A 72089-nucleotide genomic window follows, 5' to 3' on the forward strand; every position below is an offset into this window, starting at 1 on the left:
ATAGGACATGCAATAACTGTTTGAATGTGGAGTGTAAGTTATAACCATCCTTTAATGTATCTCATAAATGTAGGGGCTATAATCCCTCTTCTTGATTGCTTTTAATGTGCTTTAATTTAGAAACATATGGTGCTCCGATATTGGTCGGCTTGATCTGGTCGGTGATAGATAAAAAAAGCGAATCTGAACCTCATCACTAAATTTGGCATAAACTCAAACAGACAAGAAGTTATAATTTTATTAATAGGTATTTTTACTTAATCAAGTTCAGAAGATAATTTATCACATTAAAATTAGGCATCAAACTATTTTTAAACTTTAAAATCCTAAAATATAGATCCGAATTCAATCATTGGTGGGGGTAAAACAACCACCTTATAATTAAAAAAAAAAACTGTCACACAAGCTGAAAAAAAAATCCTACCCTTCCTCAGAAACCAGGTATCTTAGCTTCTTCTATTTTTTTTTTCAACTTTTTTTCTTTAGAAGTATTTGTTATATAATGTTACAAATATTTATATTTTTCCAAAGCAACCTTTTTTTTTTTTTTGGTTTAAAAACTATAGAAGTATTTTTTTTAAGCAATATTAAATTTGCTATAAGGTTCATTGGGTGATGCCCTTGTGGTCAGATATTAACCCATGGTCACCCACCATTAATTCTGCTAATAATTGAAGGTGTTTGCGTTAGATCCTCAATCCCTGGTCTCCCGCCGGCAAATTAAAGTCCGGCCCACTTCACGCCCGTCCCTCTGTCAACTAAAGATCAGTATCGGCAACGACACAGTAAAAGCCACCATCCCCCATTTCTAGCCGTGCACTGCCTCAAACAGTAAAAAGCTATTACGGTCGATCACCGTATCACGTAAAAGAAGATATACTACTCTACCAGTACTGCTCACCGGTCTCTCCTCTCAGTAGAAACTCCAAAACTTAAAGAAGCAAAAGAAAGAACAAGAATAAAAAGGGTTACACGCTTAGCAGCAGTAAAAACTTGAGAAGATATGCAACTCTGTCACTACCGCTCACGGTTCTCAGTAGCCTCTTTTCTCAGCAGAAACTCCAAAAAAAAAACTTGAGAAGAAAACGAAAGAACATGAATAAAAAAAGTTACACGCTTAGCAGCAGTAAAAACTTGATTCAATCCATCTTTTGGGGAACAGTGTGAGAGGAAGAGATGGAGACAAAAGGTCAAAAGCAGGAGTGGTGGGTAGCAAAGGGGGAAATGATCTCGGCGCATTTGATGCAGAGGTTTGGGTAAAAAAGGGGCAGTAAATAACGCGTATAATTGAAATAAATTGTGATCCGTTGATCGGAGATAGTTTTGATTGGACGGATGAGATGGTGTGCGTATAAAACCGACAGCGTCCGAATCCATGGGCAGATATACGGTGGGGGGCAGGGGAGTGGTGGTCTGGTGTTCCTGCAGAACCGGTTAATGAACGGGGCTTTGAAGTACCGGGTACCCATCCGGACCACATCGGTTGCAATCACCTGCGGTGAGACCATATATTTCACCTGAACCGTGTAACTGAACATTGCCAAATAAGGACAGTAAATATCACCAGCTCAGCAAATGACATCAAAAAAATCAAGTTTAGGCTATTTATAGAAAAAGAAAAAATTGAAGTTACTAATTGCATCACATCATTTGGATTTGGACATGATTCTCTTGTACAAAAAAATAAAAAATAAAAAAAAAAAAGAAAAAAAAGAAAGAAAGATGTGTGTGTATACATATATTTATATCTATATATATTAGATTGTGTATGTGATCACATTCGACATGCACTATTCATTGCATAAGTCACATAAAACAAATTTTATCCCTGCCATTTATATGCACATTACAAGTATTGTATATTATATCTTGTCAAAATTATATGGCCTTATGAGATAAATTATTTATGCGGTAATTATGTGGACAACAGATCAGAATATCTAATTACACCATCAGTCTTTGTAATCATAATAGAATTAGTAAAAGACAAATATCATATTTTCTAGTGGATAACGAACTTGCTACACAAGTTCTATAAGTTGTTGATTTATATGAATGGATGATAGTGGCTTGATACTATTACTCTGCGAAAAATCTAACCCTTAACTTATCCTTAGATATTTTTCACAAATTAATTTATTTATAGGGTGGTAGCTTTACCTAGGAAAGTGAGGTAAGCCAGCCGGAGGTGGGAGTACACCACCCTATGTATGCCACTACTTCCCCCATCGTACAAGCATACCATGCATGCCCATACCCTCATACACCACCACCACCAAACTATTTTTAAATCCACCCCCCCCAAACAATCTCATTCTTTTCTTTTATTTAAAAAAACTTTGAAGAGAGAGAAAGTACTTTTTCTCGACAGCACCAGCATCAGCTGCGGCAGCGACAGCAGAGAGGAGAGAGAGAGGGAGGGGGGAGCAAAGCAAAGCTAACAGCTGCCCAAAAAAAAAAACACTAATAAATAAAAAAATCCCTGCAAATTCTTCAAAAGAATAGAAAATCCTTAAACCAAGGCGAAGCCCGCAAAAGCGTCCCCATAAATCGCCCCCGTGCTCACCACTCCACTTTAAAGTTGGTCACGGCCGCAGCGCCAAGCCTTGAACCCGGCCAGCGAGAGGGCGATAAAAAAAAACCAAATAAAGCGAAAGCGAAGCACCAAAGCGCTCTCGTCTTCTTCGCCACCTTCTCCTCCCCCCCCTCTCTCTCTCTCTCTCTCTCTCCCCCTCTCCAAATGGCCGCCGTGGGAACCGGGAAGATGCTAGGGTTACGGTTCCGCCCCGCCGCTGTGGCTGTGCCGGCGGAGGTGGCGAGGGCCTGAGCCTGTGATGCCGGAGGGAGGCGGCGCTTCTTCTCTCCAGCTGCCGAGGTGCCGGAAAAGAGGTGTTTTGGGGTTGTTGGGTGGGGTAAAGGACGGTTTTTGCTAGGGATTTTTGTTAGGAGGAGATGGCGATGGTGGTGGCAGGGCAGGGAGGGGGGAAGGAGGCGGGGAAGCTGCAGCAAGGGATGGATGCGGGGAAGTATGTGAGGTACACGCCGGAGCAGGTGGAGGCGCTCGAGAGGGTCTACAGCGAGTGCCCCAAGCCCAGCTCCATGAGGCGGCAGCAGCTCATCCGGGAGTGCCCGATTCTCGCCAACATCGAGCCCAAGCAGATCAAAGTCTGGTTCCAGAACCGCAGGTAAAAAATAATAAAAAAAAATCAGAGGCCAGAAAGCCAGGCCAGGTGTTGGATTTGGTGAAGAAAAACGGTTCCTTTTTAGATTTTTACCTCGACGTTGTCGTGGTTGGGTTTTTCCATTTCTTGTGCTCTTCTTTTTCGTTTGATTTTTAGTGTAAGAAGGGATTTCGGTAATGGGTTAGCAAGCGTGGATCTTTAAGAAATTGATGGGGATTTTGATGTGTTTTCTCCGCCCCTCCCCCTTCGAAGTAAATGCGCCAACCATTTGGTTTGTTTTGAGTCGTTGTTTGTCACATTTAACTCGAGTGATTCGATGTTATCAGTTCAGATTACTTCGATTTTAATGTTGTCTAACTACATTTTTTTGGGTTTCCTACTTCTCGCTAGAATGTTTGTTTGAAGAACATACGTGTTTTCTGTGATGAAATCCTCTCAAACAAATTTGCGAGGATTTGCGTATTTGTTTTTTTCTATATAAAAGCATTTTTTACGTCATAAATATTCGTTCCTCCCATTCGTACCATACTGTCTCGAATAAATATCATATTGTGTTTTCTGGTGCTTATGTCTGCTGATGACTAGTATACCGAAGTTTTTGCATCATTTTCTTTGGATTTCTGTTGGAGTCACTGGACGTAAAATTTTAAATTTAGCTCGCTTAGGTAGTGAAGCTTCTGGGATCTTTATCCACTGTTCTGTTCATATTTTTGTCGGATTTAAAATTTCCATGTTTCAGTTTTTGTTTGCTTTGTGAGAAGGTTGTCATGGTTCTCGGACAATCGAACCGTGCTTTACTGTATAAAATAAAAGCAGCAGATTTGCAACCGGATTTATATTGTCCGGAATCTGGAAGAGAAGTATTTATTTTGGTGGTCCTTATTGTTAAGGCCTATGCATTGGATGGACTTGGAAGGGAGTTGTCTGGTCTTGAAAGCTTTTTCTTTGGTGGTCAAGTTCTGCCATGAAGGTCTTAAAAGCAGCGTTATTGGTTGCTCAAAGCTCGTTTTTTCATTTAAAACGTTTGGTATGAAATATTGCAGTAATCATTGAGTGGAGTACCGAATCAACACCAGCTTAGGGGAAAATGACTCTGAATCCAAAAGTTGATTAAGCTATACAACGATGGCATTTTTTAATAATAGTCTGCACTATATCATGTGTCTATAGTTTAATGTGTAGTTTCTTTTGGTGTTCTTGTATTAAGAGTGCTGCTCCGGATTTAGATCCGGGAGGGATGTGGATTCGAATGCTATTGGAATGCTTTTCATTCTTGTATGTTTTACCTTTAAGCCTCTGATGCTTGTTATTTTACCGTTGGAAAATAGATGCCGTGAGAAACAAAGGAAGGAAGCGTCTCGTCTCCAGACAGTTAACAGAAAGCTGACTGCCATGAACAAGCTGTTGATGGAGGAGAATGACCGGCTCCAGAAGCAGGTGTCCCACCTTGTTTACGAGAATGGATATATGCGCCAGCAACTACACAACGTAAGCATGCTATTTCATCACTTGCCTTTGGTAGGCTTAAAAGTAGTATGCATGTGGATCATATTTTGCTCTGGCCTTTTATGCTCACTTTTTTTTTTTTTTTTTGTCGTTTCATTTTCCTTTTTATATCATTCAGTATGTTCTCTATATCCATTTGCTTGTAGCTAGGCTCAGCTTTACACATTGTGCTGAGGTTGAAGATTGCTTTGGGCCTTTCCTGAACTAATGATCAAGTTAGTTGTGTTAACTCGAAGTTTTTGAGTGTTTGGGTATCTGATTGTGAGGATGATCAATTATTTGTGAATTAGATCGACTGGCTTTATTTCTATACATATGGGGGACTAGAAAGTTGTGTGAACCAGAATGCCCTATTCTGTAGCCCTTGTTTACAAAGAAGAGCATTTAAAAAGGCTATCACTGTGCTACTTGAGGGCATTGTAGATTATTGTATACATTTTTATCTCCTTTGAAAAATGATTTATCTCTGTTTATCACAACGCAGGCACCTGTAGCAACTACAGACACGAGCTGTGAGTCTGTAGTGACGAGTGGTCAGCATCACCATCAACAAAACCCAACACCTCAGCATCCGCAAAGGGATGCTAATAACCCAGCTGGGTAATGAGTCATCTGAGTTGTATTTTCTATTGATTGTCTTGTTGTTTGTGTTTCGTCTCACTTGCCCCTTTTGTGGTTATTTCTCTGACAGTCTACTCGCAATCGCTGAGGAGACCTTGGCAGAGTTCCTTTCGAAAGCCACTGGAACTGCTGTCGATTGGGTTCAGATGGTTGGGATGAAGGTGATAGTCAGAGGAGATCTTGTGGAGTTCTTGTTTTAAAGTTCTTGGTCTCCATAAATTCTGACCTCAAGTTGCAATTTTCTGATTGTTTTATGATTGCAGCCTGGTCCGGATTCTATTGGTATCATTGCTGTTTCCCACAATTGCAGTGGGGTGGCAGCACGAGCCTGTGGCCTTGTGAGTCTAGAACCCACAAAGGTAATCCAATCCTCACAGAATTCGACCAGCTACTAGTATTTTTTTCACCCTGGCGGGCAATTGATGGATTGCTAATTTGTAGGTCGCAGAGATTCTCAAAGATCGTCCATCATGGTATCGTGACTGTCGTTGCCTTGATGTGCTGACTGTAATTCCTACTGGAAATGGAGGGAATATTGAGCTTATATACATGCAGGTTTGTGCTTATGGTCTTAAATTACATTTTTTCTTGGGGTTGTATATGAATATTGAGATGTAATATGTCATAATCTGGGGTTTTCTGCACTGTTCTCTTTTCCATGTTAGACATATGCACCTACTACTTTGGCATCGGCACGCGACTTCTGGACACTTCGATACACTACGGGTCTTGAAGATGGAAGTCTTGTGGTACATACTTTAATTTCATGAAATGTAACTCAATATGTGCAACAATTTTTTTTTTATTTTTATTTTTAAGAAACATATCAACTTTCCAAAAGAGAAAGTTCAGCCTCATGCCTGTAATTTATCTTGTAGATATGTGAGAGATCATTGACTCCTTCTACTGGTGGTCCTGCTGGTCCACCTGCTCCGAACTTCATTAGAGCTGAGATGCTTCCCAGTGGTTATCTAATTCGACCATGTGAGGGTGGTGGTTCAATGATTCACATTGTCGACCATATTGATTTAGATGTAAGTTTTCTTCATGCTTAAACCCCTTATCATCTTTTCTGTTATTGAACTATTCCGATTTGAATGCTATCTTACCTTCTGCTTTAGGCCTGGAGTGTGCCCGAGGTACTGAGGCCTTTGTACGAGTCACCAAAAATTCTGGCACAGAAAATGACCATTGCTGTATGTTTCTGTCCTTACAAGCCTATCAGTGCTCATGTAGTGCTATAGTGTAGTGGATTTACTTTTGGACTTTTTTATTAGGCATTGCGCCATATACGGCAAATTGCACTAGAAACAAGTGGTGAAATTTCATATGGTGGAGGGCGTCAACCTGCTGTGTTAAGGACCTTTAGCCAGAGACTGAGCAGGTAAACTCCTTGTTGTCACATTCTGTTGGTTCATCACTTCTTGCTTACCTTACTGTTTTTTTTTATTTGACTTCAAATCCAATTGAAATAAATTCAGAGGTTTCAATGATGCTGTGAATGGGTTCGTGGATGATGGTTGGTCATTAATGGGTAGTGATGGGGTTGAGGATGTAACCATTGCTATAAATTCATCGCCGAACAAGCTTCTTGGATCGCATGTCAACTCTTCAACAATGTTTTCTGCCATGGGTGGTGGCATCTTATGTGCAAAGGCATCCATGTTGCTGCAGGTTTAACATTCACTCTTTGAACCCTATATTGCCAAAAGTAAATGGAAGGGTTTTTTGCTAGTGCATATGTGAATTAAATACATTTTATAGTACAACTGTGCTTTTCAGAGATACTATTTTATCACCAGAAATTTTAGAAAATAGTTAGGATAAAAACCTCCTTTTACTTTTGATGGGTGTGTTCTGTTAATACAGACGTTATGTTTTTTTTCTTGGATGAAGCCTGAATATTGTAATACACCATTTTGGGTGATGTAGAATGTGCCACCTGCTTTACTCGTTCGTTTTCTGAGGGAGCACCGTTCTGAGTGGGCTGACTGTGGTGTTGATGCTTATTCTGCTGCATCCTTGAGGGCTTGCCCTTATGCAGTTCCTGGTGTGAGGGCTAGTAGTGGTTTTCTGGGTGGTCAAGTTATACTACCTCTTGCTCATACTATTGAACATGAAGAGGTGATCCTCTATCCTTTAGCAAAAAGCAATTCCATGTGCTCATGTTACATTTTCAGTGTTTATGTTTATTGACGACAATGATTTCTCTGCTTGTAATTGTAGTTTCTGGAGGTGATTAGGCTGGAGGGCCATGGGTTCAACCAAGAGGAAGCGGTTTTGTCAAGGGACATGTATCTGCTGCAGGTTTGTCTTTTGAAATATGATGATTGTCTATATGCTTTAGAATAAGACATCAGTTTGCTTAATTTCTTCCCTTTTCTTATAATGGCAGCTGTGCAGTGGCGTTGATGAAAATGCAGTTGGTGCCTGTGCACAGCTTGTATTTGCACCTATAGATGAATCTTTTGCTGATGATGCTCCCTTACTGCCCTCAGGATTTCGTGTCATACCGCTGGATCCTAAAACAGTTGGGTAACTCAACTTGTTTACTATTTAAAGAAATTATTAGTTTAAGGGCCATTATGTTCTCCATGATTGGCTTTCTAGGTTTAATCTGTAAAATTGATGCCAGCCTTGTGAATTCTTTCATTTTCTTTTCTTTTAGTTTTCCTATATTATGGGGCATGAGATGAAATGACCATGTTACAAATGCCATTCAAGTGCTTGTTGTACTTTTTTCAATGTTATGTTTTGTTTTCACAATCATCTTCTGTTTTCTTCATATGGTAGTTTGCCCATGTTGTGGACTTCCTTTTGCCTGCCATTAGTTTTAATAGGCATTGGTATTAAGCCAAGCACATGCCATGCACCCAACTGTTAACTAAATTAAACTAAAAGATAAAGGTTTGATATTTTCATGCACAATGCATGCAGTTATATTATCTCTGAATACCGTGACTTCACTAATATTTCTTTATCCAATAAACGCAACTAGATGTTCAATGATTTTATATTGAATAGCATAATTTCAAATGCTACATTTCTGTCGCAGGATGCACCTACTGCCAATCGAACCCTTGACCTGGCATCCACGCTTGAAGTTGGATCTGGTGCTGCAGCCCGCTCTTCTAGTGAAAATGCTTCAAACACTTACAACCTGAGGTCCGTCCTGACAATTGCATTCCAATTCACATATGAGAATCATCTCCGGGAAAGTGTGGCAGCAATGGCACGGCAATATGTTAGAAGTGTTGTGGCCTCAGTTCAGAGAGTTGCAATGGCAATTGCACCTTCAAGGCTTGGCTCACAGATAGGGATGAAACATCCTCCTGGTTCACCTGAAGCTCACACTCTGGCACGATGGATTTCCCGGAGCTACAGGTAATGCCTTTTATATTAAGCATTTTCATTTATAGATGTTGCATGCTGACTGAGTTGAATTAAGAATTTTAATCTTTAATAAAGTGAACTGTTGTTTGAACTTTAAAAACACCAAAAAGTTTCTTGTCATATACTTTGGTAAGGACCAGGACCACTTAAAAGCCACTTAATCCACTTTCTTACGGTATAAAACTCCTTTGTCATGTTGCTTGCTTGCATTAGTTGGTTTTATTTCTAAACCTGACCGATGTTTGAGGAAAAACTTGATGGTGGTTGTTGTGGTTATTGTTATAGTTATGTTTTGGCTGGCAATTTAAGCAAATCTGCTTGTTCTGATAATCTTTGATATCTGGTGGATCAAATAGTTAGCTTCATTAAAGCAGATATGATCTAGAAAAGCAGATGTAGCTATCAAGCTTCCTTTGTTTTTGTTTTAGGTACCTAAACATCATTCCATGGGATAGAATATTATATGATCTAGAAAAGCAACTGTAGCTAAGCTTCCTTTGTTTTGGTTTTAGGTACCTGAGCATCATTCCGTGGGATAGAATATTATTCTATTCTGCCACATCTTTCTAATCTTTCTCACAATTATGCTATTTCCAAGTCAGTGCCATTTGATTCTCTCAAAAGAAGTTAGTGATAAATCCTCTCTATCAATATATGCTAAGTAAATTCAAACTGTCAAATTTCGTAGATAATTTCTAATTTCCTTTGAGGCTTTGATTGCTCATTTGCATAAGTTAACCATTTTCCATCTGATTTGTGTTGCATTGCCATTGTCATCATCAAAATATATCAGGTTTCACACTGGAGTAGATCTCCTCCGTGCTGACTCCCAAGCAGGCAGCGACTCCTTGCTGAAACTCCTGTGGCATCATTCTGATGCAATCATGTGCTGTTCTTTGAAGGCAAGTGTAAATTTTTCTTCAGACTTTGAGAACTCTAATTCAAATGACTCCGCTGGATTATAGAATTCCATTCTTTTGTGCGTTATCACCCAAATTAGCTTTTTCATCTGTCACTTTCTAACACAATTTCTACATCTGCTGCAGTCTTCCCCAGTTTTTACCTTCGCAAATCAAGCTGGTCTTGACATGCTAGAAACCACACTAATAGCTCTGCAAGATATTACCCTGGAGAAGATTCTTGATGATAGCGGTCGGAAGGTGCTTTGCTCAGAGTTTACCAAGATGATGCAACAGGTAAGAACAAGAGGACTGAGTTGCTTTCAGATCTTCATGCATCTTTCTGTGGTTGGTTCTTTCAATTTCACTGCCTTACATGTCCATTCCCTTCTAGGGTTTTGCTTATCTCCCTGCTGGCATCTGCTTGTCGAGCATGGGTAGGCCCGTGTCCTACGAACAAGCTGTGGCATGGAAAGTACTGAATGAAGAGGACTCCCACCATTGTCTGGCTTTCATGTTCATGAATTGGTCTTTTGTTTGAGCCACCTGTGGCTTTTGCAGTCCTAGTATGTTGTTCGTGGATGAACTCTAACATCCTTATCTATATATGTCTTATGCTTTTGGACAACTTATATAGATCATCCGAGGCCATCTTCTGGGACCTGTTATCTATGTTATGGGAACATCAGACCAGTATTATGCTAAAGATGATGCTTTGTGGTGTGTAATGCCTCCTGTTTTTCCTTCGCTCTGGCATATTGATGCACAGTCCCTATTTAACCTTTTATCGTTTCCCATGTTACATGCTTGTCTTGCCAGCATTTAATGCATCTCCTCGTTGTTTATTGCTGCTAAAATGGTCGTCTACCCGCTGGATTTAATCAGAGTTTTATTTGTAGTGATTCAATGGCGAGGTGGTGTTGAATGCAAGTTCCTGTATGACGTACTTGGGGACCTAAGCTTACAATGTTCTGTAGACCTACTCCATTCAGATGCATATTTGTCTCTCTGTATGCCGTTTGTAGATGCCAGTCACCTGAACAAAGGTGATCTGGTCCTGTATATAATTGTTCGTGAACGTTGTGTCAGCTTTTTTCCTTCGTAGAGGAAGATGCAACTCCTCTTTCCTGGGTCTCTTTGTTCTTCCTGATTGTTTCTTTTAGGACCTTGGTCCCAAGTGTTTCGTATACACCTCGTGCCTTTCTGACCTCGACAGTCTTTTGGCCACATTTCCAGCCTGACCTTGCACCATCTTTACTTTGTTTTTGTCATAGTTGGATGGGGTGACAATTGACATAGCCTTGTGACAATGTCAACTTGGATCATACTGGTCCTGACCGCATGTTTTTTTTTCCAATAATTGGTCCATGATGCTATACTGAACGCTGCCACTTAATTAGCATCCAGTGGCACACTATGTAACTTCCGGTACCAGGTGAACAAGCACAGCCTATGCTTAAGAAATAGCAATTCTAAACGAACATAATTACGGGCTTATACTTGGTACCAGTGTTGGAGGCCCTTCACAAGAGTTTCGAGAACAATTGTATAACATGGAGGACAATATTGGTCTCAAGTGCCATTCCCTTGGCAGCGTCTGATTAAACTTTTGTGAATCACACATGCATTCGGAATCGTATCCAATCCCTGAATGCTATGTGGATGCTAAATTGCTTTTATAAATTTATTAAAAATTTTGATGATGATATCACTACAAGGTTTGAATCCTTGAGCCAAGGTTGGTGGGCCTGCATTAAGTTCAGTTTGACTGGTTGGTCGCATTATGCATCATTGGAGTCCTGGTGCACAAAATCTAGCTTAGATTACATACAAAATTATACTCAACATCCAGAATCGTCCTATCTCGAACCAAGCCCCATTCCTTGCAACCACCGCGAGCGGCCGCACTGTATGAGAGACCGAGAGTCCGGCGACCATCCGTCCAAACAGGAGCCTTCTTGTTCTGATTTGACTGTAGTTGACATCACATCCAACCCTGTCCCATCCACGATCAACGGCTCCGATCCATTCATCTCCCCACCCCCGGCATTACGTGACTTACCTCCACCCAGTGCGCGTAGTCTCCCATGGGCCATGGCTCCTATATCTAATTGTACCCCCTGCTAATTTTTTTACGCCAAAAAAAAAAGTTATCATGACCGTATGATTTGACCGGAACTGGCCCGTTGTCGTTAGCCATCTCTCGCTAACCATCAAAAACCACAGTCCCTACCTGCACATACGACACTATCTCAGTACGCCCACCCCACCAACCGAAAAAAAATAATGTAATAGACTCAGAGAAAGACAGGAGCCGTATCATCACCATATAAATCTTTGTCCCCCGACAGCACCCAGAGCCCTCGATTTGACTACATTATCTTCTCCTCATCCACCAGCACTCATAATTATTTATTACTCTAATAATGGAGACACCAAATCACTCACCCATGGATTAATACCCTTCCTTCCAAATTAACAGCTTTATTCCTGCTAGCAGCCCTACCCGCACCCAAGCAGTTGATGCACCCATTAATTCGATACTCTCGGACATCACGGGAAACTTCATGTCTCCTCTGGGATCCACTTAACCGTGCCGTCTGTAACGTGATGGGGTCATCTCGCTGGTGAGCAACTATCATTTGGTTATAAGACATAAATGTTGTAGTTGGGCCCGCAGGGCTTGACGGTTTCCACGTCAGCAGACACCGCGTGATTTCCATTCCTTACCTCCATTCTGTCTGTACGCTCGCATTAATTTCGCTTCCTTCTCCCGCCCCCGCCGTGAAATCAATGCCGCCGGAACGCCACGTCGTTCAGACTTTACTCATTAATTACAGGAATGTTTTTACCTAAACGCCCTTGAAGTGATACCATATTACTTAGATTTTACCCCCCCGAGCGGTGATACAATTTGATCGCGTGATGGCATCTCTGACACGGGATCGCAAATCAGACGGTTACAGACGTCCAATCGCAGTAAAAACCAAAGAAAGTAGGGGTGGGGAGCATCGATGGGACGAGTGGGATGGTACGGCGTGGCGTACGGATCGATGGATTGGCGTGGTCGGGAATAAACGGGGGCGATGGCAGGTGCAGCACCTGCCGGTGCTGCTTCCGTCGCTGTCGTGTGGGCCCAACTTTTCCCCATCTGGCCTGGTGAGACACGCGTCAGAATCTCGTGAGCTCGTGGTCTCCTCGCCAACCGTCCTCAAAAGGCTCGCTGTACGCACCCGTCAGGCGCGCCAGGCGCTCAGAGGCATGCGCATGACGCCCCCTGTCCGCCACCCACGATGCCTCTACAGTTCCTCGAAATTACCACACTGCCACTGATATGGACGGTTGGTGATTTTACTTATGCTATAGCATGGATGTATGGGGAATGGATGGATGTGACATAGGTCTATGGTCATGCATGAGGCGGTGATTATAAGCAACGTTACCACTAAATCTGCTTCGCCGTTAATGGAGACAAGAGCGTGCAGCCGAGCTAAACTTAGGCTTAGGATGAGGTGTTTTAAGTCTCGAGGCGTGTTAAAGACCTAAAGCGCTTTCTTGCGCGCGCGCTCTCCCTCTGGGGCTCTGCTGAGGCACGGGGAAAGAAGCCATGGTATTCGAGCCTCTCTCTCGCTCTCTCTCTAAAGGCGTGGGCTTTCCCTTTTGTCCCCCACCTTTTTTCCCCAAATCTCGATCCGCGGCAGCGAATCCGTCCACCACCAACTCCGCGCTTGTTTCTTCTCCCCTCCCTCTGAGTGACAAGACTGGCGTGCGCCAGGGCCTGGGTAGCAGCACCTGGTTGGAGGCCGGCGAGGATCCCGGTGCCTTAATTGGGGTCGCAGGGAGGACTAGGGTTCGGGGAGTGAGGTCATAATCATGGCCTGATGAGGCCCTTTTGGAGGGGAATTAGGGCTCCTATGTTCACCGATTTGACCACTCCCAGAGCTGGAGCTCGAGGCGACTCGGTTTCCCGGATCTCATAATTCCCTTCCATAGCTTTTTAGGGTTTTTATGAGGGTTTTAATTTCAATGTGGAATCCTCCCGCGTCGCGCTTCTCTCCGGACAAGAAAACAGCGTCTAAATTTATGCGTGAAACGCGTTCGAATTTGGAGCAGACAGGAATCGCGTTTCAACCACCTAGAGTCGGTAACGAGCGACGATAGACCTCTTCGCGGAGTGCCGTGTGGGTCCGCACAGGATGGACGGTTGCGATTTGCTTTCTGTGGGACCCGCGGTTTGTTTTCAGGTGTGGTGGCTCGGCGGAGGTGGGTATAGTTAACGAGAGGCGGGGGAGGTTGGTTTTCCCCAGATTATTGTTAGTTAGGGCTAGAAGAAGGGAGAGGGAGATGGGGGAGGAGGAGAGGGAGTCGATAAGGGCAGCGTCGGAGGAGGTCTCGCGCCAGTTCAAAACCCTAATTAATGGCGAGGAGGTCGAATCCGTCAAGCAAATCCAACATCTCATGTAATCTTTCTTCGCGTTATTTGATCCTTGAAATAAGTGTTTCTCTTTAATTTCTGAGAATGATCTGCGTGCTGTTTGATCTTTTTGTTCGTTTTACTGTTCTTGATTCTAGATTATAATAGTTGGAGCGGTGGAAATGGCGGTAGGGATCGAACTTTGTCTCGAATTAGGTTTTGTTTGGCCATTGGAGTTCTTAAAAATTGATTTTTGTTTTTTAATCCGGACATGCCTAAGATGGGTCTTGGATGGAACGTTAGAGAAGGCAGAGACGTCTCTCTACTTGGAAGAGAGAAAAAATTACTTTATCATAGCTCCAGACTTTCTTACATATAAAATAGAGACAATACATTTACGTTCTTTTTATGAGCTCTACAGGAATAGAGAGCTGTGTCAGTTGCTGCAAATTATTCGAAGTAGAATCTTAGAAAGAGGTGGAACTTTATAACGGTAATGGGACAATTTTAAATTCATTGATTATTGAGTTGGAATGCCATAGGTTATGATTCTCCAAGGGCTTAATCTTTGATTGATTTTTAACATCCTTTTTTAAGCTAGTTCATACATTTAAAACTTTTATTTTTTATTTCCATAGCTTATCGTGTGAATGTGCAAAGAGTCATTCACAAATAGTTATGTATATATGTATGTATGTATGTATGTATGTATATATGTATATGTATATATATATATGTGTGTGTGTGTGTGTGTGTGTGTGTGTGTGTGTATGTATATATGTATGTATGTGTGTGTGTGTGTGTGTATTTATTTATGTATGTATGTGTATATGTGTATATATATATATGTGTGTGTGTATATATATATGTACGTGTATGTATGTATGTATATGTGCGCGCGCGCGCGCACACAGAGATTATATATATATATATATATATATATATATATATATATATATATATATATATATATATATAGATATATATGTATATGTATGCACACACACGCACACGCGCGCACACACACACACACACACACACATATATATATATATGTGTATGTACACACACATATATATACATATATATATGCATGTATATGTGTATGTACATACACATATACATGCATATATGTATGTCTATATATCTATATATATATATATATATATATATATATATATATATATATATATATGCATGTATGTATATGTATGCGCGTACGCATATACATACATACGTACGTATGTATGTATGCGCGTACGCATACATATACATACGTACGTATATACATACATGCATATATATATATATGTATATGTATGCATATGTGTATGTATATGCGCATATATGTACATACACATATACATACACATACATATACATACATATACATACACATACATATACATACATATACATACATATACATACATATACATATATGTACATATACATACATATACATATATGTACATATACATATATGTATGCATATGTACATATATGTATGCATACGTACATACATACGTACACACACACACACACACACATACATACAATGCTTGCCCTATTTCTTGTGAATCATCAAGTCTAGAAGCAAATTCTGCAAACTTGCATAATTGGTGTTGCTATTGTTCTACTTATAGATGTAGATGCTTGATTCCTTGCAATCTCCCTTTGTGGTCAAATTTGTCCTTCTAGTAGGATACTTGAGTGCTATTTATACCACTCCCTAGTTGCATAGCTTCTCTAATTTTCTCTGTTGTTTATTTTTTTTTAATTTTTATTAGTCAGTAAGGGCCCGATTTGATGAAGATTGTGATGTGGTTATATCCAAAGAATTAGGTGCACGGGAAAACTCACGAAAGTCAGATTGTGAAAAACATGAAACTAAGCTTGTGGAAATATCATAAACGTAAGTGAGAACTTGATGTTAAGTAGTGGTGTTCATAACAAAGGCCAAAGTGTGCGCCAAATAAATGGTCAGTGCTTGTATCTCATGGTCCCTCTCAAATATATAAAATCAAGAAGAAAGTACTATTTGAAAGAATAATGCAAAAGCATGTCACATTAAATGAGCAACAATGCTTAGTGTTTCATGGACAAAGGATGCAGGTGTTGAGTAATTAGGTGTCTTGAAGAACCAGATAGAATATTTTATGCACTAGATTAAGCGACAATACATGGTATGCAAGTAGGTTGGTATGACCCAATGCTGTTCAGTACACACCATCATAATATGTAAGGCTTTTATTGTATTGGCAACATTATCATATATTGCCCATATATGACAACTCAAGGAGGGGGAGGGTGAATTGGGTTTCTTAAAATTTAAACAATTTGGATGAGTATGTGCATCAATCTCAGTATTACTATACGAAAGGAAGATGAATATAATATGAAATACTAGAATTAAGCTAATAGATGCTAAGCAAGCGAGTAAATCAATAGCATAATCACAACACATCAATTTTATAGTGGTTCGATGCCAAATCTAGCATCTATATCCACTTCCCAAGATCCATGCTTGAGAATTGCCATTATAATCCACTATTATAATCTGATTATTTTGTCCGGAGTCACAATCAAATTTGGTTGGTTTTGCATGGGTTGACCAACCAAAACTTTCCAAGTCAATTGTTTTAAGCGAGCTCACAATCAACTTGGTTTTATACATGCTCATCAACTAAAATCTTCCCAATTAATTCACCTCAAGACTTAGTCAATACATCGTCTAATTACAGACTTGGACTAGATTGTCCCACAAGTTTCTATCCCAAAAAACTTGCAAAAAAGCAAAATAAACAATGGAATATAGAGAAATTGAACCAAAGCTCAAGAAATAAAAATAGCTTGATGAAGCATGATGAAGTCATTGATGGATGCTCTTTGAGGCTTCGACTTCTCTTCATTGAATGAGAGGGTTTCTATGATTGCTGTAGATGTTCATTTGGTATCTCACTCAGTTTAAGCTCTTAAATCCTCTCAATTTGTCTTTTGCAAAGATATTCATTCTACTCAACTAAAAACTTGGATTTTCTCTTTTTCTTTTCTCGTTGCTTTTGTTCCAATTGAATCTCTAGCCTTAAATATCTTTAAACTTGGATGGAACAAGCGTAGTAGCCATTAGAGAAGCCAAACTAGCCATTGGGAGTGAGATTTGTCCATTGAAAACTATCAAAAAAGCTAGTCATTAGACTGTCAGCCACAAAGAAGTCGACTCTTATTCTTTCGGGGTTGATTCGTCATTGTTGGGAGTTGACTTGCCATCTTTTGAGGTCGATTCTTGAAGCACTTTGATTTTTGCTGCCCTCCATCTTGTGTCTGTGGCCACTCTTGGGTCGATGCGTTTTGACAGGAGTCAGCTCCTAAAGCATTGGGATCAACTCTCAAATCGGCTGTTTTTCAATGCTTTTTGTCTCCTTTCTGAGATCATTGTGGGGTCGATTCACTTAGAACTGGGGTTGACTCGTGCTGCTCCGGGGTTGACTCTTCAAATAGTCATTTCTACACATGCTATCTTGGGCCTAAGATCGTTATGGAGTCGACTTCTGAAAATCTGGGGTCTACTCATATAGCGTGCTAGTTTGCTCTAACATGCCGGGGTTGATTCTTGAAGTTGGGATCGACTCTTGAATCTTCCAAAAGATAACTATCTTCTGTTTAAACATGTGGTCGTTCAAGGTCGGTTTCTAATGTCTTAGGGCCGGCTCTTCCAAGCTAAGACTTGTGTAATTTATCTTTAAAGTCCTTTTGACTGAGCTTCTTTGAAAGAATTTCTTCTTTGATTTAGTATGTCTTTGTAAGCATCTAAGAGATCCTACATCCATTCTTGAAACACTCAATTAGTATAATTTACATTCAAATATTTTGTTATTATCAAAATCTAACATGACTTAACATTATATGATATAGATGGATTATAAATTCTAAATTTATCCCATTTGTATATCATAGACAAAATAAAATGAACTTTCATAGCTGTTGTTTATGCTTTCCAAGAATTTTTAAACAACTTTTCTTGGATCAACATATAAGTTCCTAAAACATCTTGCATAACTTAATCTTCTAGAGATTTTCGAAAATGAAATATTACTAGTATTCAAGAATTGCATAAATAGGTAAAATGGCACACGAATTATTTCTTAACATTAGCTTGTCACCAGAACTTGTATGGAGAGATGACTGCTGAAGAACTTAGTGATTCAATATCATTCTCATGTCCATGCTCCGAAGGAAAATTTCCCAAATGAAACAGCCTCAACAGCTGAAGTGTTGCCCATCAAACCCAATTTTATGGTGATTTCGTTTGTGTACTTTTTCATGAAAAACCAAGCCTGATATGTTTTTGTGCTATCATTTCATTTCCGAATTTGGAGCATATCCACCTTCCTAGGAGTATAGCAAACAATTTGCGAGATTCTTTGTTGGCATATTTTAATAAAACTGTAGGTGCACTTCCAAGGAACAAGTCAATAGACGATTCATACAAGAATATATTATTAGGAGGTTTATCATCTCAAGATTTGATGTACTCTTTCCTTTTGTCTTTTCTTGTATTCATTTTGTTCCTTCATAGGAACATAGTTTCTTTCTTGCTCTTCATGTAATTGGGCTGAATATAAAGCTTATTATTGGAATCTTTTAATTTAGTAAGGGCCTATTTGGATATTCCTACAGGACTGGGCTGAAAATCCCGTAGGATTCATGGATTGGGCTGTCCATTTAAGCGTAGCTCTATGTCAACCAAGTAGTGCCCAACTCAAATCCTGTGGGAAGGAAAAAAAGACCTCTGTAGATCTTCTTTTTCTTCTTGCAGCCCAAAGGCTAGGATTTGGGCTACATTTGAACAAGCTCTTGAAAAATGCAAAAGGAATGGGCCAACAGGCTCAATTCCTATACGAATTTCAGCCCAATCCTGCAGGAACATCCAAACAGGCTATAAATGTTAGTCATTTACTTTAGGCATTATTACAATTGTTCCTAGGTTCCTAGCATAGGTCTCTTTAGTAGTAGAGCCTATGAGAAGTTGTCGTAAGTGTGATGCTCATCTTTCTCTTGTATCCACACCCCTTCCCTTTGTTCATATATTCTCTGTTTATTCTCTTTACTGAACTTGAGAATTCTGTACGTGGAGCTATTAATAATATGCTACAATTGTATGTTTTCTTGGGTCAGCAAATTTTGAAAGTTTGATGTGCTTGATTAAACCTATCAGAAAACAAAAATTTGTGCGAGTTTATTAACTCATGGTTCACTATTTTAAAACTTCAATGGCCTGAATGAAGATATTAGTGGGATATGTAGAAGAGCACTAGAAAACTAATTTTGAGCTGTAAATTGTTCATGTAATAGAAGTTACAGATCTCAAGGCCAACCCAGTGAGCAGGTAGGCAGATGATTGAAGCTAATGATTGAGATAAGGAGATGGTTGGGATTAAGAGGGAGTGAAAATATTAAAGGGGATTATGTTGGATAATTTGTGATGCTTGTGGTCCCAATCTAATATGGAGATATGTGGATTGTTTGGACTGAGTATTATGATGAACCTAACATTATTTGGTTCGATGGATGGACGAGATTATGAGTTATAATCTAGTGTTGAGAAATATCTATTAGTTAGGAAAAGGGTTCTTGCCTGAAGAAGAAAAGCAGCTTTTCCCATAATCAATTGATTGAGTAGATGAGAAGTTGTATATATTTTCTACCAAGGTACATGCTTATGTTTGTATGCTTATACAGTTATATGTAGGTGAATACTATAGTGGTCATAGTTCATATGCCATGGCATGATAGGAGGGTTTGTGCCCTCACACACATTAATATCCTAATGCCTGAGTTGGGCATGTGTAAAGTCCTTGGTTATTATGGTCTTGCTTATTTCCACACCAAGGTTATTTTCTTGTGTACACTTATTTTTAAGCTATGATTCTCATGGTGTGCCTTGTGTGTAAGATGCAGCAAGCTATGTTTTTTTCCCCTTTTTAGTGCAAGCATTCAAAACTAGAACTGTACTTGGTTCTTTTGGTTCTAACCAGGCTCAAGCTTGGGTAGGCCCTCTAGGCTTTTGACCCAAAATCGGGTTAGTGTAGATAGATGTTGGGCCACCTGATCCTAATATTGTATTAGCTACAACTATCAAACTACGATAAATCTGTGTCTTATAATTTTCTCTTTTAGTTTGTTTGTTATGCATGTAATATTAAAATGGGAACATGTCAAACTTGAATCAAGTGAAGCCCACCTAGCTTGGGTTAGTCTCACTTGGCTAATTTGCCAAATTCAAAAGTGAGTTCAAAGTTTGAACTCAATTTTTGAGCTCAAGTTTTGTGCATAGAGTTGGATTCACACTCGATTTGGCTGGTATAACCAATATGGATCCCAAGCACTTGGACTTGTGGCAATTGTTTAAATCAATATGCAGGGCAAGGCTTAGTTAGCTAAGGTGATTAACTTAATAAAAAGAACATTTGACCAAGGTAATGTTTTCCAACTTGAGGAACTTATCTTTCATTACAAGGATTTTAAAGGTTAAATAGATAATTTAGATAAAATGGGCAATAAGAATGAAAGAAATGATCTCAGCTGCAGTTGAAACTGCTTAACTGCTATAGAATCAAATGATCAAGCTTAGTTTTTATTTGTGCATGCTTTTGTTTGGACCATTATTGAGAAAATTTATCAGTCAAATTAGTATAGGAATGTTGCAAAAACTAATCAGTTTTTGCTAAATCATTATCATTATTTGACGAGGATTATCAGTGTAAAATCATGTTTATTTTTGCCAGCATGTACTAAGGAAAAACACTGCCCTGGCTGGTCCAAAGCTTGGATGAGAAGGTGGAGGGTTGGCATCAAGTCGACAATTGATCGTAAAAATATATCAATAACTATTTAATATATCATAGTTTAATATGCAGAATGATAGGCCTTATCCTATTCTATGCAATTTGCTACAGTGCTGCCTAGTTGGAGTGACATTGAGCAAGGGTTGGTTAGGTCATTGAGAAGCAACATGTTATAATGTAACTCGGTTGTAGCAACAGATGAGCAAGGGTTATTTAGGATTGGAGAGACTTCTAGCAGTAATCTATTATAATGGTAGCTACTTGTAGTGGTAAGGAGACCAGGAATTAAGGTAACTATACCAAAAAAGAGAATTATATTTCCTAGTTGGAATGTTGAAATTGTGGCTGTGAAGAGTATAGAACTAGTCGATACAATGATACGTAGGAAAATCAATATTACTTGCGAGAAACTAAATGGAAACATGGTAAATTCAAGGACATGGAGATGGTTGTAAATTGTTATATGTAGGTAATGATAATAATAGAAATGGTGGAGGAATGGTGGTGGATAAGGAAATGAAAATAAAATTGAAGATGCGGAAAGGTTAGGTAATTGATTTAATAGTTATTAATTAGTTTAGATGAAGAGACTGCTAATGTAATTAGTACTTATGCACCACAAGTAGGTTTAAAGGAGCTTATTAAGCAGCAATTTTGGGAAGAAATTATTAATGCAAGCTATTCTTGAAAGAGATGGTACTTGGTGATGATTTAGATGGACATGTAGTGAAGGGCAATATGGGATATGAGAGAGGACATGGAGGATTTGGTCCTAAGACAGAAATTTAGTCAGAGATTCAGTTCATGAGTTTGCAGTTGCTTTTGTTCTAGCATTTTCAAACACATTTTAAGAACACATGAGCATTTATTAATCTTAAAAATGGATCAAATTTGTCACAAATAGATTCTTCCTTCATCAAGAGAAGAAAAAGGTGAGGTTTTCAAGATGATATTAGGACAGTTCAACTACACAATGTAAGTTACTACTATTAGATTTTTATACTAAGTGCAAGAGGAAAAAAATTAATAAATATGTAAAGATAAGATGGTGGAATTTAAAAGGGAGAATATTATGTCTTTTAGGGATAAAAAACTAAGGGCTTGTTCTTTGTTAAGGGCTTGTTCTTTGTTAGGTAAATATCATGGAGAAGTTGATCAACTTTTTCATGAACCAATTTATGGATATTTTATGCTTCTTTGGGTGGGTAAGTTATTTTTCCATGTATAGCATTTACCTACGAAATGGGGGGGAAGTATTACCCACTAAGGAGGTGGGTAAGTCATTTTTCCATTAGTTAGAAAGATAACTTTTTTTATATTTTATTCCTAAAATATCCCTAACCCTATAATAATAATTATATGGTAGTAATAAAATATGTATTATACTATTATTATATAATATAATGTATTGTATATAATAATGTAATGTACAAGGTTTTACATCCTGGTGGGATGAGGAGCGTCCCGGCCATCTCATTTTGTTCCTATGAAAAAACAAGACCGAAATGAGGTGGGCACTTTGAAACCCATGTATATAGAGAAATAAGAAGAAAGAGGAAAGAAAGAAAGGAAGATGACAAAAGGAAAAAATGAGAGGAAAGAAGACAAACGAAAGAAAGGAAGGGAGAAAAAAAAAGAAAGGAAGGAAAGAGAAAGAAAAAAAAGAAAAAAAAAAGAAAGAAAGGGATGACAAAATGGAAGGAAAAAAAAGGAAAGAAAAGAAGGTAGAAGAAAGAGAAAGAAGGAAAGAAAAAACAAAAAAAGAAAAAAAGAAGGGAAAAAAATGGAGGATATCTATAGGAAAGTATGACCAGGACGGCTATCGAGGTGGGATAGTGGGATGTCCCATTCCATGGAGATACCAGGACACCTCCATTCCATGGAATTTAAAATCTTGATAACGTAATATATCATAACATATAATATTATAACATAATAAACTATATTGTTTTATATTATATATTATATATTATTGGGGGTGTAATCGAGCTGAGTTGAGTAGCTTGAGGCTTAAGGTCGACTAAATTCAAAATATTTGGCTTGAAATTCGATTCGAGATCAATCGAGTCTTAATATCTCAAGCTTGAGCTCGATTCGATGAAAAAAAGATGATATTTGAGCTCGAATTTGAGTCTTAGCCTACTTGTAGTATATATATTAATAAATATTATAAATAAAAATAATATAATTAAGTATCTATATATGTATATGTATATATATATATATATGTATATGTATATGTCTATATATATATATATATATATATATATATATATATATATATATATATATGAATAAGCTCGCAAGCCTTTAAATTGAGTATCTTGCTACTCGAGCTTGACTCGAAAAACTATTTAAGCTATGTGAGCTCGACTTCAGCTCGATAGTAGCGAAGCCGAGTCGAGCTCGAGTAGCTTGCAAGCAACTTGATTCGTTTGCACCCCTATATATTATTTTATATCAACATAATATAATATATGATATTGTTATTATCATACAATAAGATATTATTATAATGTATTATATATATTATATAATAAAATATGATATGATATAATATAGTTATTATATATAATAATTTATATAATAAAAGATATTATGAAAAATATGGATTGATCTAAGCAACTTATCCAGAAAAAATAGTAATACAAAAGAACATGTATAATAGATTTCGAAGCTATTTTATGGGTAAATTATTTTTTAGTTTAAATGTTGTCTAGGAAACACCTACTTAGAAAAATACAAATTTTTAGGTAAGTTTTTTATCCTCCAAAGTACAAGTCCTAAAGGATGTTATTATATAATAAAATAAAATATAATATAATATAAAATAGTGGTTATATATAATAATTTATATAATAAAAGGTATTATGGAAAATATGGATAGATGTTAGCAACTTATTTAGAAAAATAGTAATGCAAAAGAACATGGGAGATGTTTGGTTAAATTAGCTTAGTGAGTTATTTAATAAAATCCTAAAAACCAAGAAAATACCTTGCAGAAGTATTTTAATACTTGTCTATGAGAATGAAGAGGTGATGCACAAAACTATTTTAATTATTGGGAAATGAAGCTTATCGGTCACTTTGGTAAATTATGGAAAAGGAAAATTGAACAAAGATTAACAAAAATAATAACTATTTGAGATAATCAATTTGGATTTATGCTTGAAAGATCAATAATCGTGCCCATCTTTTTTACTTAGAGAATGGATAGAAAAATATTCTCAACTAATTCTAAGTCCCAAACTAGTTGGGGTCAACTACATGAATTCTTTTCTTTCATTCTATTCGGTTTAAGACATAGCTTTTTGAAAGATGTTAAGATATCAAGTTATTTCATACTAGTCATATAAATTTTGGGTTACCCATACCCCTTTATTTTTTTCTAATGTATCATATCATTGGCTTATTCTGGTGTATCCTTTGTCTATGTTGTACATGTCTAAACCATCTGTCCTCTTAATTTGTTCTCGATTGGTACCGTCTTTAGTTTTTTTATGAATGATTTTATTTCTTATTCTATTTCTATATCACTATTCACCCATCTCAATATTCTCATTTTTGCCACACTCATCTTGTGCACATGTTTTTTCCTAACTATCCAACATTCTGTACCATAAGGCATAGCTGGTTATATGCCTATTCTATAATATTTTCCTTTAATTTGACAGGTATCTTAAGATCACATAATATTTTAGCTGCACTTCTCCATTCCATCCAACTTATGTTAAATCCTATAGTAACATGCTTTTCAATTTTCATTTCTTTCTGAATAATTGATCCTAAGTACCAAAAATGATCACTCTTATAAACTTCATGATTTTCAATTTTCACTTCATCTCTTTTTCAAATTTTACTAAAATTTTATTCATGTATTTTGGCATTGTCCTAATTAACCTAAAATCCTTGAATTTGAGTGCACTTCTCCATAATTTCAACTAATGGTTAATCTCAAGCTTAGTTTCATCTACTAAGATTTTATCATCCACAAATAGCGTATCAAGGAATATTGTTCTGAATATGCATAGTAAGTTTATTCATCACTAGCTAAAAGACGAAGGCATAGACGTAAAATTATTATAATAGAAACTCACTGGGATTACCATCTATAATTTGTGTACTAGTAACTACTCTATCGTCCATGCCGTTAATCATATTAATAAATCTGACGGAAACTCCTTTCTTTGCTAACATCCACCATAAAACTTCTCTAAAGACTATGATATACTTTCTTCAAATCAATAAAAGCCATATGAAGATTTCGTTTCTTTTCTATATATTTCTCTGTTAATCTACAAAGAAAATAAATAGTTTCCATGATCGACCTTCCTCATATGAAACCAAATTCATTCTCTGATACTTTTATATCACACTTTAATGTGTGCTCGATCACCCTCTCCCATAGTTCATGGTATGGCTCATGAGTTTAATATCATGATAGTTAGAACAATTTTGAATATCGTTTTGTTTTTATAAATCAATACTGTGGTGTCTTCATCCATTCATCAAGTATGTTCTTGGTCTTTAAAATCTTGTTAAACAAATTAGTCAACCAAGTTACTGCAATGTCACCTAAATACTTCCTCAGATTCCCTAATTTTTTGTGTATACTTGACGTTCCTATCCTCATTTGGAATTAATAGAGTATCCTCCAACTTTCTTTTCAGAAACACTCTATGATGATGATTTGGGTTTCAAGGAACTGTCTTTCTCAACTCGAATGGTGCCATCTCCATTAATCATCTCTTTTGGACCATCAGAGAGCTCCACAACTCTCCTTGGATCAGCTTCTCTAAACTTACTGCTATCACTAATCCCCCAAAGAAGGTACTAAAGGCACTAATTTCATCCCTCTCTCCATTTACCATAAACCTAAAGCAATCACGTGCTAATTATCTACCAAAAATTATCAAAAATTTTTGCAAATAGATGCAAAAAAATTCAAACCATGGAATGCTGTAATGTGCCGAACCGATCAGTACATCCCGTATCGAGCTGGACTAGCGGGGAACCGACGCGGTCTGGTTGGTTCAAACAGTATATTGGCAGAGGGAGGGAAAGTGAGAAAGAGAGAGAGAGAGAGGAGAGGGAGGGAGGCGGAAGCCGCTGGAGGCCGATGGTGGCCCGTTGCGGCCATTGGAGGGCCGCAAAAGCATTCGCGGCTCGTTGGTTTGCCTAATAGGGTTTTGAAATGAGTGAAAAAAAGAGGGAGAAGGGGAGAGATCATTGAAAATCGGAGTGGGCGGCATCACGGTCGCGGATGCAGGCTTCGCCGAGGCCGGGGGAGGGGGGTGGCGGAAGCAGCGCGAGCGGCATCGCAGTCACGGAACAGGGGCTGTCGCCCCCTGTTCACGCAATCTCTTTTTTTAAAAACAAAGATCGACAGTGAAGCCGACAAACCATTTGTCGGTTTCATTGTTTAAAAAATTTTTTAAAAAAATTAAAATCAATGAAGCCGGCAAACTATCTGCGGGCTTCACTTAAGTTTTGGCTTTTAAAAAAAAATCATGAAACAGGGGCGATGCTCTGTTTCACGCCCGCGGTGCCGTGCGCGTGGATTGCACGGTCCGACGACCAGCTGAAGGCCGTCTGGCGGCCCGGCCCCCTCCTTCCCCTCTTCTTTCTTCCTCCCTCTCTATTTCTCTCTCTCTCTCTTTTTCTTCTCCTGGTTCGGGTCTGGTGCCTTCGTTGGTTCGTTGTCGATTTGGTATGGTACGGAATGATACCGATCGTGGTGCCGTGCGCATGGACTGCGCGGTCCGACGACCAGCTGAAGGCCATCTGGCGGCCCGGCCCCCTCCTTCCCCTCCTTTTCTTTCTTCCTCCCTCTCTATTTCTCTCTCTCTCTCTTTTTCTTCTCCTGGTTCGGGTCTGGTGCCTTCGTTGGTTCGTTGCTGGTTTGGTACGGTACGGAATGATATCGATCGTACCGCCGGCTGGCCGAAACCGAGATGGTGAACCTTGATTCAAACATAAATTAGATGATATGATGAACTCAAATAGAGACTATCCGATGCTAGCATGAGAACCACTTGATCATATGCTTTGCTTGCACTTATATCGAATTAAAGAATAAAAACTTGACACTCCCCTTGATTAAAATAATCCAATAAAGGCTTAAAAATTCCAACAATTTTTTTTTTACATATCAGTGTAATTCCTGTTGAAAAGAGAAAAAAAAACACTGACAATAGATAATAAAAGGGATAAAGAGGGGTGAAATGATTGGACCTTTTAGGGAGGAATCTGGAGCTACTCCAATCTGTGGCCGAATCGAACAAGGAGGGTAGAGAGATTGAAAAGTGAATGCATATTCGATACAACAAAATCCAATATATGACTTACGTTGAATGGCTTATCAAAATAAATTTTCTATCTATACATGGTCTCCATTGACTTGGAAAAGAAAAGTAATTTCATAGACTTTAAGAAGGAAGGATGTACATAAGTGGTATATTGAAATAAGTGAGGATATATATGCTAGTTTAACGAGTGTTAGAAGTTGCTATTCTACAAGTGTATTTCCAGTCATTGTAAATTTGTATCAAGGATCGATGCTAAGTCAATATCTTTTTGCAGTAATTATTGATGAACTTATTGCTAATATTCAGAAAGATGTATCATGGCATATGTTATTTGCAAATTATAGAGTGTTGATTGATGAAAAGAGAACGATATTAAATACTAAATTGAATTTATGGAGAAAAATTTTTGCAGATAAAGGTTTAAAGATTAGCAAAACAGAGGCATATATGGAATCTAAATTTAGTGAGAATAGAAATAAAAATGTGATACCGATTAAGTGACCATTTCCGTTATTTAGGATCTATTATACAAAATAATAGGAATAGATTAAGACATAGGTAATAGAATCAGAGTTTGTTAGATGAAGTTGAGAGATGCATCTAGAATATTAGTGATAGATGCATATCTTGAAGACTTACAAGGAAAATTTTATAGAACAGCAATAAAGCTTGTCATGTTGTGTGGCTTAAAGTATTGGGCAGTAAAGGAAGTACATGAAAATAAATTTAGTAGAAATGATAATTTTATGATGGATGTATGATGAAAGTAATGAATATATTAGAGGACCTGTAGGAGCAGTATCTATTAAAAAGACAGTAATGAAATCAATTGAGATGGTATGGAAATATACAACGAAGATGTGAGGAGGCTCCAATAGGGAGAGCTTTGTGTTGAAGGTGGTAAGAAAAAGGAGGGGAAGATGGAAGATAATGTGGATAGAGGTTATGAGGAAGGATATGTAGAAACTTGGAATAACGTCAGAGGTGGTCACAGGAATACTTGGCAAATGAGGATCCATAAAGCTGATCCTCAATAGTTGGGAAAATGCTGGATGACTATGATTATGATTATGGCCTGCATGTACTAAACCAAAAAGGTATCCAACCTTGACAATACAACAATGCATGTTACAAAGGTTGCTTGGAAAGCTCTAACTTTTTTAATATAATAGTAATAAACTGACATGATATGAGTATTCAAGCAAGAATTATATGAGCCTTCTAACTGACTCTAGCCTCTTAAAGTCTTATTTAATGCCAAGCTGTTCTTGATAATCTATTGTGTATATATGCTGTTTGAGAGTCCAAAAATGTAACATATAGGCTAACATGAATAACTGACCTAAGTCATATATTCACTTCAAAATAGGTTTGGCTATAAGTTTGCAAATCAGCCAAAGATGACCTGTTTTTGTCCATCACAGCTTATCGGTTGATGTGCTATGAGAAGACTTCTTACATTCTAAATTGGTGCATGCTTGTCTTGACTTCTGCTCTGCATACCATGCTAACAACTGCATGGTATGGTATGATATAGACTGACTGTTGAGTCAAATCCCTTCTTCAAGACTTAAAGCTTATGCAATAGTAAAAGCAACTTAACCATGCCATTATATGGATTAATCTATCCATGTTTCATGCATGAGCATTCGCAAGTTTCTTATTGATATTTTCACAATATGTTAAAGAGTAAGATGTTACCTTCACAATGGAAGGTAAGTAATCTTCTGGACTCTTTTGGTCATAGTTATCCTTAAGGGAGAAACTTGTATGCAAGCAGTACTTCTCATGATTTAGAGTTTGGCAAGGAGTAAGCTTTCCCTTGTCCTTGTGGCCAGTGAGCTATTCTTTTGACAAATAGAATGTTTCAATTTGTTTTATCGCATGTGTTTTCTGCCTATGTTGTTGAGCTTTCCTTGTTTGAGAAGATTTAAGATGTTGTTAAGCTCTTTTTAGATCTCCTGGTCATGACTCATGACCCTGTATAAGTAACATCAATCCTATATCTATCATAGCTGCAAAGTTGAAACTCATCCATTTCTGAGCTACTTTACCTCTTCATTTTGTAGCCATTTTAATGCTCATAGGTGTCTTGTTAGTAATATCTATTTGGATTTAAGGTTTTACTCTATTAGGATTAAAATACCTGAAAGCAAATCATTTTGTTTATTCTGCTTCATTTAATTGCAGATTGGGAAGACTGCAAGATAGTAATGCAGTCTTGGCACATTTTAATGAGTACTCAGAGCGGTGCTATGCTGAGGTATCTGGTGACTTCTCAAGAAATACTCAGCTTTTAAAGTCTATAAAGTCTGATCTAGACCACATTTTTACAAAATTAAGGTATGCATTGTGCCATGTTGCTCTTTCTTCGCTCAGAATAATTTTTTGCCCCATATGCATCTTCATGTGTGATTGGAAGGACTAGTTAAATATATTGTTAAATGGTATTGGTGAACATTTTTTTTGTTCTGTTTGGTTATGTGGTTGAAAGGAACAGGAGCCATGCATTTCTATGACTAATTTTCAGATATCTTGGTGGATAATGATATTTTTGTTTTTGTCATGATTAATTTTTTGTGCTTTTACATGTTCTGGCAGGATTCTGCAATAGTAATTTGTTTGTCCGTCCATGCATATGCTAATTTTTTGGCCTATTTGAGTTGCAGAAGCATGAAAGCGAAGCTAAAAGCCACATATCCTGATGCTTTTCCTGATGGTTCGGCAACAGATAGGCTAGACCAAAGACCTGACCTCGAAATGCCTCTGCAATAGGTATTTGTGCGTGGTATGTCAGGGATTAGAATTTCATGGCTGCTGTGGTAATTTGCCTGGTCCATGGAAGGGGGCCGGTGCCTTTCCAGAGTTGTATTGTATTGGAACATGCAAGGCACATCATCCTGACACAAGGGGGCATTTGATAGATCTTGGAGCTTAATTGGGATCTCCAAGCTTTCCAATGCAGTTTCTGTTACGCCGCAAGGTTTACCGACATAGAGATATTGATGATTTCATGGTAGTGTATTGCATTGATTGATGAATGAAAAAAATGTTTTTTCAGCTTCGGTCAGAAGTCTGAAGGTAATCAAATCCGTGATGAGAAGACTGAATTTATGAACTCTAGTTTGTGCCTTTTCAGAAGAATTAATCGTTTTATATTTTTTAAGAGCTGGAGAATCATAACAGCAAGATGGAGAAACAGAATATTATGGCAATGAAGGTTTTAAGGCCTAATTGAATAATTAAATTGTCTTCAAAGTACTGCCTTTATGATTGCTAGATCAGTACCTTAATCTTTATATGTCCTAATTGAATAATTAAATTGCCACCAAAGTACTGCCTTTATGATTGTTTTTATATTTTAAGAGCTGAAGAATCATAACAGCAAGATGGAGAAACAGAATCTGATGGCAATGAAGGTTTTAAGACCTAATTGAACACTAAAATTGCCTTCAAATTACTGCCTTTATGATTGCTAAATCAGTAGCTTAATCTTTATGTCCTAATTGAATAATTAAATTGCCTCCGAAGTACTGCCTTTATGATTGCTAGATCAGAAGCTTAATCTTTATATGTCAGCTTAGGTCATCCGCTGATAACTTGGATGCGGCTGGGAGAAAGGTCTGCGAAGCTGAAATGGTACAGTATGTGTATGGTACTTGGTATGATACATGTAACATACTAAGATGGGATTGTGATATTTGTTTCACCTGTAATCTTGGTATTGCTAGAATGGTACAGAACGGTACCGTTCCCTTCAGATCACCATGAATCAGTTCAGCCGAACCTGATATTAAAGTAATTGATATAATATGGTACGGTTGGTACAAGAGTGATATGGATTGATATGGCAGAAACTTGGGTGGATGAGATAGAGGCAATGTAGAAGAAGGAGAAGGAATTTTGTGCGATGTCTTGCAAAATTGGACCCCGCATTACTCATTTTCGCAGGATGCACAACCAGCAGAAAACTGCATGGCCTTCATTATTTTGATGGTCTTTTACGTGATTGATGAAGTGAATGAATTTATTTTTGATTAATGTTGATTGCAGGGCTGTCCTTTGCCCTTGAAGATAACCAGGCATCACTGATCGTAGGGGATGAGGTAGAATGCCACGCTGTCAATGTTAATCCAAGTTAATCACCTCTTATACATCCTGCCATATTGCAATGTAATTGTTGTAACATGATTGTGATAGAAACCCTAGGAGACCTCATACCTGTTTATACTTTGTGAAGTAACGAAATGGAATAGCCTGTCTCAGGGCAAAATTCTTATAGCACATTTGCTTGCATAAATATGACTGATTTCCGGAGGACCGGGTCAAAAACAAAAACGAAAAAGGGGTACATTATTATGATAACTTTGGGCTGCGATGGTGATAACAATTTACACCTCAATTTCTGTTGTTAAACTTAAAATCCAAGTGGAAAGACACATTTACAGAGATTCAGATCAACTTGTAGAAGAAATATGCTAGCACCATGCATCAGATATTTTAGTGTGCTCTAAAGCTGCTAAAAAAGGCATTGTAAAACAAATTAGAGCTCCAGTGATAAATAAATGCTACTGAGGTGCACCACATTTTCTACCATCAACCAGCAAGACAAAGCAAGTTAGAATACTCCCATCAACATTTATCTTATTAAAAAGGCCGTATACGACCATAGAATGGAACCGGGATGGATTCTTTAAAAAGAGTTCCAAAACCCCCCTGGAACCCCTCCCCCAAAACTTCCTTGACCGGGATAATGCTTGTGTAAAACTTCCCTTAAGCTGGAGATATTTTTGAGTTTTCTGCAGGTCACAAGACTACGAACATCAGAAAATTGCAAGATACAAATTCCAAATGGTTATTCAAGCTGACAAGTTCACATACAGAAATGGGAATTAAGAAGGTGCTGGTGTATTGCACATCAAAACTTTCACCCGAAGCTTCAACCATTTTGATCTACTGTGATGCAGTGCCTTTTTCAAGCACTATTTCTTCGATACGAGAACAAGAACAGGGCCAGATGGCCGATTAAGCATTTCAAACTTGCAGCTTACCCAACTCTCAACAGGCAAGCTAGAGGTAAAAGATCGAACAGTTTCCAGTTCATCCCTGAGAAAAATAAAGAGGGATCAAACGAGAAAGGACAGGCACATATTATTTTCATATAAAGCAATGCAAGTTTTGCAAACAGATTGGGATTCAGCCAATGCAACAAAGTGGCGAAACAGCAAATTTGCAATCAAATAAAAATGGGAACTATGATGATGATACAAACAGAGAGACCCTGGTTCATGGCAAGTAGCTTCAACTTATGAAAGATAGCAACGAAGCAGCAACTTCACCACCAAACATGAGATGGAAGAAACACATAGCTACATAGTTAAGGTTTATGAGAAATGAAAAATGTTACAGTTGTCAAAACTAAATTGCTGATCTTCCCATTAATAATGATATATTACAATATTTTCATGAATTTCAAACTCTCAAGTAATTCAACATCTTGATGGATTGAAACAAGTTGGTTATGATGGTCAGATCTGAGTGCTTTCTCTTGGTCATTTGAGTCCAGGTTAGAAACTTTAAGTTTATCAGGTTGTCAAGAAGCATTATTTTTTTCCCAACTGGTTGAATGAATCTAAATAGACCGAAATAGTTTTACTATGATTGCAAGAATTGAGGAATTTTTCTTGTTGCGACTTCAGTCCAGGATTGAAACTTCCATTTTTCAGGTTGTCATGAAGCCTTTTTTTCCCATCCGGCAGGATAAATAAGAAAAACATATAGCAAAGCAGAATGTACCTCCCACCAGGATGCCCCACATAAACCATGATGCTGATGACTCCCCCCGACATCAGTAATCTACTAGCAGCATGCAATGCCATTAGTGTTGTTCCTGGCATCGTAATTATTGTTTTGTCTCCACCCGGAAGATAGCCCAAGTTGAATGCTACAAGCCTGGGCGAAAAAAGAAAAGATGCATATAAACCACAATACACTTGAGCTACTCTAAATTTTATCCAAGCAAAACAATAAATAAATAAGTGTTGAAATTCTTCTGCAGATCATAGATAATTTATATGATCCAAGAATTCTTTTTTGTTCAACTACTTCGAGAATAAAAATTGAACCTGAAAATAAAGATACAAAAATAAAACAGAATTTGCATGCGTGGTGTTATTACATCATACAATCTTAAATGTTAATGCATACGTTACATCAATACTATTTTCATTTATAATATTACTGTAGCACGATAATATAATTTTGCTAATATTAATAATACATATTATATTTCATTAATCTAAATAATTATATGCTATATTTCTAATTTCTCATTTTCATGGAGGAAGTTCCGGTGAAATCTTTTTTTTTTTTTAGTAAATTCCTTGAACTTTCTCTTGCTTAGTTGTAGATTTATGAGTTTGCTGAAGAATCCCAAGTTTACAAATCTTTGAGCTTTGCAATTTACAGTTTAAAGCTGCTCTAATGAATGTCTTTTTTCAAAAAGTGACTTAGAGTTACAAAAAGTTGGTTGCCACCCTTAACTCCGAGCTCCTCCTCTTCAAACCAAATCAATCTAACTTGATTCATGCAAGGAATGATGTTGGAACTTGGATGCTTTTCAGGAAGAAATGACTCATCCATGTTTAAAGACCTGTCATAATTCTGGAATAACTCCATGTAATCTGGATAAGTTAGCTCAGATAGGGCTTGTACATTATGGTTACCTTTTTCATTTATGAATTTTTGCATATATACCCTTCAAGAGGCCTTTTTTGCTTAGTTTCCCCATCGAAAGTGAAATATCCTCTTGAAAGGTCATGCATGCATGCATGCACGTGCACACATTCTAGACAAGTTAACTCACTAAGTTTTGTACTTATTTTTCTCATGTAAGAATATTTGCATATATACCTTCAAGATATCTTATTTTCTTATTTACCACTCCAAAAGTAAAACGTGCATGCATACCCCATGAAAAGTCACACACGCATACACACAAGATCTTATTTACTTATATAACCCTCAAAAAGTGAAATGTGCATGCATCCTCGAAAAGTCGCGCATGCCCCCACACATGCATGTGTAAAGGCCTACACATCATTTTTTTTTCATTTAGTAATTTTTGCATATAATCCCTTCAAGAGGTTTTATTTGTTTATTTACCCCTCCAAAAGTGAAATGCGCATACATATCCCTTGAAAAGTTACACATATACATGCATACATCATGGTTTTTTTTTTTAATTTTTTATTTTTTTTACAATAAGCCTTGTACATCATGGTTATTTTTTTCATCTACAAATTTTTGGATATATACCCTTCAAGAAGTCTTATTTTCCTACTTACCCACAAAAGGGAATTGTGCATAACTGCATACACAAATCCGCACAAGTGACACACCCCATCTGCAATTTGTATATGACCATCAGAAATCTACAGGTAGCATTGCCAAATATGTTGCCATGTTGTCCATTTTAGGGATTTTAGCAATATAAATTCTCCAAATGTTGCTTAATTGCTTGTTTATCCATCAAAAATGAAAAGTATACGTATAACATTCATATGAAATTTCAAGCCCCTTAAAATATTTTAAACTCACAGATAATATAGAGCAAGATTTTCGATGGACCAGGTCAGCTTCAGCCCAACAAAATCAAGATTAAAATGCCAAAAGACATTGCAGCATAACATTAAAGGTATTCATGTAAATTTCAAGTTTTGAAGGGTATATATATACACTTCCAACCATTCAAAGTGCAAATAAACAAATAGAGACTTTTGAGGGCCAAATATGCAACAGGCAATTTTCTTATTATAGTAAAATACTACAATCACAATATCAGAAATTTTGCTTACGAAAAAGCTAGTTTTATTATTTAGAACTTGATAGCTTTTTTCCTTTTTGCAAGAACATGGTGTTTCCTTTGTTGTACTAGCATACTCATCTATGTTCCTAGCTGGATCTATGCAAAGTCAGCCCATCCACCGATTCAACTCAGCCCGGCCCAATTTTTGTGGAGCTTGGACTAAGAATTTTGGCAAATAGGTCAAGCCGGGCTTTGGATTTTCAAACTCAATTGCAATCAGGCCGGCTTCAAGCTTGCCCATTGTTAATTTGGCCTAGCTCGAAGCAACCGAAATTTTTTAAAAAGTTATACACACACACACACACATCAGATTTATAATTAAATGATAGTACATATTTTAAAAAAATATAAAGAAAAAGAAAAGAAGAGGGGAGGAGGAGGGATAGAAACACTAAAATCTCTCCTTCACTCTCACACCTCCTCCCTCCTCTTCCCCTCCACCCCTGATCCCTACATTCCACTCCCTCTGTTGCCTCCCCTCCAACCATGGCCTCCTCATCCGCTTGCCTCCAAGACCTTTGGCAAGCCCTCTCTCCCCATCCTATTATCCCCTCTCTCTCACCCTCCTCCCCCCAATCAGCCGACCACCCTCCTCTCTCTCCTCCCTTACTCGGGCCACAAGCTAGAACCACCACAAGGGGCACCACAGCCTCCTCAAAGTTGCGGCATTTCCCCCATTCCGCACCCCCTCCAACCCCTATGTGGCCAAAAAGCATCAGGAGCTTCGCTCTCTTACCCTATAAATATGGGTTTGGGTTCAGACTGAGCTCGAGCCTATTCACTTTCTAACGAGCCAGGCTCATGAGATGATTTTTAGACCTGAGGTTGGGTTAGACTGGGCTCAAGCCTGAGTTCTCTCTTAATATAACCTCAGCTTGGCCCGAACCTAGCCCAACCCAAGAATTGCTCAAGTCTACAGCTAGCCCACTAGTAAGAAAATGTTCAACATAGATTCAAAATTTGTTCAAACAACATCCAAAACTTACGCATTTCTTTTAAAAAATATTTAGTTAAAATTCTAATGTCAATTTTGCACAAATTCGTGCAATAGACTTTTAGAACTTTGCAACTTTTTCTATAGGAATGCCCACTTGGCCCCTACAATAATAACGTACTGGCCCACCCTCCAACATAGTTATACAACAGAGTTGGAACCAACTTTGAAGATCAATTGCACAAATTTGTAAAAAGTTGACTCCTTAATTTTGATAAAAAATGTACAAGTTTTGACCTTGCACAAATTTGAGGAACATAAGGAACCTTCTGGTAGTAAAAAAAATGTCTCAAAAAGCTGTAGATAGTGAAAGTAGTTGTACTTTTTTCATCAGTCCTTCGAATTTTGTCTTTATATTTCTCCAAGAGCATTAGTTACTCCTCACATGATTGATAAAGGTCATTGTATGTCCATGTTAGTTCTAGATTGCAATACATTTAATAGTTCACAATCCTCCCCTTATACCCCTTTCTCCACCATTCTCCACAAATCCCATCAAACAATGGATAGTGCTTTCTTTGGAGACAAGTCCACCTGAATATGTTAAACAGTCCATGTATCCAAAAGATTCCTATTAATTTAACAAGGTCTAGCACAATGTGAGCTTGAGGAAATGACAATCAAGATCACGCATTTGCACGTGATGAACCAATTCGTGTGCAAAAAGCTACTCAAATGCTTGGCATAAATGCTAGATGGGAGGTAACACTTCAATTTTCCACCACGAGTAAACTTGACATGGGAGCATATCCATGCAACATTATACCTGGCCACATACACACATACACATGTGCTTATGCGTGTGTATATAGGTAATGTATGGATATAATACTAAGTCGGCTAATTAGCAGAACTTTGTTTTGATGTTAATATATTACAATACAAGACAGAAGAAATTATGGTACTTTAGGTTAATATTCTAGGAATCAAAGTGCCAAGACTTGCATCAGAATTTCCAGCGGCAGGACATCCTAATGTTCTAATCCAAGTGCTAACACTTTGGGCTAGAACAAGCAAGGCTAATATTTTAACATGCAACACATGCAGCTGCATATGTGGATGCAGTCCCTTGATCTCATAGCATTACCTATATGCAGTCGAGCTGCACATGGGCTGAAAAGATAAGGGGCAAGTTCAGACCGGTAGTTGGGTTTGATGTGGGTTACGAGCAGGCTAGATACAAGTACTGTCAAGTGTCAACAATGTTGATACGTGAATTACGTGATAGGCTATTGCTATTAGGCATTAAGTACTAAGTTGCAACTAGTAATTATTAGTTGTTATTTGTAATTAGTATTGTTATTGGTTATTATTGTTGTTTTATTATATTAATTTATTTATTATTTTTAAATATAAAAGAAGTGCATATGCACCTGCATATGGTCCACATATTGCATATCCTTTACAAGTACTGCTTGCACATTGCAGCCGCATTTTAGAACACTAAGCAAGCAATTCTTTTTTAAGAAGCTAAGTGTCAGGCTATGTCCAAGCGTGGACAAGTGCCATCACTCCATTATTTCTAAAAGGTGAAGAGTCCAAGGGATAGCCTACAATGTAGCATGGCAGACCAACAATAGGAGGCCATCCTTGACTTTAGCAAAGGTTACAATCTCCACATATCATTGGCTCTTTACATGCTTCTACACAATACCACAAATCATGAAAGGCTTGACAATGCTATCCTAGAACATAAATACATTGGTGCTAAAGTGATGATAAGCAAGATTCATGAACTTGAGTGTTGAGTGTACCTAACTGAGGTATCTTTTGGGATGACATCCTCCATCCTGCTGTGACAAAGCGAGAAGAGCTTAACCAGTTTCCTCTACAACAAAGCAACATTAAGAGTTGTTTGTAGCTTAAAGGCAAGTCAGTATTAATGAACAGCCAACTCTGAACTATAACAAAAGGTAAATTCAAGAGTTTGGAGCAATGACTGATAAAGAGAAAAAGCTAATCTCCAAATGCAACAATTGCAAAACTACCAAGCCTGCAGGAAGTACCTCATTACTATCTACTGATTTCTCCAATAAGGATAAAGTGTTCTCTAATGCAGAGGTCTGAATGTCCATTCCATAAACACATCCCCTGCCTGATTGATCAGCTACCATCTTAAGTAATGCCAATGTATCATGCCCATTGCCACAAGTAGCATCAACCACTGTATCTCCATCTCGAATGATATTCTTCCAGACACTTATGCCCAGTAAGTAAGAATGAAAACAGAATAAACATATCAGCACATAAGAACCAAGTATTTTTGATATTATGACAACATTGAAGCACTTGTTTATGCCTTGACTCCTTTAGTTACATGCACACCCAAAAACCTAATGAGAACAGAATCAACAATACCTACAGGTAAAAAAGAGAACGAAAAACCAGGTATCTTAAAAAAAGAAAAAGATCAGAAAATAACAGTTAAAAGCATGTTCAGATAAACAAACATTAGAATTTCCCTTCTGAAAAAGCAAAGAACTGCTAGGAAGCTCAGAAAGTGTAAAATTAAGTTAGATGCGGTTTCGAGCCATCAAAACTTAGGCATGGTTTTGAAATATTTCAGCAATGGATAAATAAAAGGATGATACTAATATTTTATTTTATTTTGCCCCTGAAGTGCAGAATCAAGCTTCATGGTTTGTACAACATTTCTTGGACCAATTTGATGCAAAAGATCCATGAGTACATGTATAGAGCACGCTGAATCTAAACATTAAAATTAAATGACCAGTCAAGTTTTCTCCAATTATGATGCCTCATAAAACGGGCTTGGTCAGAGAAACTTTCAGGCTACCACACTCAATTGCCACCATCATACTTACTCTGTTAAAATAAAATATATTAAAGCAAGTAAGCTTCATCAGTAACAAAATAATTAACTAATTACACAAAGGATCCATAATATCCTTTTTCTGAATAATAAAAAAAATTTAAAACTAGAGGACAAAGGTGTAGAAAAATATAGATGTTTATTAGTTCCCATAGTCCCATTATCTAGGTAATTAGATTGTCAGTTACCTCAAAGGCAAGCAACATTTAAAAACATGGAAGTCCTTAAGTCTAGAAAGAATGATGCACCTCCAAAATTAACAAGACCTTGTTTAATGGCTTTTGGAACAACACTCCTGATACTTGATTCATCTTTGTAGGGTATAATTGGGTTCCAAGTCATTACTGATGTTTCCACATTGCTAAATACTAATTGCCCGGGAAGGAAGCTTCATAAAAAAATAACTCTACATGTAGATTAAATGAAGAATTACAAAAGACTTATTCTCCTTCAGTCCAACACTTTGAATCAATGTTGGGACTCCTCTCAAGAAGGCTTTTCCAGTTGAGATACTTGTTAAGACCAAAGGCCTCCACAATGTATTTTGTATGGCCATAGGTCATGCGCATTTGACTTTCAATTATAGCATCTCTACATCAGCAAAAAAGAATAAATATTATTAAAGGATCAAAAAAAGAAATTATAACTGTCCTACTAACTCCAAATTTTTAGCTTGTTATACATAGATTCTCATATATTCTCTCCCTCTACCCCTAACCTTTACTAATGGTCTCAATAGGGTATGAGGAAATATCAGATAAATTTGGGAGTTCAAACCATCAACCTTTTTCCTACCATAAATCTTTCCAAAACCTAACATGATTATACTCCTCCCCATACCATAACTAAAACAATCTTAAAAATTTCTTTACTTTGTGTATATCCTTCTGAAAGTGGAAAGAGTGGCAGTGAATTACACCACTAATTCCTTCTCATGCAGTACCTTTGGCCATCCTTGCACACAAATGACTTTAAAGAGTTAGGACTACAGAAAAATTCCCAAACAAGTTGATGCCCTGGTTGAGTTTTTCTTCCCCTTATTGCAAGAAAATAAGCTAACAGAGAAGCTTAAACAGAGAAATTATTTGAGTGCTTTCTCTAAAGCTATAAGAAATGAACAAATGAAAAACAGAAAAAGACATATGGATGGCCTGTACCTACGAGTGAGCTACCTCTGTCACTTTTCTCTTGCCAGTGATAAAGCCCATCAAAGCTTCCTCTACACCTAAACATTTAGAAGAGAAAACACAACATTGTAAAATTATAAATTGCATGCCACAATAGAGAGAGAGAGAGAGAGATAAATAAACATATATAACGACAAGGATCCAAGAGGACTCCAAAGTAATTTTTTGTTTCATGACCTTGCAAACATATGTTCCAGTCAATCTACAAACAGATTCCACCCACCATGTTTTGTCAATAACACCTCCAAAACCTTGCCCTTCTCCCAAATTGGCCCCTACCTTCCCCATTTTCCCCCAATTTCTTAAATTGCTGCCTTTCTACTAAAATATTAAACTACCATTAATCATGGCATTGGCCATTCTGAAACCCAAAGTAATTGGGTTTCAGAAACATGTATAACCACAAGGATCCAAGAGAATCAAACAATTTTTTTATTGATGACCTTGCAAACACATGTTCCACTCAATCTACAAACAGATTACACACATCCATGTTTTTGTCAATGACACCTCCAAAACCATGCCCTTCTCCCAAACTGGCCCCTATCTAACCCATTTTTCCCCAATTTCTTAAACTGCCGTCTTTCTACTAAAAAATTTAAACTGCCATTAATCATGGCATTGGCCATTCTGAAAACCAAAGTTTGAAGTTTCAGATGAAACTAACCATTACGATCAAGACCACTCTGACAATAATTGAAATATTCAGTTTTGTCTGAGTTTCAGCAGTTTCAGCTGAAACTGGCAGAAACTGATTTTTCTAAATCTTTTTAATTAAGAAATATAAGTTCATTTGTTTTCTATGATTTCTAAAATTTACCATTCAATCCCATATTTGACCAAGGCTTTAATGATCTAATTCATGTTATCTTTCGCTAAGCTTTGTTATCATAGTGGGCAATATGCAATTTTGATGTGTGTCATTACTAGATACAAACATTGTGCATTCCCATGGTTTGCTTTTTTATTTTTACTTAGTTTTCTTTTCTCTTCTTTTTATTTTTACTTAGTTTTCTTTTCTCTTCTTTCAGGAAAAAATGATATATTAAAATGAAATAGTGAAATAAAACTTGTTTTTTTATCCCAATGGATCTTTTCTTAAATGGATTGTTAAAATGGAATACAATGACACATGCTCAAATGCTTTTTTGCTTGATTAGATGAGTAATTAAATTGAAATAAAAAATATGCTTAGAAAAAATTAGTTAAATCTAAAAATTAGAGCGAATACAGGAAATTGTCAAGATAAAATATACTACAGGAATTTTTTTAAAAAAAAATAAAGTGTCAAATAACTGTAGAAATTAAAGAAAGTATCAATATATAATGCATTAAGCTTTTAAAAAATTTAATTTCAACATAAAACTACCTAAACTATACAAATTATGATCCTAAATAACTCAAAACAAAACATGAAATGATGTGAAGTAACTTTTCTTGATTTTTCTTTATTTATTTTGTGGATTTTTCTGACTTTTTCGACCGAAACTCTACCTAGATGATCGATAACTGATATCAACACTGAGTTTAGAAACCCCTAAAACCTTTGTTTTCTCCCTTATCATTGTCCTATAACATGCCACTTTTCCCTTCATCTCATTATCTCCTTTTTTTAGGAACAATGTGGAATACCAAATGTGAAGTCTTGTTAAAATTCATCTTACTAACAGGTTTTCTAGGAGTTTTTCATTTGTATAGTTTTGCTTACCTTACAACATAGTGGGTGCATTTTTTCCCTTCTTATTAGAGTGGTTGGCCCAAGTCTATTTATACATCTACATTTTTCTGCAACAAAAGGAATTTGAATGGACATTTTACTATTGTTTTGTCTTATTGTGAGGCCTATAAGCAAGCATAATAAACAAATTAAGCCGAAGTTTTGGATGATCAAGTTTGATATTGACAAAATCTGATCCAATTGGCTTATAGTATGTGATATCGCATAATAATACAGAAATTTCATCAGTCCTGGTCCTCTCCCTCTCACCCCCCACTCTCAGAATGAATCATACTCTCTTCCCATGGGCCTGAGACTGACTTACCTTGGCCTCCTCTATTGCTGATTCTTCAGCTTGGTTACAACCTCCATCAACCGCCTCAAACCACCAGCCACCTCTCCTCAGTCCCCATCTTTCATCCTTTCTCCTAATACTATCCTTATCTTTCTCCTTTACTTCCCTTTTTCCATCCAGCACCACCTCATAGAGCCATGTCCCTTCGCCCTTAACCCCAACCAAGCCATCAGCCTCCTATGCCCTGACCCACCCTTAACCCTGTCCCATGCCCTATTACTCCAACTCCTTGGATTTTTGGAATGCTCTGACACCAGTCTTTATCTCCTCCCTCCTTTCTTCTTACCAATTTATTTTCAGTTATTTCTTGCATTGCCAGACTATCAGATTGGGTTTAGTTGAATTTTCTAATAACTGCAACCAAAACTAAATGTTTTCAATTTTTAAAACCATAACCTAAACCATCCCAGTTTAATTTCGGCTAAAACCAGGCCGTTTGGTTTAGGAATGAGTAATATAATTGGATTCTTGTCCCTGTTGACATCCCTATTCATTCTCCCTCTCTCCGACTCTCCTCCCTCCAATTCCTTCTCCTCCATCTCTCTAGCTCCTCTAAGGAAGTCAATGGGGAGTAATACCCAAATATTTTACCCATTCCTCAACCAAATGGGGCAATTTTAACCAAAATTAAATGGGGATGGTTTCAGTGATGGGTTTAAAAATTAAAAACTATTGGATTTCGATTTTGGTTACAATTTTGGCGATTCTCTGACTCGAAACCAAACCTAAAATCGAACCCAACACCGATTTGGAAACCTAATCCGAAACCGAACATATCCGATATTTAATACCCTTAGTATCCTTTATATTTAGTCTAAATCCAAATAACTAACTCTATGAGGATGGCCATCAGATAATCCTAGCCCCTATCCCACTCAATTTGGATCGTCCATCCGATAAACTATTAGTTGAGATTGATTTTCTCTTTTTTTTTCTCCTTTTCTTATGCATAATATGTTTGTGGATTGGTGAAGGCAAAATGGAGGACAAGATTGTTCATGTAAACTAACTTATATTGGAGAATTTATCAGTATATTCTTCTTTGATATAGTTAGTCTTTTTTTTAACTTGGACTACCGTGTTTGTTGAATGGTAGTACGTTATTTTTGAATTATTGAGTTTGTTGGTTGGTTGTGTTATTATTTGGTGATATTTATTAAATGAGCTGGTATGATTATATTATGAAAATTATGGTTGATTGCTTTAATTTGGTTATTTATATGTCAATTTTGAAATGAATAAAAATTTAAATGATTTTCAGTTTTTTCGTTTTAGTTTTGGTTTTGCTTTTTCTGATGGTGATTATGATTTTTTATTTCAAAAATCATTCGTTTTTGGTTTCAAAGGGCACTAGTGGATTTTGGTTTCAATTTTTTTACTAACCACACCAAATCCGCCCTATTGACATCCCTAAGCTCCTTTCTCTCTCTTGCTGCACCTTGGGACTCTCACATCCATCTCACTATTGCTACCGGTGATTGTCAAACTAATTCCAATCGGACAGTATGTCCCGTATTGACCGAATCGATGCCAAGTTGGAATAGTTCAAAGGGTTGGATCGATTTAGTTATAAAACCCCTCCAACCCCAGTTTGGTTATAAAACCCCTTCACTCTCAGTTTAATGTTTTCGATCACACTCCCCCCTCTCGCCCATGATGGTTCAAGAGCACCCCCATTCCTTGTCCCTTGTTTGAGGCTTTTGATGGTTTGAGGTTGTCGGATGCTACTCACTCCCTCCTTGATCGCCAATAGTAAGCCCCCCGCCCTCTCTCTCTCTCTCTCTCGCCTCTTCTAGGGTTAGGTAAGGGTGTAGCCCTTGGCCCTACACTTCTTCATCCAATTGCTCACTCCTCTTTCCCAATAAGCCTCCCCCATTCTCTCTCCACCTTTCCTTGCTCCCTCCCTCCTCCTCTCCCTCTCTCTTCAACTCTCCTTTTCTCCCTTGCCCCTTCCACTCCATATTTTTGGTATGCCTGAGAACAGCATGGTATGGATCCGTGCCGTATCAAAATGGACGATACAACCTCCAGCACAAGTTAGGCGAACCTTAATTACCACATTTGATTTTATTGTTACAATGATGGAAAGAGTTGTTAATTTTTCCTTTTCAAGAGAGAATGATGGAAACTGTACCTATCTCACTTAAAACACTAAGAAACCGAAACCAAACACAGATTTGGACTCCTTTAAATAGTGACCTCATGCGAATGCATGAACAAAAGAGGAACTACATCATATAAGGAGGCAATCTACAACTGCAAACATGAATAAGGAATTTCTATCCAAAAAAAAAAAAGGAATAAGGATTTAAAAAAAAAACATAAACTAGTATGCAGGGAGGCCCAAAAACAGAACTTCCCTAGCACCACAACAAAAAATTTTGCACATTAATGTAGTATCAATACACATAATAGCAAGACATAAAATCCAAAATCAGAGAAAATAATATCAATTCTTCCATAGCAAGTCATTGTCAGACCAACTGAGTTAGAAAGCTATCATTCTTTGAAGAACTTTAAAAGATTGTATCGATTTTAGGTATTGGTTGGAAACAATATGGGTTCAATTTGGATTGAAGCAGTATCATAGTGCTTTTTTTGGGGGGACAAGCCATATATGGAAGTGAGAGATGGATTAAGGACTTCCAAAGATGGGACAGAAAAAAAAGAGTGTTTAAGGGAGTATTAGGTGGCTAGGTTTTTTTATGAAGAGAAAGAAGCAAGCAAGGAGAGAGCAAGAGAGAGGAAAGGACAAAGAGGCTGCTTTCTCTGTGAGAGAGAAAGTGGCAGTGGAGATTGAACTCAGGGTCATATTTGGAACAGGAACATATTTTATACTAGGAAAATGGAGGGGGTCCAGCCTCCCCAAAACCATGGCGATTCCCATTAGCTTCAGCCAATAGAGGAATGTGTGAAGTCAGCGTTGAGAAAGCTAGGTATGGCTTACATGCTTTTCTCAACATTCAGTGAAATTAATATGTATGCGTGTGCGCGCGCACACAGATTCAAAGTTATAGATTAATTCATGCAAAAAAAAGCACAGAAATCACATATCATAAGAAAAAAGAACTGTAACACCATCACTAGAATTTCTATTCGCATAAGAAAAGAAACTATAAACATGAACATGAAACAATCCAAACTATTCACAATAAAAGGATGTAATGCATTCAACTACATCCGGTACTACACCAAAGCAAATATTCCCAGATGCCAGACTCCATGTAGTGGACCTCGCAGAAATATAAATATCACAAATAATTCCATTCCACATCACTTCCACATTCTTAAGGGGGGAGCGAAGGATATGGTGAAATGAGAGGGGTGTGGGTTGCAAACCGAAAAGGTAGAATATGGGAGCCTGATTGGGTAACTGGCGTGATATTGAAAAGCAAACTAATCAAAAGAATAGAGCAGCGCAATTATATTCGATCAATGGTCGTTAAGCTAAAAGTGATTGCAGCGCCAAATAAAATGAGTCAAATTCAGCAACAAATCGCCGACTTTAGTACTTAAACTAAGATCGGCAAACACATAATCAGTTTAAACAGGCATTTGGTTTAGCGGTTATTGTGACCACTTTCAATTGGTACATGATAACAATAAAAAAATCTAAGATAATAGTGGCAATTATAAGAAAAAAACTGCGTTATGCGTCAATATTATGTTTGAAAGCGCGAAAAAGGATGTATTTATTACCACTTATAGGGAAGAATTTGTCAGCCGATGCCATTGAGGAACTCGCACATCCAATGGCGGTGCTCCGGGCTACTTCTGCCAAGCTCGTCGAGATCTGGGATTTGAAAAGGATTCTTCGAAGAGGAGGAGAGCGATGAGACAGAGAAGAAATTATGCCGAAGTGAGGCGAGATTAGGGTTAGGGTTTCCATGAGATTTCGATGGGAGGGAAGTCGCACGGACGACAGGCCTATCATCTCCTTTGCCGGAGGAAGATGGAATGGAACCACGGGCTCTATACGCAGTGGACCACGGCACGTGCGTACCGAAAAATTAAAATTTCATATATATACCCTTCACCATATTTGAATTTACATAACTATCCTCCCAAATTAGTATTTATGTATATTTTCTTATAAAATACTTGCTTTATATTTTTTTCTTTATATATATATATATATATATATCTATACCATCTAATGCCATTAAAAAATTAACGATTTAAAACTTAAATAACTGAAATATCCTTAATCGGTAGACATACAAAAATAAATATTTATAAGAGTATATATATGCAAATAGCAGCTTTGTGAGAATATTTTTGTAATTTCATGTATTAAGGAGGGTTTATTTGTAAAAAATTTAATTTAATTTTCATCTATTTCAACTTGTTTTAATATTCAAATTAGTAAAGTACTTGCTCTTTGATATTTTTTATGAAAATATTATTTAGAAAAAAGATAAATTCGATGATTAGATAATAAAGAGAGTTTATAAAAAAATTTTTCTGCTTTACTTTTCTTGATTTATGATAACCATTATGTTTTATTTCATCGAAAACTATCTTATCATAGTGATTTTAAATCAATTATTTGTCTGTGCATGTGAAGTTTTTTAGCTCTAAAAGATCAACATGGTAAATCTCACATATTAAAATATAAATATTGCAAATCTCTTATAACATTTTTCTTTAAATATTTCATAAAACTAAAGGTAGGACCCCACAATCTTTATGTGAAACAAAGTATAATGAAAGGAGAACTTCAATGGTAATAAGAGGGATTTAGATTTTGGTAGCTAGAACTCCGATGAAGGAAAGAGAGGAACAAAAGAGTGATCATATAGAAAAAAGAAAAGTTCAATGGATCAAATAAGTTCCTAGCAAGATCCGTTACTGTTATCTACTTCAAAGATAAAAGAATAGTTTCATAATTTTAGCTAACTTTTAATTTAAATAAATATGATTTTGGCTAATGATATTAGCCAAATCGTTATGTTAAAGGTAGTTACCTAAAAATAATGTTTTGTTAAGGTATGTACAAAAATATCAATTTAGGAGGGTATTTATGTAAATTTTAATATTTAGGAGACAAAAATTCAAGAACTTTTTTTTGCATGTATCCCCCCTAAATACATAAAACTGCATTAATATTTTTATAAAATTACTATTGACATATATACCCTTATCAATTTTTTTTTGCATGGCAATCCATTAAGAATATTTTAATCATTTAAATTTTAAATTATTAATTTTTTAATAATATTAGATGGTATGGGCACATATGTAAGAATAAAGAAAAGTAACGTATATATATGTGAAATAAATATTTTATAAGGGTATATATATAAATATCAATTTGGAGAGGATATTTATGTAAATTTAATATTTAAGAGGTATGTATGCAAAAAAATCCAAAAAAAATAGATAGACATTAGGCTTGTCGATTATTTTATGAGTAACAATAGCTATTCTCTATCCTTAGATACTTAATCCAACCTCAATTATTGATGTTTCTTTGGATCATTTTATATCTTCGGAGGGGGTTTGGAATTCTCAATGTTTGGCTACTATTTTTTCTATTGGTATGATGAACTATGTTCTACCATTCCATTGTCTTGGGAGAATTGATCTAATCTTCTTATTTGGAGTGTTGATCCTAGAAATGATTTTGATAACTACATAACATTAAAGTAAAAAATAGGACTGATATCTTTGAAGCATAATTAAGAATATTTTTATAAGAAGCTAACCTTTGTGATTAGCATTGAAGTCATTTGAATACATTTGAGAAGCTTTTGATCCAAAAGAATTCAAGAAAAATCAAGTTTGAATAAAAATCAAGTAAGAAAGGCTGAATGGAGGAGTTCGAGTCAACTTATGGCTTCAAAAAGCCGACTCTGACACATCTGGCACTGGCACACTGTATTGGAACAGTATTCGAGTTGACTCTAGTAGGATTCGAGTTGACTCTAGCACGTAGGATGACACTGATAGTATTTGAGTCGACTCGACTGGTTCCAGTCGAAATTCTTAGAAAAAGATAGAAAGGCTGATTTTTGAACACAGAATTTGAGCCGACTCTAGCAAACTTCGAGTCGACTCCTATAAAATTCAAATCAACTCATGGATAGCTCGAATTGACTCGAGGTTTCTGACAGTAATAAACAAACTATGTAGAACTTGTTGTAAAAACATTCAAAAGTAGTTATTTCATCCAGATTCTACCTCCAACGTTCTAAAATGGTTAGTTTTCAAATTAAAATTGCTTTAAATGGTCAGAGGGGGATTTCAAATGGAGGAAGCTAATTGAATGCTAAGAAGAGGATATTCGAGTAAAAAGTCTATTTTCAGCCTCTAGTGCATTGAAGTGTGTTTTCTACCTCCAAACTAAATAGTTCCTATTTCTTTAAGAGGCAAATCATCAAGAGAAGAGAGAGTATTCACATGCAAAGGATTCAAATTATTCTTAAATAGCATTCAAAGTGTTCTATCTGCTTATTAAGGAGTTGTTTATATTGTAATTTCTGTTTTACTAAAATTTGTTGTAACATGTTTCAAAAGATTTGAAACTTGAGAAAAGGTTGTAGTTGGTGATATCGAAAAATCAACTAAATTAATTGTGATCCCAAAAAATAATCGATATATGTTATGTTTGGTGATCCTAAAAAATTAATTGAATTAATTATGATCTCCAAAAATAATTATTGTAGATTTTGATTGGTGAGCCCAAAAAATCAACTGGATTGATCGTGATCCTGAAAAACAATCATTGTAGGCTTTAGTTGATAAGCTTGAAAAATCAATTGAATTTATTTATGATCTCAGCAAAACAAATGCACTGTAATCAGCAGTTTATAGCGAAAATTTTTAAGTAGAGCTTGGAGAGTGGATATAGGTGCTTGAAGTGCAACGAACTACTATAAAATCTTTGTGTTTATGTTGTATGCTTATCTTTATTTGCTTTACATTATTGTTATATTTTAATTGATTTATTTTCACTGTTATTCATTATATTCACTATACATATACAGTACTTTACATAGGTTGTTTCAAAAAATAGCACATATTTGTTTAAGAATTTTGAAAACCCAATTTATCCCCCTTCTTGAGTTATCTAATTGGACAACAAATGATATCAGAGCTTCGTTGTAAGTTGGTTTTGATTTAAAGATCAATGATAATTTATTTGGGAGTTTCATTTATCGAGGAGCAATTCACTAGTAGGTCACCTCTTGTCAATGAGTCTAACTATATCTATTGAAAAGCATGCATGTGCATTTTCATTCAAGTATTAGATTATGATTTATAGAGTATCACAATTAATAGCCCACACACATCCATAGTTATTGACAATGGCATTGCTTCACCCAAGTGGGAGAGTGAGTGGGATGAAGTTGATAAAAGATTAATGCAATTAAATGCCAAGACAATGAATGTCTTATATTATGCATTGGATGCAAATGAGTTTAATCGTATATCAGCTTGCAACTCAGCAAAAAAGATATGGGATAGAATCGAAGTAACATATAAAAGCACAAGCCAAGTCAAAGAATCTAAAATTAATATGCTTGTGTACAAATATAAGTTATTTAGAATGAAATCTAATAAATCTATTGCTAATATATTTACTCACTTTACTGATATTATTAATGGTCTTAAAAGTCTTGAAAAATCTTATCTTAACAATGATCTTATGAGAAAAATTTTTAAGTCTTTGCTAAGGTCATGGAAAGCAAAGGTAACCGCCATCTAAGAAGCTAAAGATCTTAACATTCTATCACTTGAAGAGCTACTTGGATCATTGTTGACTTATGAGCTTGCAATGAAGCAACATAATAATGAGGAAATCAAAAATAAAAAATCATTATCCTCAAATTTGTAATGGATGAAGAAGAAGATGAGGACTCATTGGAAAAAGATGATGGTGATGAGGATATAGTACTAATTATCAAAAAATTCAAAATATTCTTGAAGAGAAAGAGGCAAGGCTTCAAGAAGAAACCTATGGCCAAAGAAGATCAAGCAAGGACAAGAGAACAAAGAATAAAACTATGGTTGCAACATGGAGCGATAATGAATAATCAGCTCTGATGAAGAAAATTGAAATATTGTAAATTTGTATCTCATGATATAAGAGAATGAGGTACAATCTGAATATATTATAGATTTTATATTTGATAAGCTTCAAGATGCTTTTCATAAATTGCTTGATGAATTCAAGAAAGTTAGTTTAAAAAATAGAGATTTAAAACTGAAAACACAATCATTAGTAAGAGAGAAAGAAGAGATTTTACAAAATAAAAAAGTTTTAACAGAAAAAATAATTCACTAAAGAAGGAATTAGAAAATGTTAAATCTTTGATTGAAAAATTTACTTGTAGCTTTAAAAAGTTTCATATGATTTTGAATAACCAAAGAGTAGTTTATGATAAAGTCGATCTTGATTTTAATCCTAGCAACAAACAAAAATTTTTAAAAATTTATTTTATAAATCCTACTTCACATGTTACATCAAAGATTACTTATTTTTGCTGTGATAAATTAGGACATAAAGCTTATTCCTATAATTTTAGAAAATTGAATGATAAATTTGTTAAACAAGTTTGGTTCCAAAAAGAACCATGTGCTCTGACGCATATGGATCCAAAAAAATTTGGGTATCAAAATCTTTAAAATAATTTTGTAGGTGTGGCAAGCATCCAATGTAGTGAATGGAGTATATTTTTGAAAATGGATAGGTGATAATATTTAGTAAAAGCTAAATCTTTTTTACATCATACCATCATTGATTATTGAAATTATATGATTTTGATGATTTACTAATATTTATGATGATTCAATATGCCCATTCTTTGCCTTGAATGCCTTCACATATTGTTTATAACAAGCATACATATTTTTATCTTAAAATTTGTATTGTTTATGTCATGTTAATTGGATAAGAATGTTGAGTCATGTGTGTGTAAATCTTATGAATTAAATTTTGAATTGATTATTTCTTAATTCTCATTTGACTCATTAATTCTGACTAAAATATTTTTTTGGAATCTTGATTTGATTTATTATTAATCTCCATTTCATTTGAGTTATTTCTCCTTAGATCAAAATCTCTTGAGCTATTTTTTGTTTTGAAAAGTCGACCCTTAGACCTGGGGAGTCGACTCGTGATTTTAGGAGTTGATAATTAATAAAAATTTGACTTTTTATCCAACATGTTCTATGTTTATGTTTATGTTTATTTATTTAAAATTTTATGCTTTGTCTGTAAAATAAAGGGGGAGAAATAATGCTTGATTAAGTTGAATGAGCATGCATATTTGGAAAGAAAAAGGAGAGAAATCAATATTGATCTTAAAAGAGAAATTTTTTATGAGTTTTCATACTTTGCATGCCTAGATTATCATTTTACTTTATTAATTTTTTTTTAAGAAATATATTTGAAAGAATGATCTTTTTGAATCTTTTGAAATTGGTATCAAGTAAAATTTTTCAAAGAAGTTATCATTTGTCTTTGAAGCTAAATATTTAAAAGAAAACTTCTGATTGAATTTCAAATCATTGGTATCAAACAAGTTTACTATTTAGCTTGTATTCCATATCACTATCATTTGACCAACAAAAAAAAAAGAATGCTTTATCTCAAATTTATGTTGCATAGCTATATTTTTGGTATTACATCTTTCAAGATAAATTCTAAAATTTATATATCCTCTGAACTTAATTGATTGATATTTCTTAAGAAAAGAAGGAATAATCTTTTTAAAGAATTGCAGAAAATACCTTTATTATGTATCATGAGCCGTCCGTTGGTATCAGTTCTAACATAGTTTATCAATTCTTTTTTTGCTTTGAAATGTTTTATCTCTTAGACCTTTAAAACTCAAAACTAAAGTATTCATGAAGTATCTTGAGAAGTCATATTGTTTTAATCTGAGTTTGGCAAATTAAATTTCAATTAAAATCTGAAAGGGGCAAAACTCAAATCAATTTTTGAAAAATTGAATGTGCATTTATTTGAGTTTTACCTTGATTTTGATGATAGTTTCTTGAACCTTTTGATGCTGTCAACAAGGAAGAAAAATTATAGAATTATTATTTTATAAATTAATTAAAATATAATTTGCTTTAATGTTCTTAATTAGGAGTTTAATTGTTATCCTTTTTAACTCTTATGATATCATTTGCATGCTTACTTGTGACTATTATTTGGTAATGCAATAATCATATGGTATCATTCATATTATTGATGTTTTATGGTATCATTACTTGACTCTTTTTTGCTAATGACAAAGAGAGAGAGAGTAAATTGAGCATTCATTCATGTATTTATTCTTGGGGAGAGTAAATTAAGTATTCATATATATATATTCACTCATGTATATATTCATATAAAGTGATATATGTTAAGTGGTGTTAGATTTACACTATATATTAAGTGGTATCAGATTTACATTTAGTGGTATCAAACTTGAATTTGCATTCTTGCAAGTGGTATCAAATTTGCATTTTTGTAAAGAAAAAATGAGGTTGAGAAGGAAAATTGAACAATGAATTAAGGAGGAGTTAAATTAAAATATTTTTACATTAAGGGAGAGATTGATATTTTTTTCAAAACTTATATGACATAAAAGGGAGAGATATATTTTATCTATATGTTTGAATAATTGTGAAATATCTTTCTCTTGAATGTAAAATAGGACTTAGTATTTTATTTTTATGATACCCTTGTGGTATGCTGAAATTTAAAGCGATACATATTTTCATTAGCTTTTACTTATTTATCTTTATGCTCAATATTTTGTCATCATCAAGAAGAGAAAGATTATTGATCCAAAAAATAATTTTGATGATTACATAATATTGAAGTATAAAATGGGATTAATATCTTTAAAGCATGGTTGAGAATATTTTTATAGGAAGTTAACCTTTGTGATAAGATTTGAAGTCATTTGAATACACTTGAAAAGCTTTTGATCCAAAAAAATTCAAAAAAAATAAATTTGGATGAAAATCAAGTGAGAAAGGTTGAATGGAGGAGTTCGAGTCAACTCATAGCTTCAAGGAGCCAACTCTAGTATATCTGGCACTGGCACACTGCGTTGGAATAGTATCTGAGTCAACTCTAGTAGGATTCGAGTCGACTCTGATATGCAGGAGGCACTAGCACAGTACTCGAGTCGACTCGACTGGTTTGAGTCGAAGTTCTCAGAAAAAGATAGAAAGATTGATTTTTGAATACAGGATTCGAGCCGATTCCAATCGACTTCGAATCAAATTTTATAGAATTTGAGTCGACTTTAGATTCCTGACAGCAATAACAAACTGTGCAGAACTTATTCCAAAAATATCCAAAAATGGTTATTTCACTTAGATTCCATCCCCAACATTTTAACATGACTAGTTTTCAAGTTCAAATTATTTTAAACGATCAGGGAAGGATTTCAAATGAAGGAGGAAGCTAATTAAATACTAAGAAGAGGATATTCAAGGAAAAAAGCTTATTTTTAGCCTCTAGTCTATTGAAGTGTGTTTTCCACCTCCAAACCAGATAGTTTCTATTTCTTTAAGAGGCAAATCATCAAGAGAAGAGAGAGTATTCACGTGCAAAGGATTCAAGCCATTCTCAAGCTGCATTCAAAGTGTTCTATTTGCTCATTAAGGAGTTGCTTATGTTGTAATTTTTGTTTTACTAAAATTTGTTGTAACAAATTTTAAAAGATTTAAAATTTGAAAAAAGATTGTGGTTGGTGATCTCAAAAAATCAACTGAATTGATTGTGATCTCAAAAAATAATCGATGTAGGTTATAGTTGGTGATCTCAAAAAATCAACTAGGTTGATTGTGATCTCAGAAAACAATCGTTGTAAGTTTTGGTTAGTGAGCTTCGAAAATCAACTAGGTTGATTGTGATCTTGAAAACAATCATTATAGATTTTGGTTGGTGAGCCCGAAAAATTAACTAGATTTATTTATGATTTCGGCAAAATAAACATACTGTAATCAGCGGATTATAGTGAAAATTCTCAAATAGAGCTTAGGAAGTGGATGCAGAAATTTAGACTGCACTGAACCACTATAAAATCCTTATGTTTGTGTTGTGTACTTATCTTTATTTTCTTTATATTATTGTTTAGCTTTTATTGATTTATTTATGTTGCTATTCATTGTATTCACTATACATACACAACACTTTACATAGGTTGTTTTGAAAAACAATACATACTTGTTTAAGAATTTTGAAAATCCAATTCACCCCTCCTCTTATTGGATTGTCTAATTGGGCAATATGGAGGCTTGCTCGAAGTGCCTTGGTTAGTTTAAGGATATGTATCTGCTTTGTATTCAGCCTTCTTCACGACATCATCGACTAGATGCAGCTTAGATTTGGCATATGAGGGTGTTAATGAGTGTTAAGACCTTTTGGTGGTGGCTTTTATGAAAGAGTTGCCCTACAATTAAGGATCTTCTCTTTTGTCATGGTATTCTTGCGTCACATTTCCAATATTGTGATTTACAGCCTATATCCTTTAAGGATTGTGATCATATTACTGTGTCTTGCCCCTTTGCTATTTCTTATTGGCAGCTGTTTGCTATAGGCTATAGTCAATCTTGGTATCATATTTCTTTGTCAGATTTGCTAGCTTTTTTAGCCGCTGTCATTTTGCAGAAAGAGTTTCAAGCTATTGTAGCATATATGGCTTTACTTATTTGGCAGGCATGAAATGATAATTTGTTTCAGAACATTCATCAATAGCCTATTCATCTGGTCAAGTTTGTATGCTTACAGTGATTGCTATTTATTACTCTTTCTTATCTTCTTATTTTCACACATGTCCAAGGTCTTGGGGTAATGTATCATTTACTAATTCTCCAACTCATAAACTAGTGTTTTAGTAGCCCCCCTTTGGAGTAGTGAAACTCAATTTTGATGGTACAATGTATATTGATACTGCAGTAACTGCTTACTTAGGTCCTATTTAGCTAAGCTTTTGGAGTGTCAAAAAGTACTTTTTGACTTTCAAAAATATTTTTAGATAGTATAATGATGTTTGATAAAAAATCAAAAAGTTATTTTAGCTTTGTCCAAAAGTTGAAAAAATCTACTTAGGAAAAGCTATATTTTGAAACTTTTCCGAGAATGCTTTTTGACTAATGTCAAGAAGCTATTTTAATTTTAATAATTTTTTTAATGATCAAAATATCTACTAACAAATCTCATAATTACATCTTATATCATATCATATTATATTATTATACTATAAATATAATATAATATTAATATTATAATATATTATAAATATATAATATAATCTATTATAATATTATTATATTATAAAAATATAATTTGATATAATAATATTTAATAATAATATAATATCATTATATTATAATAATATAATATAATATGTTATATTATAAATTATTATTAGATTAGGTTATAATCTATTATATTATATTATAATATTATATTATATTATGATAATAATATTATAATTATAATAATATTATATTATATTATAATATTATATTATTATGTTATATTATATGATAATAATATTATATAATATAATAATATTTTAATATATAATAATATATTATATTATTCTTTATAATACTATGCAATATCTTTTATTATCATTTTATTATATCTAAAATATATTTTTTTAATTTTAATCATCAAACATATGTTAAAGTTTTAAAGTATTTTATAAATATGATTATCAAACAACAAACAGCTTTTTGTAAAAAATTTACTTTCAAAAGCTCTACTTCTAAAAGCTCAAAAAGCTCTACTGCTAACAACAATCTCAAATAGGGCTTACTCAGGAATCATTAAGATCGACTTTTTTGTGTAGGAGGAATGATCTTACTAGCATCTTCAATTCCTTTTGTGGACATGGTTGGTGTTTGGTTGAGTATGCAGGAAGCTTTATCTTTGTGGCACAATCCAGAACTATGGAATGAGGGGGATTCAATTATTATTATTTGGTGGCTTTTATCTCCCTCTGGTGCAAAGTTTTCCAAGCAACTTTTGTTTCAAGATTTTTGGGGTTGGACCAAAGATTTGCCATTATGCCATCTTTCACATGTGTATTGGGAGGCCGATTCATCAGGTATATAGCTGATTGGTTGGCTGCCCATGCAGTGAGGGGGGCTCTTTTTATTTTGTGCATTTTGATAGGTTGCCAACGGATTTTACTCACATTCTTTAGGCAAATGCTATTGGAACCACATATTTGCACCATGCTTGGTATTCTACAATCTTTGTTTTGGTATTAAGTTATTTCTGCTTCTATTTCTTTCTACTTGCATTCTTTGGTTTCTATGCTACTCACAACAAGTTCCTGCACAAGAGCTCAATGCTTCATATTTGTCATATCTTGTCACAGTACTGAGGTTGCTTATATTTTTGTCTCTCAGCTCTATACTTCAAAGACTTCAGTTCTACACTTCACTTTAGTTTCTTTTATGACTGCTGTGGCACTCCTTTAGTGTGTTGTTATTCTATGTTCTGGATCTACTTTGCTCATTCAACAAGTCAAGTGCTTGCATCTTCTTCAATTGGTTGCTTTTATGTGTTCTAGATCTACTTTGCTTATTTAGTAGATTGCTTATCTATACCAATTGGACTCTTGCCAGCAGTTGGAGTTTTTTTGGCACTATTTAATTCTATTAAAGATGGACTCTTTTTACTGCTATGGGAGTTGTTGCGGCAGAAATTTATCTTGAGGTCAGGTTGGCTGGAGCTTGACAGCGACTGCAGGACTACGACGATTGGACGGCAATGGTGGGATCTAAAAAAGTCTCCAATCAAATTTGGCTCTGATGGAAACCCTCCGATGTTCAAGTCAGATCTCTGGCACAGATGGAAAGGAATGAATGTGCAGGAAGAAAAGAGGTTTCATATCTTGAGATTCCCTGTGGGCCTTTATTTATAGGCAGAGATTGAAGAGCCATGAGAGGAAAGAAAAATCAGATAGTTAGCCTTACTTTATCTGATAAGATTTGACCGTTATCCTTTTCTTACCTAGAGAGATTTGCTTGTTATTTATTTCTTATTTGCTCATCATCATTTATTCCTAATGGTCACGGAATTTGAGGATCTGCATGGGGGCTGAAAGTCAACCTTTTCTATTTTGCTGAATAAGATCAACTCAAGTGTCTTGTTAGGTTGGGATTGGAGAGACGGCCGAGTCCCTACCAGGCTTCAAATCAGAAGCTATCTGAAGTAAGCGAATTAGGAGAAGCTGGCCGAGCCTGAGGTATCTTCATATTCTGGTATGCCTTATGTCTTCGACTAGTATGAAATCACTTCCAACATAAGTCCTCTACTCCTGAGTTCGAGCCAGAGTTGATTCGGATGAAGAAAGTACATCAAGTCGAAGCTATCGAAGACATGGGACACATGCTTCTACTTCGGTTTGGTCACTGAGGTCTTTATAGGCTTTGCTTGCTGAAAAGCAAGGAATCTTCGATCTTCATCGGCTCTACTCACTAAAAAGTGAGGGACTTTCGATCTTCGTCGGCTCTGCTCGCTGAAAAGTGAGGGACCTTTGATCCGGATGACTCGAAGTTCGTTAACTTCGCTCGACTTGTTCGTGGGCAAGGAGTGCCATTGGGCCACTATCATCGTGGCCTCTGCTTGACTTGCCTGTGGGTAAGGAGCGCCATTGGACTTCTATCGCCATGGCCTCCACTCGGCTTGCCTATAGGTAAGGAGCACCATTAGGCCGCTGTCATCGAGTGCCATTGGGCTATTATCATCATGGCTTCTGCTTGACTTGTCGTGGGCAAGGAGCGCCATTGGGCCACTATTTCCATGGCCTCCACTTAACTTGTCATGGGTAAGGAGCGCCATTGGGCCGCTGTCGCCATGACCTCCACTCGACTTATCTGTGGGCAAGGAGCGCCATTGGGCCGCTGTCATCATGGCCTCCACTCGACTTGTCCGTGGGCAAGGAGCACTATTAGGCCATTGTTGTTGTGGCCTCCGCTCGACTTGTCCGTGGGCAAAGAGTGCTATTGGGATGCTATAATCATGGCCTCCGCTTGACTTGTTCGTGGGCAAGAAGTGCCATTGGGCCATTGAGTTGCAAACCATATTTTAGTCAGTTCGCTCCTAGTCGACCTTCATTCGTTGGCATTCTTAAATCTTTGGCTTCCTGGAGCTCGACTTTGGGAGGTTGATCTTTGACAGTCTGACTTTTGGGAACTCACTTTTGGGGTGGAGGTCGACCTTTGGAGGTTGAAGTTAAGGCAATATGCATCGAAAGTATGGCCATCGAAAGTATGACCTCCTCAAATCGGCCTTAGGCTTTATCTTGACATCGAGCTTCATTTCAGTCTTGATCTTTCATCTTAACTTTTGGCCTTTTGCTTGATAGCTCGATCTCGATTTGCTCAAATTGATCTTCTGATGTTCTTGGCCTTCTGGTGATATTGACCTTTTGAGGTTGACCTTCTGATGACCTAAGTCTTGGGCTATCTTTACCTCAGCTTGGTCCTCACATCATCTTTAGGCTTGATCTTCACTGTGGCCTTGGTTTGATCTTTGCTTCGACTTAGGTACTCAAGGATATGTTGTTCTATAAGAAGAAAATAGAATAGTGGATGGTGCTTGAGAGCCTCCTACCGTGAGAGTTGAGTTTTATTTGAGAGCCTTTAGGTCCTGCTTGATTCCTTTTTGTTATTTGCCTCACCTTGGACTTGATCTTTGCCTCAGCCTGACCTTATTTTTGCTTTGATTTTGCCTTGTTCTGTGCCTTGGTTCAACCTTGATTCTGACTTTAGATCGGCCTTTGATTCTGACTTCAGATTGGCCTGGGCTTTAGCTTGGCCTTGATTTTGCCTTCGGATCTGCTTTGATTTGGACTTTGGATCAGCTTTGATTCTAACTTCGGATCAAACTTATTTTTGACTTCAGATTGACCTAATTTGAGCTTCAGATTGGTCTTGATTTTGCCTTCGGATCTACTTTGATTTGGACTTTGGATTGGCTTTAATTCTGACTTCAGATCAGACTTGATTTTGACTTTAGATTGGCCTTGATTTGAGCCTCGAATTGGTCAGATTTTTACCTTCAGATCTGCCTTGCTCCTAGGCCATGAGCCGATCGGGTTGCATCTGTTCTAACCAAGCCCCAAGAACCATGTGATCTGATCCATCCAATTAAATGCTTGAATTATTAGCATCGATCATGCTTCCACCATGACCTACTGAAGCATCCATCTCTGTGTTTGTCTTCCAGCTCCAGTGGGCTCACCAGTGAGTGCACTTAGGAGACATTCGGCTCCTCACCTCTGAACCCACCAGATCATACTTCGGCCATTATCGATCGGCCAACCCATTGTAAGACACGACCCATTCGAAGATGATCCTTCGCACAGCCGCATAATCTCAAATTGCCTTAGATTCCCTTGGCCACAATCGATTTCCCCCTTCATCACTGTGGGAACATGCTCGTCTTCTTTTTTAGCATCGGTGTATACATCATTGCCCCCTGCATGTTCATCTTTGTAGTAGTCGCAACCGATGGTGGAGGCGGCAAGGCTTCTTATCCTTCAACAATGGAGACCAGTCGTGGTCAGGGTGGCAAGGTCGCCCGAGTTTCCGTACTTCGGGTTGGTCTTAGGCCCATTGGCATAATTGATAGAGGTCTGGATGATGTTGAGGGGCATCAAAAGATGGCCTCAGAGCACCAGAAGCTCCCAAGGGTGAAGACAGTGATCCTAAGGGGCTGGCTCGATTGTCAGTGGCCAGACTATTGGATCCGATAGGGAAATCGAATGGTCGCTGTCGGATCGAGCAAGGCGGTGAAGAGGAGAAGAAAGTCTTGTTAGATGTATGTCCTAGAAGCTAATATAGCAGATACATTATAATTATTCTAGGACATATATTTATATTTAAATTATTGATTTATCAATAAAATAGATATTTTTTATCCATTCTTATGTAATATGTCTGAGAATCATCAAAAAAATTAATAATTTAAAGATATATATTTTCAAGAGTTGAGAATTAGAGATGTGTAATTAATTCTTAAATTGCTCCTGATCGATGCAGCATCATGGAGATGGTGACTGATCCAGTTAGATCGGTGCATGGATTGCTTCTTTTAGAGTAGACGAGTCTTTAATCTATAGTATAAGGACACTGCTGAGTGAGAGTACGGATGGTTGTTGGAGAACATCAGTTTGAGCGTGACTATATGAGAGATCATATGAATATCTACTCACTCATCCATGATTTTCTCGATGCTGTAGGAGTGTGAGTTGTTCTTTAACCTGCGGTGCTTTGGTTGCTCATAGTGGGGTTGCTATAGCTTGATTGCATATAAATATGGTCTCCTAGCCATTTGGATCTTTGTAGTGTATGTTAGCTACAGTAGGTTTATTATAGAAGTAGGATGCACACCTAGATGAGATCTATCGATATTAATAGATAAGGAGTAGTCCTATGAAATTTGAGAAACTAAGTCCTTAAGTCTATGGCCACAACAAAATGATTGATGGAAAGAAATTTTTATGAGTTTCACATATGGACTCAAGCTAATTGAATCTTTCATATGATAGATGTTAGGATTTGATGAGTTTCCATAACCTCCATCTCATCAGGACTCATGATAGAGAAATTGAATCATATGGTAGCTACATCAAAAAATTTTATTTATTCTATTATACTGGATTACCACCATATACTATTAGACATCACTAGTGGATTGCAAGAGCTTACTAGAATCATTCTGAATCGATGATCCTTATTAGGTGAGGGTTGGAAATATTCCAATCTATTGAAAGCTGCTTCAATGATACTATGATGGAGATCATAGTATATCTCACTACCAGATTGAATAGATCCTATGGGATCACACACAAAAGAAATTTGCTTAGATCGAACAGTTGGATCATGATCAAATTACTAATATGATTAATGATTTGGATCAATTTATAAAAATTACAAGTAGGATCTGCTAAAGTCAGCTAGGAGGACTTAATTGCAATTGTTGCAATACAATTTGATGAGATCAAATTGAGTTCAAATCCTAATTAAATTAAATTAGATTTAATTTGATTAGACCTGACCTAATTGGGCATTTGGGTTTCAAAATTTGAATCCTAATTAGATTAGGATTGAATCTGAAATGAATTGGGCTCGAATCAAATTCAAATTGGATTCGAATTAAATCCGGATTAAATTCAAATTGGATTAAGATGTAAAAATTTTAGATTTATTGAGACTCTCTCTCCTCGCTCCCATCAGAAAGGAGGGGCGTGCATGGGAATGCATGTCCCCTTCTTTGGCACGTGTAAAAAAGAAAGAGGGAGAAGGGGTGCACATCCATGTGTTGGCACCCCCTCCTAAGAGTCTCTCTCTATCCACTTTTATCCTTATCCATTTATTTAAGTTTGAATTTGATTTAAAACTTAATTTTTATACTATATATGGATAAGATAAAGGGATGAGGTGTTGGATTTAAATAAGAGAGTATGTTGGGGCACCACATATGTGTGAGACTAGATTTTTACATAGTTTTCATCGAAGAAATTTATGAGAGGCACCCCTACCTCTCTTCCATGCCCATCTACTTCTAGCATCCCACCCTGATGCACTAAGAGAGAAAAAAATCAAAGAGAGAGAGAGAAAAAGGAAAGGGAGAAAGGAGTTCTTTTATCTGTTGCATCTCTACTTCCTCCGATCCTGTGTGAAAGGAGTTCGCATGTAGATCGTCAGATCATCTTCTACGAGAGTCAAAGAAGGAGATCCAACTTGAAGAAGCAAGATCTGAAAGAGAGCTAGTACCTCAGTGATCTTGGAGGCTTCTGATCTACATCACCCTGTGTGGATATCCGTAAAGGCCAAACGAGTATGCGGCTTCATCAAAACCTGAAGATATCCTCAGATTTAGATCTACAGGAAGGAATTTGGCGCTATAGATAGGTGATCTAATCACCAAATTTTATTTGATTTTAAAATTAGATGTATACTCATCTTATATGCATCATATAAACTAAATCTATAGGTATTAAATTAGATTTATGCATGTGTAGATTAAAATAGTTTTAATTTAATTTTTCACTGCATATTTTGAAAAGGTTTTGAAAAATCTGCATGCATGATATCTCGAACCCCAATAGTGGTATCAGAGCCACCGTTCATATGTATAAAAATAAAATGAGTCTGATTTTGAATCAGATCTGAATTGATATGATTAGATCTGAAATTAATACGATTTTAAAAAGTATTTTCAAAGTTTAGATCTGATTTTTATTGATGTATGAGATGTATGAATGCTTGCTTAGATCTGAAAAGTAGTTTCGAGATTTTAATATGCTGTTTCATGTAATTAATTTAAATCTAAAATTTAAAATTTAGATATAAAATTTTTGTTTATGCACGAGGAATTGGACATGGGTAAATCAAAATTAGGTCTTGTAATGTGATTATATCTAGAATTTTTGATTTGAACATAGTGAAATCCAATCGAGATGAGCAGTTGATCAAATCGAGTCAAGAGTTGATTAGGATTATATCAAGAGTACTAAGGATCAAATCAATAGTTGTAGTTGATCGAGTCGATTGACATCCATATGTTAATTCGATTGACTCAATGATCTGATTCGGCTCAATGGCTTGAGTTTGAATCACTTAAGCTAATCTATTTAAAATTAATTGACCAATTGGTGTCTAAGATAAGTACTTGAAAAGTGGTTATTTAATTAAGATCCTTGATTCTTCAAAGGGGTACCTCCCACCGATCTTCACTTATCTGGCCAATTTAGAAGATTATGTCTTGAATAAGATTGCTTGGTGGTTTGGTTTAGCCTATGCCAATTGGATTAGTCATAGTGATGATTGATTAGATGAAATCTAAATCAAAATCTCTTCATGCAATATTAAATCTAACGATTTTTCACTGTTGTAGATGGCAGACATGCTACTGGTGTTGATTGTTCTCGGCTAGTTATAGTGGTTCAATTATATCAGAAGCACACAATCACTCTATTAGCAAAGAGTTGCTACATGGTGAAGATGGCGTTAGGCCCAATATCTGTTAGATGAGGGACCCAATGATGGCTTCACACTTACATTTGAATGGTGGGTTTGACTTAACTAAGGAGTGTGGTCAATATTTATCAGGTGAGACTACATGACTTAAAGATCAAATTGCTACAACATATTTGGAGAAGCATTGGACAAGAATTGTTCACTCATCAGTATACGTGTTACCAATATCTGTCAAGTGAGGTGCACATACATCATTGGGACCACAGTATCCACTAAAAATTTTTATCATGTTAGGATTTTTGTTTCTCTATTCGGAGAGTGTGAGAGATTCGAAAAAATAGTGGGAGCCTATTTATTTCTTAAAGTCTCTAGAATAAATATAAAATTAAGTATAAATGACTAACTTGAATCTCTACTCTCATAGTTTAACTATGTTAATTCCAAATCCTTTAGCCCGCATCCTAGAGTCCAACTGTTTGATCAAAATTAATTTCAAGGACTAGCTCAGAAATCTCAAGATAGTCTTAATTTTAGAAAAGATAGGATATGTACTTGACCAGATCCCCCCCCACTTTGTCAAGCCATCCTAGTGTTGAATAGAAAGCGATATAAGAAAATATGGACGGATGATGATAATTGGATTAAGTGCTACATACTGGCTTCGATGATAAATGAGTTGCAAAGCTAGTATGAGCACATGCCAACTGTCAAGGTAATGATCACTTACCTACAAGAGTTGTACGGTGAGCAGAGCCGTACTGCATATTTTGAAGTATCGAAAAGACTCTTCAACTCTAAAATGTGTGAGGGGCAATCGATCCACGATCATTGTTTGACAATGATTAAGGACCTAGAGGAATTTGAGAAGTTCGGTTTGATGATGCAGAAGGGATTGTAGGTGGATCTAGTCCTGCAATCTCTTACTAGCTCATATGATCAATTTATAGTAAATTACCATATGAACAAGTTGGACTACGATCTACTCGAACTCATCAACTTGTTGGTTACGACTAAAAGGGATCTTGAAGAGTTCAAAGGGCTCTATTTTTGCTGTAGAGTAAGCATCTTCCTCCAAAAGAAAGTCTTCTTGAGAGAAAAAGAATAAGTCTGTAAAAAAATATAAGAAAGAGAAAATATCAAAGAAGGACACTCTGAAGAAGACTGTAGATAAAAAAAATATTTTCACTGTCATATCGACAACCATTAAGAGAGGAATTATCCACAGTACCTAGAAAGCTTGAAGATCAAGAAAGGTGACAAATCTTTAGAAGGTATGTCAAATATGCTTGTTATTGAATCTAACCTAATAGTTTTCTCTGCTTCTAGTTGGATACTGGACTTTGGTTCAAGTGCTCAATATGTATTTCTATATAGGGTCTGGTAGATAGTAGAGGGTTGAGGTATGGTAAGATGATCCTTCGAATCGACAATAGAGCAAGGATTGCTGCTAAAGCTGTTGAAACCTATCCTCTTCGATTACTGTCGATTTTTAAATTAGTATTAAAAGACTGTTATTATATATCTGTAACTAATCAGAACTTAATTTTTGTATTTGTACTAGCACTGGATGAATTTGATTTCAATTTTAATAAAGACTTTTGTTCAATTTATTTTTGAAATAAATTGATTACATGTAATCTTTTGATTGACAGTCTGTATCACTCGCATGTTGATGCGTGTGTGAATATTAATGAGCAGATAGTGAGTGTCATAGGTCATAAACGATCTAGAGATGATGTTAACCATAAGTATATATGGCACCTTAGAATTGACCATATTGGAGAGGACATGATAAATAAAGTAGAAAAGGATGGCATCCTTGACTCATTGAATTCTAAGTTGTATCCAGTTCGTAAATCCTATCTTCAAAAAAAAATGACCAAGTTACCCTTTGTAGGACATGAGGAAAGGGCTGCTGAGATACTTGTCCTGGTATATATTGACATATGTGGCCCATTTGATATGCAGGTCAGAGATAGTTACCATTACTTCATTATCTTTACCGATGACTTCGCACGATATGGGTATGCATTTCTGATAAGACACAAGTCTGAAGCCTTTAAAAGTTTAAAAATTCAGAAATGAAGTAAAAAAATAAACAGAAAAATCTCTTAAGATTTTTCGATTAAATCGAGGAGGAAAATACCTTAGTAGAGAATTTCTAAGTTATCTCAAGAAAAATAGTCTAGTCTCACAATGGACTCCTCCTGGTACATCTCAACTCAACGGGATATCCGAAAGAAGAAATAGGATCCTATTAGATATGGTTCGATCCATGATGAGTTTGACTGACTTATCCTTAAATTTTTAGAGACATGTCCTACTAACCATAATTTATTTATTAAATAGGATTCTTTCTAAATCCATTCCTATCATATCGAATGAGATATGGCACGATAAGAAATTGAGTCATAATCATCTTAAGATTTGGGAATGACTAGCCTATGTCAAAAAACAAATGATAGACAAGTTAGAGGCTAGGTCTACGAAAGCTCACTTCATAGGATATATTAAAGAATCAATAGGATACTATTTTTATATTTCAAACGATTGCAATGTGATTGTGAGTCGACACGTCATATTTTTTGAAAAATAATTTATTCAGAATGGTGGTAATGGGAGGTTGATTGAGCTCGAAGAGAAAGTCTTTGAAGAGCAATGAGCTATAGAACTTGTTGAACCCATTCACACTGGCTAGTAGTTGTTGTTCCTCCTCCGCCTCATAGGTCAAGTAGAGTCTTTTGTCCTCCTAAAAAGTACTTGAGTATGCTTACAAAGGATATAAAAAAAATATTCCTCATAGGAGATAAAGGACATGTAGATGATCCCAAAATCTATATTGAGGTGATGTTAGACATCGACTTCGAGAAATAGTTGAATGCTATGAAGTCAGAAATTGACTCAATGCATTCGAATCAAGTATGGATCTTAGTGGATCCACCAAAGGGTATAGTACCCATTGGGTATAAATGGATCTACAAAAAGAAAATGATGCAGATGATAAGGTAGAGATCTATAAAGCTAGGCTCGTGGCAAAAGATTATAGTCAGTGAGAATGCGTTGACTATCAAGATACTTTTTCACCTGTGACTATGCTTAAATCCATCCACACACTGCTTGTTATTACAGTCTTTTATGATTATGAGATATGACAGATAGATGTAAAAACTATATTTCTGAATGGATATCTTGAGAAAGATATCCATATGGAGCAGCCTATGGGTTTTACTTTCAATGATGGAGATTATAAAGTCCGCAAGCTGCAAAGTTCCATTTATGGATTAAAGCAAGCTTCTCAAAGTTAGAATACTCATTTTAACAATGTAATCAAATTATTTGATTCCATCAAGAATGAAGAACCTTATGTATATAAAAAGGTCAGTGGGAGTGCTGTCACATTCCTCATACTGTACATAGATGACATTCTCCTTATTAGAAATGACATTCCTATGCTGACCTCGATCAAAAGATGGTTATCCAAAAAATTCTCCATGAAAGATCTAAGGGAGACATCCTATATTCTGGGAATAAAGATCTATAGAGATAGATCTAAAAGGATACTTGGCCTTTTATAGAAAATATATATAGAGGAAGTGCTGAAGAGGTTCAACATGAAGAACTCTAAAAAGAGACTTCTACCCCTTAGGCATAGTATCACTCTCTCCAAGAAGATGTCTCCAGGCACATCTGAGGAGATTGAGCGTATGAGCAAGATCTCTTATGCTTCAGCTATAGGGAGCTTCATGTATGTCATGTTATATGCTCGACATGATATTGTCCTTGCTGTGAGCATGACAAGTAGGTATCAGTTGAATCGAGATGAAGAGCACTAGATAGCTGTGAAGAACATCCTTAAGTACTTGAGAAGAACTAAAGATTTATTCTTGATTTTTGGAAGAGGATCGGAGTTACGGGTTGAAGGATACACTGATTCAAATTTTATGTCTGATCCTGATAATAGAAAATCTACATCAGCATGTGGGTTCATGTATAATGGTGGTGCTACTTGCTGGAAGAGTTCCAAGCAACCTATCATTGTGGATTCAACGATGGAAGTCAAGTATATCGCTGCCTCGGATGCTGCAAAAGAAGCCTTCTAGTATAAGAAATTCATCATAGAACTTGATGTAATGTCATCAGATGCCATCACACTGTATTGCGATAACAATGGTGCCATTGCACTTGCTAAGGAGCCCAAGTCTCATCAAAAGTCTAAGCACATCAAGCGGCAATTTCATATCACATGCGACTACCTCAAGAAGAAATATATAGAGATGCGAAGAGTAGACTCCGCGAATAACGTGACAGACCTACTGACGAAGCAGTTGAGCCAGCAAAAGATCGAAGTTCACATTGAGAAGATAGGACTTAGGTTAGTGGCCAATTAGCTTTAGGTCAAGTGGGAGATTGTTAAATGTATGCTTTAGAAGCTAATATGGCAGAAACATTATAATTATTCTAAGATATATATTTGTACTTAAATTATTGATTTATTAATAAAATAGATATGTTTTATCTATTTTTATGTAATGTGTCCAAGAATTGTTCAAGAAATTAATAACTTAAAAATACATATTCTCAAGAATTGATAACTAGAGACATATGTAATTAATTTTTAAATTACTTTTGATCGATGGATCATTATGGAGATGGTGATCGATCCGATTAAATTAGTACGTGGATCATTTCTTTCAGGATAGACGAGTTTTTAGTCTACAATATAGGGATACTAAGCGAGAGTGAGGGTGGTTGTTGGAGAACATCGATACTAAATATGATCATACGAGAGATCACATGGATGTCTACTCATTCGTCAGTGATCTTCTTAATGCTGTAGTGGTGTGAGTGATTCTTTGATCTGTGGTGCCTCGACTACTTATAGTGGGATTGTTATAATTTGACTACACATAAATATGATCTCCTAGCTATTTGGATCCTTATAGTATATATTGGCTACAGTCAGTTCATTGTAGGAGTATAGTGCACACCTAGTAGAATCTATCGACCTTAGTAAATAAGGAGTAGTCCTATGAGATTTGAGAAGCTGAGTCCTTAAGTCTGTGGCCACAATAAGGTAAATTAATAAAAAAGAGTTTTCATGAGTTTCACGTATGGACTCGAGCTAATTGAATCTTTCATATGACAGATGTTGGGGTTTGATGAGTTTTCATAATCTCCATCTTGTCAGAACTTACGATAGAGGAACTGAATCACACGATAACTACATCTTGGGATTCTATATATTGTATTCTGCTGGATTACCACCACATACTGCTAAGCATCACTAGTAGATTGTGAGAGCTCACTAGCATCATTCTAGATAGATGATTCTTGTTGGATGAGAGTTGAAAATATTCCAACCCACTGAAAGATGTTTCAATAATACTATGAAGAAGATCATGGTATGTCTCACTACCAGATAGAACAGAACCTATAGGATTACACAAAAAAAAAATTGATTAGATCAAATAGTTAGATCATGATCAAATTATCAATATGATTGATAATTTGGATCAATTTGTCAAAGTTACAAATAGAGGATCTGCTAATAGTTAGCTAGGAGGATTTAATTGTAATTGTTGCAATACAATTTGATAAGATCAAATTGAGTTCGAGTCCTAATTAAATTAAATCAGATTTAATTTGATTAGACTTAACCTAATTAGATATTTGGATTTTAGATTTGAATCCTAATTAGATTAGGATTGAATCTAGAATGAATTAGGCTCGAATCGGATTCGAATTGGATTTGAATTGAATCTGGATTGAACCTAAATTGGATTATGATACAAAAGTTTCAGATTTACTGGGACTCTCTTGTTGGATGTATGCCCTAGAAGCCAGATTGGCCAACACTTGTAAAATTTTTTTAGGGCATAATTTATAAAATTGACTTTTATATTAATGAAATTTGGATTATTATCGATTCACATCTGGATTTATTATGTTTGTGAATCATCCATTGAGTTAATGGATATGATAATACATATTCTCAAAAATTAAGAATTTGAAATATGTGTTATTATTAGTTAACTCATAAATTACTTTCGATCGTAGGATCATCATGGGGACGATGGTTGATCTGAAAAGATTGATGCATGATCGCTTCTTTCGAATAGATGAGTCTTAAATCTATGATGCAGAGATATCAGAGCGAAAGTGCAAATGCTTGTTAGGAATAATGGTACTGAGTGTGATCAATTTTGAATAGTCATAAGGATATCTACCTTCTCATCAATGACTTACTCATAGCTGTAGTAGTGTGTCTAGTTTTCTGACCTAAGGTGCATCGGTAGTTCACCTTGAGGGTGCTGTAGTGTGACTACACCATAACTCAATCTTCCAGCCATATAGAGCTTTGAGATGTATGTTGGCTGTATTATATTCATTATAGGAATTGGATTGCACCAAGATGGGATCTATCAATCTCGATAGAAGAGTAGTCCTATGTAGATCATGAGATTGAGTTATAAAGTCTATGGCCATGGCAGTGTGAATGATGGAAAGATATTTCCATAAGGTCATTTCAGATTCGAATCGATTGATTCTAACATATGATAGGAATGAGGTTTGATGAGTTATCCTTAGCCTCTATCCTATTGAGACTCATGATAAAAAAACCAAATTATACGAGATTTAATCTTGGACTGATCCAATTGGGCTTGTGAAGTCACAATTGGAATAGGATTTGATGAAATCCTATTAGGTTTAGATGCACCATGCTAGCACATGATTAAACCCAATTCTTCTCTAGACTTGATTTCTTATTAAATAAAGTTTAGATCAAGTCAATAGCCTTAATGCTTACCTAGTCTATTTGGGTCGAGAGGGGCATCACATTGGATGCCTCAATAGGATTGGGTTGGGCAAATTAGTTGGCTCATTTTCTCTTTTTCTCCCAAGACTTGGCACAGATTTTTTGGAAAGGATCAAGTGGGGCGCATGCCACCTCTGGATAAGATCAAGAGGAGCACACGCCTCATGCACATGGCACATGGAATTGCATGGAGAAGTGAGAGGGGCACATGCCCCTCTTTGATTTTAGCTTGTGGAGGAGGAAGAAAAGGCACACGCTCCATCTCTCTCTTGCTTGGATGAGGACAAGTGGCTGCCAAGTGTTGGCACCCACTTCACCTTCCTGTTTGGGAGAGATGACATTCCTTTTTAGATAATTTTTTTTTGAAATGAAAATCTAAATAAAGGAAATATATTGTTATGAGATAACAACTAACCATTTTATCTCATTTGGTTTGAATTTCAAATTTAAATCAAGGGCCTATAAAATGGGCTGCCTTTAGGGTTTATAAATAGATGAAAATCAAATTTTTATTACCTCTCCCTAAGTCCACACCTTCTCTCCCTCTCCACTCTGTCTAACACCCAAAGGGTTGAGCGTCCACATCTCTTCATATCTAGGATGTTGGAAATTGTGTCTGAAAGCCAATTGTTAGTCTGTTGACGATTGAGCTTATTGATGTAATTGTATATGAATTAATTAATAAAATATTTATTTGATAATTTTTTATCATAAGCTTGTACATCTTCTATATCGAACTTCTGTGTTATGATGAAAATTTTAAAATTATTTTAAATTGATAAAAGAGGGTCTATCATTTAGTCCTTAAATGAGTTCGCAATCAAATGATATGCTATTGCTAGGATGATAGATATATCAAGTGTAGGTCATTGTGTGCCATATAGGTTGGTTGTCCTCTTAACCAAAGAGCATAGAGATACTGGTATGGCATGCAAGTCAAATGTAGGAGTACTTTTCATGGAACGTGACCAACTTCGGAGCACTCTGCTGTTAAGAGTCACTCTGAAGGGATATGGGTATAAATGTCCCTCCGACCTGAGATCACCACGGTGACTTGCAAGCAACTCACTGTGTTTTGGTGCCGGACTATCTGAATTTTTAATTCAAGATCGAAAGATTTTTGGGTACAGTCAAGTACTTGTGAAGTCGGTGCGTGAATCAAGATAAAATTGACCACTCCAAAAAAATAGAGAGAATTTTTTGTGTTTCAATTTAGTAAGACCTTGGCCAGGGCAATCCTTGTGAGAAGTCATAGGATTTATTAAGTTGAGACACATAATGGATGTACTATTGAGAGTTGGCAGTTTAAACTTTAAGTCATCCTAGCATCAAGGGTCAAAGGAATGAATTATACGATAACTATATCCAAATAGATTCTTGAGTGTTGCTTTGCATACATTCGGTCTATCCGGACGTTGGATACCATTGCTAGATGGTTACTCTGATTAGTACAAAAATCTATTTCTATGCTACCAGATTAGGTTTGAACCTATGGGGTAGTCACACACATTAGAAGTTTCTCTCCGATCACATGGCTAATCTGAAAAGTCTCAGTGGATGAAGACTCTGTTGAAGAGTCCCACTGAATTTGGACTCTATCATTAATGGAGGATTAATTAGTGATTAGATTATTAATTAGCTCAATTTGATTGAGTATTAAGGTTTGGATCAAGTCTGATTGAATTGGATTCAATCAGGTAAGATCTGATTAGATTATGAGATGACCTAATCGGTAAGGAAGAAATGATCCTAATTTGATTGGGTCTATGGCTCAATTAATTTATTAATTTGATCAGATTTAATTGAGGTTACAGGAGTCTAATTAGATTAGGTTCATCATATTTTATTTAGATCTAATTGGATTGGGTTTGAAAGAAATCCAATTGATTAAACCCTAGAATCCCAAATGAATGGGACTCTCTCCCTTGCGCCATCCAAAAGGTCTCATACCTTTTCTCATCACATAAAATTAGTTTGTGTATGAGAAAATCAGAAGCTAACCCTTCTTTTGTTGCCCATTAAGGATAGGATTTGGTTGGTTTTGAATTGAATTCAAAATGGTTTGAATTTCAATCTAAAACTCTATACCTATCCTTCCACACGTTGGCTTCTTTCTCTGGTAAGTCCCTCTTTAAGTCAAATAAGGGTGAAAAAAAGTTGGAGTCAAATTGAAATTCAAAATAA

The 72089-nt window shown here is 36.1% G+C and overlaps 3 protein-coding genes across 5 annotated transcripts; 2 read left to right on the forward strand and 1 right to left on the reverse strand.

Annotated features, from left to right (window-relative positions):
- Positions 1-2568: 2568 nt before the first annotated feature.
- On the forward strand, positions 2569-10345 carry LOC105046708 (homeobox-leucine zipper protein HOX32). Its single transcript, XM_010925376.3, has 18 exons — positions 2569-3185; positions 4511-4670; positions 5173-5288; positions 5380-5470; positions 5573-5668; positions 5751-5864; positions 5975-6058; positions 6188-6343; positions 6431-6505; positions 6587-6693; positions 6791-6983; positions 7242-7433; positions 7536-7616; positions 7705-7839; positions 8365-8693; positions 9496-9604; positions 9749-9898; positions 9996-10345. The coding sequence occupies exons 1-18, from the start codon at positions 2953-2955 to the stop codon at positions 10140-10142; spliced, it is 2568 nt and encodes an 855-aa protein (XP_010923678.1). The 5' UTR covers positions 2569-2952; the 3' UTR covers positions 10143-10345.
- A 2881-nt stretch (positions 10346-13226) lies between these two features.
- Positions 13227-30337, forward strand: LOC105046709 (kxDL motif-containing protein LO9-177). Of its 2 annotated transcripts, XM_010925378.4 has the most exons (4): positions 13227-14061; positions 25534-25693; positions 29362-29514; positions 29841-30337. In XM_010925378.4, the coding sequence occupies exons 2-4, from the start codon at positions 25587-25589 to the stop codon at positions 29944-29946; spliced, it is 366 nt and encodes a 121-aa protein (XP_010923680.1). In that variant the 5' UTR covers positions 13227-14061; positions 25534-25586; the 3' UTR covers positions 29947-30337. The 2 variants fall into 2 exon arrangements, with proteins under 2 accessions (XP_010923680.1, XP_010923679.1); XM_010925377.4 differs by lacking the exon at positions 25534-25693 and having other exon boundaries at positions 13240-14061.
- Positions 30338-31633: 1296 nt separating this feature from the next.
- LOC105046711 (tRNA (mnm(5)s(2)U34)-methyltransferase, chloroplastic) lies at positions 31634-46104 on the reverse strand. Of its 2 annotated transcripts, XR_832306.2 has the most exons (7): positions 45824-46104; positions 40027-40090; positions 38039-38231; positions 37787-37860; positions 32968-33123; positions 32053-32277; positions 31634-31970 (listed from the first exon to the last, which is right to left on the reverse strand). XR_832306.2 is itself a non-coding variant. In XM_010925379.2 (6 exons), exons 1-6 carry the CDS (start codon positions 46056-46058, stop codon positions 32154-32156), a joined length of 846 nt encoding a protein of 281 aa, XP_010923681.1. In that variant the 5' UTR covers positions 46059-46104; the 3' UTR covers positions 31634-32153. The 2 variants fall into 2 exon arrangements, 1 of the variants encoding a protein (XP_010923681.1); XM_010925379.2 differs by having other exon boundaries at positions 31634-32277.
- Between the last annotated feature and the right edge of the window lie 25985 nt (positions 46105-72089).

The sequence above is a fragment of the Elaeis guineensis genome, chromosome 6 (assembly GCF_000442705.2).
Source record: "Elaeis guineensis isolate ETL-2024a chromosome 6, EG11, whole genome shotgun sequence".
NCBI classification, from domain to species: Eukaryota; Viridiplantae; Streptophyta; class Magnoliopsida; order Arecales; family Arecaceae; genus Elaeis; species Elaeis guineensis.

Excerpts from the sequence above, each read along its gene's own strand:
- LOC105046708 (XM_010925376.3), top strand. The coding sequence starts at position 2,953 with ATGGCGATGGTGGTGGCAGGGCAGGGAGGGGGGAAGGAGGCGGGGAAG. Across the intron at positions 5,865-5,974 it reads TTGAGCTTATATACATGCAG|ACATATGCACCTACTACTTT; the intron begins GTTTGTGCTTAT and ends TTTCCATGTTAG. Across the intron at positions 6,506-6,586 it reads CACAGAAAATGACCATTGCT|GCATTGCGCCATATACGGCA; the intron begins GTATGTTTCTGT and ends CTTTTTTATTAG.
- LOC105046709 (XM_010925377.4), top strand. The coding sequence starts at position 13,946 with ATGGGGGAGGAGGAGAGGGAGTCGATAAGGGCAGCGTCGGAGGAGGTC. Across the intron at positions 14,062-29,361 it reads AAGCAAATCCAACATCTCAT|ATTGGGAAGACTGCAAGATA; the intron begins GTAATCTTTCTT and ends ATTTAATTGCAG. Across the intron at positions 29,515-29,840 it reads CACATTTTTACAAAATTAAG|AAGCATGAAAGCGAAGCTAA; the intron begins GTATGCATTGTG and ends TTTGAGTTGCAG.
- LOC105046711 (XM_010925379.2), bottom strand. The coding sequence starts at position 46,058 with ATGATAGGCCTGTCGTCCGTGCGACTTCCCTCCCATCGAAATCTCATG. Across the intron at positions 38,232-40,026 it reads GTGACAGAGGTAGCTCACTC|TGTCTGGAAGAATATCATTC; the intron begins GTAGGTACAGGC and ends ACTGGGCATAAG. Across the intron at positions 37,861-38,038 it reads AATCAGTAGATAGTAATGAG|AGGAAACTGGTTAAGCTCTT; the intron begins GTACTTCCTGCA and ends GCTTTGTTGTAG.